This window comes from Camelus ferus, chromosome 3, assembly GCF_009834535.1.
Source record: "Camelus ferus isolate YT-003-E chromosome 3, BCGSAC_Cfer_1.0, whole genome shotgun sequence".
Taxonomy (NCBI): domain Eukaryota; kingdom Metazoa; phylum Chordata; class Mammalia; order Artiodactyla; family Camelidae; genus Camelus; species Camelus ferus.
The window spans coordinates 3,882,334-3,954,422 of NC_045698.1; the positions used below are offsets into that span (position 1 = coordinate 3,882,334).

Here is a 72,089-nt window from a genome sequence, read left to right on the forward strand (position 1 = left end):
TCATGTATAACTGAAAAATTGTGTTCTTCACTAGAATTTGACACAACATTGTAGAATGATTATAACTCAATAAAAAAAGTTAAATAAATAAATAAAATGTAGACAATAATAAACTAGACAATGTATGACAAATGTGCCCTAGAGGGATGAGAACACACCAAGTCACCCCAATACCGGGGAGCAGGAGTCCCAAGGCTGTGTCAGGGACACGTCCTCCCCTCACCTCCTGGTCCACCTGGCAGTTGCTGCAGCTCTCAGGAAAATGAGCCCCTTCTCAAGCCCCTCCTCCTTGTCCCCAGTGTGTGGTGGTCGTGAGTCTTGGACCTGCCTGCGACCTGTCCCTTCCCTTGTCTGTCCTCCTTACCCAGCAGGGCCGCTCTCCTCCGCTGGGGGACTCCTGCACCTGGGTCTTTGCAACAGTGTCCAAGTGTCCCAGTCTGCTTCCCTGACCCCTGTCCCTCCTGCTGAAAGCTACCCTGCAGATGACAGCCACACGTTTGTTTGTTCTTTTCTTGTGCCAGGACCCTATTTAAAATGCTGTGAGTCAGTCTATCTTCCAGTGTAGAAACTCTAACTCACAGGCTTGTCTTTGAGGTCTCTGAAACTCCCCTCTGCTCGTGACCCCCTCTGTGTTTGAGACTTGAGGTTGATCTGGATTATTGGAGTGGGCCACAAGTGTAATTACAGAGCTCCCTTTTAAAAGGATAGGAGGGTCAGTGGGGGGCAGGCAGCAAACACAGTGGAAGCAGAGACTGGAAGATGCATCCAGGAGCCGAGGGATGGGGTGGGCCAGAAAGGAGCTTTCAGAAAGAACCAGCCCTACTCACACCCTGATTTCCGCACCTTAAGACTCGGACTTGCATAATGTAAGATAATAAATGTATGTTGTTTTAAGCCAATACATTTGTGGGGACTTAGAGCTGCCATAAGAAATGAATACACGACTCAAAGGTAGAAATTATTAACTCAAAGGTGGCCGCGCTCGCTCACTGTGGTACAGCTGCTCAGGAGAGGGTGCTGCCTTCTGAGGTCAGATTGTGCTCCTGCAAACACAAGAGCTGTCCTCAGCACCTCCAGGCTGCCCTGTGTTTTTTTTTTTTTTCTTGGAATCCTCTAAAAGCAATACTGCTCATCTTTCTGGCCAAGCTCAAATTTGCTTCACTTCTCCCTTCAAAAAGGTTTCTGTGTGTCCAACAACTGTCCACCCCATGTCTCTAAGCCAGCAGTTGAATGACTTAGTGGTTGTATCTGGAGCAGGCGATTCAACGGCCTTCTGCACTGCGGATTCTCTGTGGCTGGTTCTTCCTCTGCAGTCAGCTATCAGCTCCTGTAAGGCACAGTCCTCGTGATGAAAACAACACAGCAGCGGCTGCAGGGGCAACAACACCCCAAACCCCTGCCTTGCGGGGCATCGCCCTGCTGCTCTGCACTGAGCGCCTTCCGTCGCATTGCCTGTGCAGCCTTACTGGCCGGGCACTTTGTAGGGCTCCCTGGCTGTTGGTTTGCCTGATGCTTTCTCCTGATTAGATTGAGGTTCTGCATTTTCAGCAAATATAGCACAGAAGTGGTGCTACCCCAGCCCTCTCCATCCCCAGGAGACTCGGGGGAAAGGTGTCCTTACCTAGGGAGGCTGCTTGCACCTGCCCTGTTGTATGGGATGGGGACAGGAAGAGAGAAATGTGATCTGGAACAAGGGGTGGGCTGTGTAGTCCCAACACTTTACCCAATAACACAGATCAAGGGACTGTTCACTGGGGCAGGAATCCTGAACTTGTATGTTTTCAAGAGTGGCATCTAAAATACCCTTGTCTTAACAGAAATTTCTGTGCCATCTGGTCTCTTCTGAGCCCCAGCTTTGTTTTGTGGGGTCCCTCCCTATTGAAGTCTCCTGATTCCTTTTCTGATGGGTCTCAGGGTGTCCCTGGCTTTACTTTTAACCCCTCATTCCCGTCACCTTCCCCTGTGTCAGATGCAATGGGTCAGCTGCTAGCTCCCTTTTATGTTGGAAGACAGGGCTTGACTTGTCCAGGCCCCACAAGCACGTAAGTGCAGGCACATGAGCCACCTGAGGCTCTGCCATTGCTCTCCCCGCCTGACTGTACCTGCACTGCGTCTCGGAACACGAGCAATTCGTCATTTCCTTGACACTCCAAGATCAGTCTTGGATCTCAGCTTTGCCTTTAACCAACCAGCCTTGGGTGTCAACAACCCACTGAGGACCTTACAAACCAATGCACCTGCCAAAAGCTTTTCCTTCATGGTGTAAACTGATCTTTCCATTGTGATGTTCATGATGATTCTTATAAATAAGTGGTGGGCAACTGGGAGACAGCTGTGACCCCTCCAAGTTCTGTGATAAATGAGCAGAATGGGTGGACTGGACAGCCATATCCGGTCATCAGATGTCAACGAAGGCACTTCCTTTGTGCTCTGTGTCCATTAGACAGAAGCCAGTTCCAAAGAAAGCCAGAGGCCCTGACAGTCCATAGTTTTCCACCCCAAAGCACGAGGAGACCGCAGGTGGGGAGGTCAGGAGACTGCTGGGAGTGGGCTCAGAGTAGGTTTTAGTTAGTGAAGGATCTTGAAGAGAAGGAGGCTCTCTGGATTCTGTGCAGCTGTCCCTAAGGATGGGTATATCAGCAGGAGTGAGAGCCCTTCATCCTTGCTTGCATCCTGAAAATAAACGCTTCTTATGAATAGGAAAGGGTGGGCTGGGAGGTGAGCCTGTGCCCTAAGAAGGTACAGGGGCAGTGTGCGAATGTGGACGTTCTTGGACCACACACAGGCTGCTTTCACCTGGGAGGTGAGTCCGGGTGAATTTGCCCCCACGTGTCCACACCCTAATTCGTGGACCCCATGTTTTGTCATGGAAGAACTCTGTAGGTAGAATTAAGGCTGCAGATCTTAGAACACAGAGATTATCCTGAGTTATCTCCCAGGAGATACACTGGTGGGCTTGGTATAATTATGTTAACCTTAAAAGGGGGAGAGGGAGGCAGAAGACTCATCAGAGGGATGTACCAGCAGAAGATGAAGCAGGAAGGTCCTGAAGCCGCGAGGGACTCAGCCCGTCCTTGCTGGCGTGAAGATGGAAGAAGGAGCCGTGAGCCAAGGAGTGCAGACGGTCCCTGAGAAGCTGGAAACAGCCTTCAGCCGGCGCCTTCAGCTGAGGAAGCGGGGCCTCTGTCCTACTACGAGAAATTGAATTCTGCCAACTACCCAGCTTAGCCAGAAGCAGATACTTCCTTACAGCCTCCAGGATGGACCACATCCTGCTGACATGCAGATTTTAGCCTGGTAGGACCCGAGTCAGATTTCTGCCCTTCAGAATTGTAAAACCACAAAACCGTTGTCTTAACTCAGTAACTTGTGGTTGGTTTGTTACACATCTCGGCGGTCTGCAGGACTGCATACAGACAGCACAGATAAACAAAGGAAAAGACTTTATATTTCATGCACAATTTTCCAATCTAAGGCGGTTCTAAAAAATTGAAACTGTGGGCTTTATCACAGCTATTTGCTAACGCAAATATGAAATTCCTGAACACTGAGCCTTTGGGTAAACAGGTGTTGCTCCAGCTAACTGACCATCCAATGAGAAATCACATCCACTTGGGCCAGGAAATAATCCCTTGTCTGTTTTTCATGTCATCTTTTATGATTTCCCTATTTAACTGCTACTTTTTTCAATAAACATGCTGTTTTAGAAAAACAACGTGTCAGTGATGAGTGTCCTGTCTTGAAAATGCAGCAGTACCTGGAGATCTGAAAAACATTCCATTTTTCTCTCTCTTTCTCAGTGACAGTTCCCTAAATTGCTAAATTGCTGCAATTTTCCAGACCCAGTGGGACTCCCAGGCCTTACTGAGTATCTGCCATGAACTCCCGATTTTCTGTGTAATCGTCTCATTCGGGCACATTTTTGTTTTCTTTACCTGTTGTCTGGCATGTGGCAAGGTAACTCACTCCACAGAGGCGCCATCTATTTTTCTGGCCACAGAAAACAGTTATTCTGTAATACACCCAAGGAACACTCCAGAAAGGTCCACAAGGAGGTAGAGCAGGGGAGATTTTGATCCCGTAGGACCAGACCTAGAAAACATACCTGCCTGCACTCTTGGGGCCCTTCCCTCTTTGGGGCACCCCTGCCCTTTATTTCTGACCTCCAGCTCCCCCTTGATGCCTGAGGTCTTCTTCTGAGGACCCCTGGAGAGATCCTGGCACTTTTCAACCTGAACCCCAGCCACATTATGAATGAACGCAGACAGTGTTTGAAAACTGTTGTTTTAAATCCTAATATATACAAATCATCTAACTGAAGGATGACCAGTGTCCCTGTGAGCACAACAACCTCAAGAAACCTATAGCCTTGTTGTGAATACGCCAACTTGTGTTTCACTGGCTTTTCTCCAGCCTGAGGAGGAGGAGTCTCCAATCCTATGCAAAGTTTCCTCCCCAAGTGTTTTGGGCATCCTCTTAACGCACCTTACAGGTTTCATGAATTTCTTTGCTGTTCCAGACACTGGTTTCCGCCAGGTGCTGTCCGTGGCCTCCTCTGTCTCAAACACTGCAGTCTCCAGCCAGAGGCCAGGTGTTTTGATATTAATTTCATGGATGTTTATTTGACTCCATTCCTTGCCTGGGTTTTCATTAAGTATACTTTCTCTGAGGGGTTTGTTACTCCTGTTTTGTGTATCAATCCAATAGGTCCAATTTCATAAACATTTTTCCCCCCACTTAGTGGATTTTATTTATTTAGAGCCATTTTATATACGTAGGGAAATTATCGGAAAGTGAGGAGATACTCTCTGCTCCCCAGAACAGTTTTCCCTGTTACTACCTTTTGTATCAGTGCGGTGCGTTTGCTAAAACCGGTGAATCTACCTTGATACACTATCACTAACTGAAGTTTGTAATGTATCTTAGAGTTCATTCTTTGTGTTGTGCATTATATGGGTTCTGACAAACGTGAAATGTCATGTCTCCGCAATTACAGTATCGTACAGAACGGTTTCACTGCCTTAAAAACCCTCTGTGCTCCACTAAGCCACCTCCCGCCCCCAACCCCTAGCAACTGCTGAAGAACCATCGAAATGGCACACTGGCCAACACGGGGTCGTTCCAGTTATGAAGTGGGGCTAAAGGGCATCGCGTGATATTCACCACTGCAGATCTATCCACCTTGTTTATTTCAGAGCTCTGGCCATACGAAGAAGAGGGGTTTGTATGTTATCAGAGCTCCTTCCCAAATCATAACTAGCAAAGGCAAGGGCCAGTCAGCAGAAGTGCCTCTGAAACAAGCCTGCACCCTAGGTTTGTCATCATGTATCAGCTTCCCAGTGTGACTCCTGTGATTCCTGTGGGTCCTCGGCTACAAGAAGACAGGCACTAAGAAAGCCACACCTGCAACACTCCATGTCCCATTTTCAAGACCTCAAGAATTGCCTGATATCAATTACTGTCCAGTAAAGATCGTATTTTTCTGAGATGGGAGCAGTGCCTGTTTGTGCTGGCATAGCCACCCATCGTTTCCAAGATACACACCAGCACCGCACTTGACATCCAGAGGTCGGCTGCTGCAATCTACCTGTCTAATTCTGTCATCACCCGTAGCTCTGTTTTCTCTCCTGTCCCTGGGGGTGTAGTTGTGCTGCAGGCTATTCTATCTTCAGGAGAGATCCCCCCCCCAATGCAAGGAGAAAAGGACTGTCTGTATTTGGACAAATCTACTTTAAAGAAGAAGCAATCCTTATTTCAGAGCATACTTGTAAGATGATCACTCAGACATGCATTTCCTTGGAAAGGATGCTGCGTGGTTGTCAACGCTCAGCTCTCAACATCCTAACTATCTCACAGGGCATCATCTTGGGGTGTGATGCAGACTGAGGCCACACTTTCAGACTGGGTCCTGGAGCCCAGACCTCGGAATCCAGTTTTTGGGGGCCCCTAGGAGGATGTTGCTCCCGTTTGGCTTCCTGAAAACTGAGGTCATTTAATTGCATGGGGCCCCCTCTTTTTCCAGGAATAGTTTTATTTTATATAGATATTCAGAGTCCAATATAGGGGACTGAAAATCACCTTCCACGGCACCCTTTTTCTAGATGATTCTCTGGAACTCAAGGTAATTAATCTACTTGGCAAACTCAAACCCCACCTTTTATCTTCTGAAGACCATCGCTTCACTGCCCAGGTATTGTAACACATTCTGTGGACTTTTTGTCAGACTTGGGCTCCTCACACAGTCCAATATTTTCATGTTATCATTTTTTTTACCCCATCCAAATTATTCATGCTTATTCTCATAATTCTTCGGTGGGTCATATTCTGTCTTGAAGGAGCTGGCCTCAGTTCTAGGACTTACAAGGTGCACTGAAGGTACAAGCTTCACAAGAACCCTTAGAATTCCACCCCCAAGTCCTCCTGGTGATTAGAACCATTTATTCCAGCAAATACAGAGCCTTAGTCTCAACTTTGATTCAGTGAAGTCATTGCTGTGTGGCCTGGTGGAATCATTCCTCTTTTGGAAACTGTGATGGTTAATTTATGTGTCAACATGACTGGGACAATGAGGGACCAGTCATCTGACCAAACAACATTCTCTGGGGGGTGTGTGTGTGTGTGTGTGTGTGTGTGTGTGTGTGTGTGTGTCTGTTTCTGGATGAAATCAACATCTGAACTGATTGAGGAGTGCAAGTTGCCCTTCCTAACTTAAACAGAACTCATCAATTGAAAACCTGAACAGAACAAAAACATCTGACATTCCCATGATGAAGGCAGAATTCCTCTTGCCCGACTGCCTTGAGCTGGGACATGGGTCTTTTCCTGGCCTTTGAACTTGGACTGAAACGTTGATTCTTCTTGAGTCCTGAGCTTAACAGCTGCAGATCTTGTCACTTCTCAGCCTCCATAATCATGTGAGCCAACTCCTTATAATAAACCTATTGGTTTATTATTTCTCTGGAGAACCCTATCATAGGAACTAAGACCGAGGACTGGAATTGAGGGAGCCAAGTGAAGCATCTGTCTCAGGCACAAAATTTGAGGCACCAAAAGATTCTAGTCAAGATAAATAGTATTTTAATGCAATATTTTAAAAAAAAATCAATATTGATGCCAGAAATACATGATGAACAAAAATGCCAAAATTTGAAATGAAGACAAGACCCAACAGGAGCCAAACCATTTTGGAGCCTAAGCAGCAAAGGGGAAAATGTGCATCCTTATATATAGGTTTTTGTGTATTTTGTTTTAGTAAATAATTTTTCTACAATATTAAAGTAGTTGAAAAAGTATTAAAAGATTGAAAGTAGGTATCTTGGAATTTGAAACATGTTAAAATGTTTTATTTATATCAAAAGCAGAATTTATTATAATGCTACTTTTTCTGGCTTTAATGGAAACAAATTCATGGTAATATTTTCAAAATCAACTTCCTTGCTTATCTCTTTTCAACTGAGAATTGCCGTGTTGGACAATTTCTCATCACCAAGTGACAATTTTAAATAAAGCTTAATTAACGTCAGATTACAAAACCTGTCTTTATTTGAATTCCTAATATTGTGTTCACCAGAGCTTTTTTGAAAAATTGCATTAAAATATTATTTATCCCAATGAACGAGTTTTTGGCTCTTCTTACATCTGACTCTTGAGGTAAGTGCCTCACTTGTCTTACCTGTTATGAGGTGCAATAGTGAGAGGGATGCGTGAGAGACACATCCCCAGTTTTTACCCCTTAAATTTCCAGATGTGTCCACATTGCCTCTGGGGGAAATAGTGCTGTACAACCTGTTCACTTGGACTTTAATAAACATTGCTTCCTGTAAGACGGTCCTTCAGATTTTTAGGATATTGTTTCTTAACTGAAATCATAATTAAAAATTTAGTAGATCGGTTCACTATTTCGTCTGACCATCTGTCTCTCAATGGCAGGCTGTGGATGAAAGCCAGAGGACTCTGTGGACACGAGCATGTGGCTGTATGTCTTTTGCTGTGACATTTGTTGCTCAATTAGGAGCCATGGAGTGAGGTGCCTTAATGGTGAATCAGGCATTTCATACATCCACAGATGTCGGTGCTGGCAGAAGCATTAATCAGGAAGTCAAATCCACACCCAGAATACATGTCTATTTTGGGACAGACACATCCCTTTCCCTTCCACCGTGGAAGGCATTTCATATAATTAACTTGGCACAAGTACTTGAATGGTCCCCTCAAGGAATGGTGGCCATGTCAGGGCACAGTGCTGTCATCAGGCAGAAACTTATCAGTGGCAGGAGACAGAGTGGCATCACTGAGAGGAATTCCAAGTTGTTGAGCTGTGCGTTGCCTCGTAGCAAATGTCATGCCATTTTGTTTGGCGCTGGTGTGGCTGGGGAAAGGACACGTGGTGGAACAGGCTGCCTTATCTACCTGGTTTTCATAGCCTCTTCTGCAGAGATGCCTGCTGGTAGGTATTCACTCAGGTCTCAAACGTCTTCACAGATCATGCCCAGCCTGCGAGACCCCTCCATGTACCTACTCCCCAGGCATCCGGCCAGTTCATTCCAGATCCCTGACCATCTAGCCAACCGCTGGCTGCAGCTTGTAAACCAGGTGGAGCCCTTTCTCTGCTGTGCTTTAGTCAGGAAAAAGTGGACCATCTACTATACGACATGGGAAGATTTTATCTTCAACCCTGGTCATTTATGAACATCTCTCTATGACGCTGTAATGCTCCAGTCGTCAACCACTGATCAGGGCCACTAAATTATAAAACTATCTCTGTATCAGGGCTGATTAGTAGTTTTGTTCCAATTCAGCCAGTCATAGGGAGCTCTGTGTGAGGTCTCAGACAGGAGGCAATAGAAGAAATAAGTTCCATGAGACTCTGAGGCAAATGGTCATGTGGTTTGCTGTGCTTCCAGGATTTGATCAAACCCTGTATCTTTTATGCCTTTGCCATTTGATGATGGATTTGCTGTTGCTCACATCAGTCCTGTGGCTTGTCAACCACAAGGGCTCAACAGCAAGCTGGAAAGTACATCTTAAAAGCAGAATGGTTGTCTGAGACTTTGTTCCACAAACCTGAGGTTCTGTGCCGCGATCCATTTGCTGGGGGCACGTCATGGCTGCATCCAGCTTCCCTTCTTGCTGCAGGTGCTTTGAATGCCACTGGAGCTCCTGGCTCCTAAGACCCGTGTGGGAGAGCAGGTTAGCCATAGATGGACCACAATAATGTCGCAGAGTAACCAAAACTGTCACCTTTTCCCCCCAACACGATTAAAACATTTTTAACAACCCTGCACGGACTTGTCCACAATATAAATAACTTAAAATATCAATTACTTAGTTATTTAGCACATAATGAACTCATTAGACTGTGTATGCAATATCGTACAGACACAGAAGCAAATTTTATTTTTCTTTTACACTGAAAGGAGCGTAATAATGAAGTAATATGTTAAACATACATAAATAATGCAAAAAGAGTTTGCAAAGTCAATTTTATACACAAGGCAATACTGAAATGAAGATTTCTTAATGAATAAAGAAAGTTGCTTGAGTAGGACCTGGTGATGAAAGGGGCAAGATAGAGGACTTGGTTCCTGGTCCTGTTTGGTGGAAGGTGAGAGTGGACAAGAGTAGGCAGGTGAGGGGGTGAGTGAGACCGGCTGAAGTAGAGCCAGAGTCATTTTCTTCTGAGGCGGCGGAGAGGATCTGATCCGCGCCTCCCTCCTGGCTTCTGGGGGCTTGCTGGCCACCTCTGGTGCCCCTGGGCTTGTGGCCGCAGATCTCCAGCTTCACCCAGCATTCTCTTTGTGTACCTGCCTGTCTCCACATCCAAGTTTCCTCTTTTCATGTGGACATCAGCCGTACTGGATTGGGGTCACCCTGACGACCCCAACTTGGTCAGCTGCAAAGACTGTTTCCAAATAAGTTTGTACTCACAGGTACAGGGGGTTAAAACTTCAATATCTTTTCCATCTGGTGTATTTTCTGCTTAGTCTTAGAATCAGCCATTTCTCTAAGGAGTCTTTCTCCCTTTTGTTGGAGAGTGGTGTCAGAAACTGAGATCGGGGTGCGTGGTGTGCTCTTTGCTACCAGAGTGTCTGTCTAACGTTTCTAAGCCCTCTCAGCTGACAGATCAAGGAAACGTGTGTGCATACTACCATGTGTATGCACAGGCCTATAAATACTTCTGTATGTAGCCATACATCTAAGTTAAGCTAGATATGAGTTTGTATTGATGCCTCCAATCCTAACCCTTCACCACATGGGTCATTCTAGCCTCCTGCTCTGGCTTATCCTGTCCACTCCACCCCAACAGTGAGAAGCGTGGCCTCCCTCCCACTCCCCACCATCCACTTACACAATCGTTCGCACCCAGTTTGCGCACAGAGTGGCAGCGAAATTGTACATCTACCCCCTCATCGGCAACAACTTTATCAACTAGATAAAAGTACTGTTCCCTTTAGTCTTAGAAAGTCACTCCTCCTCAGCTACTCGTCAGCACCTTTCCCTCCATCCCCTTCACACATACGTGATACCACTATATTCTTTTGTCACAGCCTTCCTTCCTTCCTGAGATCCTCCAAAACTCTTACATGACTTTTTAAAATTTGCATATATTAAAGTTCACTCTGTGTGCTGTAAATTTCAATGGGTTTTGACAGGCATTTAATGTCACGTACCCACCATTACAGTATCACATAGAATAATTTAATCTCTCTAAAAATTTCCCCTGGAATTCACCTACTCATTCTGCTGTCTCTTTGAATCTCTGGCAACCACAGATCTTTTTATCATCGCTATGGTTTTACTTTCACAGAATGTATCGTGATGGGAGTCATACAGCCTTTTCAGACTGACATCTTTCATGCAGCAATTTGTTTATCAGATTCACCAATGTCTTCTTATGGCCTGATAGTTCTTTTCTTTTAAGTGCTGAGTAGCATTCTGTTACTTAGATGGGCCACAGTTTATTTACCCATTTACCTATGGAAGGTCATCTTAGCTGCTTCTAGTTTTTGGCAATTATGTATCAAGCTACTATAAATATTTATGTGCAGGTTTCTGTGTGGACAAAAATTTTCAGGTTAGCTGAGTGAATGCTTAGGTGCATGATTGCCGGATTGTATGGTAATACTATGTTTAGTTTACAACAAACTGGCAATTGCCTTGCAAAGCAGCTATACTACTTTACAAACCCGCCATTCCCAAAGTGGCCGCACCATGTTGATTTCTTCATTTGCTGCAGAACTGAATGAGAGTTTTTGTTGTTCCAAGTCCTTGCCAGCAGTTTATATTGTCAGCTTTTTGGATTTTAGCCGTTTTGATAGGTGTGGTATTTCCATTGATTTTTGGGGGGTGGGGTGGGTTTCCGTTGATTTTTTAACGTAACGTTTTTCGTAAAAATGGACTGATAAACTAGAGTATCTTCTTAATGTCAAAATTCTTCCTTCAATCCTTCTTCAAGTACCAGAATGTCCATCACTGCCTCATACCAGCTACCACATGTCACATGCCTTGAATGCTTTCATAATTCTTGGGTTCACAAGCTTTCATGGAAAAGCAAAAGAACAGACATTCATGTTTGCATAAAAGACCAGCACTAGAAGGTTGCCTGGGAGCGTTGTCAGGGTAGACGAAGAACGAAGTCAGAGACCTGTAGTCTTGCAGCAGCTGGGCTATTCGAAAGCAAAGGACATGTCACCCCTATTGGCAACTGGGCTACCAGAGTCAAGGTGGGAACAGGATATTCCTGTGAAGCAGCTCCTCGTTACCACTTCTTGGAGTCAGAAATCTGAGCCTATGGAGAGGGGAAGGCAGTGTTTCTAGCAGTTTGGGAAATGGGTGTCCAGTAGACTCTCTCTTCTTACACTGTGAACATGTCAAGACGCTTGGATGCTCTGTCATCTCTCTCGTGATACTGCTTCTAAATGCCGTGGGTGTGGTGGGGGGTCTGCTCTGCCTCCTGTGTGAGTGTAAATGGGCATCAGCACGGCTTTATTTTTCCAAATCCTCAGTATCTGAAATTTTTGTATTTCACCTGTTCCCTCTAATTCTACGTGAAACTGGATAGTTCTTTTCTGAGATTAAATCTTTCTCATAGAACCTGGTAAAACAGAACCAGGACAAAGAACTCACATACCACTTGGCCTCACAGCCTCTTTGCCTAGTCCCACAAGTTCAGTTCATCAGATTATTTACTACTTTTATTTTATCAAAGATGATAATTTGACCAAATGTTTTGCTACCACCTAACATAGATAGCCATTTTTCTAGCCTATATTTTCCTATATTAGTTATAATTAACATAACTTTTTATTCATGAGGTCTTGTTATTTCCATGAAAAACACTGAGGCCACTTTGATTTTTAATTACGCGAGTTTGCAGTTCCATAGTGCTCATTGACACGCAGAACCGAGGCCAATGCCATGTAATTTCTCTGTTTGTTAGGACAACACCTCCCTTCTGATACCAAGTTCTGTGTTGGTAACATTTTGCAGTGATGATGATGCACAGATCTTGGTGAATTTCTATAGCAGCGTTAGTTTCTCGCTCAGGAGTCTGTGAGTTGCTGGAGCAGTTTTTCTCAGGCTGCAGGTCAGATTCAAGTCTGCTCCAGTCCCTGCCACTCAGTTATAAGCATTAATACTTTTTTTTTTTTTTTTGGTTTGCCAAACTTCAAGTCTTTAATGGCACTTTACTCTGGGTTTACAGTATAATGCATATTTTATGCGGCGGAAGGCAATCCTATAGTTTTATGATGAGCTCTGAACTGGGATGAAACCCATCTGGTGGCACCTGTTACTTCAAGTGTGGGGACTGGAATCAGCCAGTGCAGGCATTTCCTCTGATTGTGATGTTGATGACTTTGATGTCAGCCATACTTTCCACCTCCCGCATGCTTGGGCGTGTGTTATCCGACAGCAGGATAGTGATAGCACAAAGAGGACACCTTGGCTGTTTGGCAGATGAAGGAGGATGAGCAGGAACCTGTTTTTAGGTGACCTGGCCATGGTCACAAAGTTTGAAAGTGGGACAGTTACAGCTTGGACCAGCCAGGTGTCTGGCGCTGCACCTGCACTACTCCGCCACACACACACCTTCTCTCTAGAAGGTGGCCTGTCACTGAGGTGGCAGCGTCCACTGGGCAGGAAGGGCAGGAAGCAGTCTCAGACACCTCACCTGACACTTCCCGACACATGGTGCTGTATTTCTTAAGTAGCGAGATCTGAATAGAGATTCTTAGAGCTGAGAGACGATGACGCTTTGACCGTATTTGGCCACTGTCTGGTCCTCTACACCATTGTTCTGCTTCTGTGGTGCTGTGGTTGAAATATTTGCAGTTAAAGTGAAGTGTTATCTACCCACACAAGCTCACATTAGTTTTAGTCATCAGGAAAAAATTCGAAGGAAAAAAATCAGTTTCTCATGAGTACAAATTACTTCTGGGGTGACCTTAGATTTCCAAATTAAATTATTTCAGCAAAGTTTGTGCATGGTTCCCAAGCATGAGGAAATTATTTAGGAGATGTTTACTATGGTCACAAGAATTGCACATCTTAATACAGAGCTAATCACAGTATAATTCAAGTTATTCACAAAATATTAATCTCAGGAAAAAGTTGTTGCCAAAATATCTTACTTGCTTTATATTTGGTATCTGGGAGATAGCCCAATCTATTGGGAATTTAATATTTATAACCCTTAGAGCAATTTAAGCTGAAATGTTTAAACTCAGCATATTTTTTTTGAGACCTAACTGTATTGATTCATTAAAATCTAGACTGCTTGTTTAAATGTTTTATAAGGTTTGTCATATAAATGGACTAAATTTTAAAAGTCCATTTCTTTAAGGAAGTGCAATTACACTGCTCATGATCTGTTTCAGTGTTATAAATCCTGCACAATGTTTTGGTATCCACAGATTTTGTGAATTTCCCACACTTAGTAGTTTCTCGTTATTTTGAATAGAAGTATTGCAATGAATGCTTTTTCCCCCCCATGTTTTGAGATGCAGTGAGATTGGGAAGTCTCTAGGGAGCCTGGACTTGCGATGAGACACATTCATGCGGCTGAAGGCAGGCAACGTCCATGGGTATGAGGCACGGGAGGAAGCCCTGTCTGGCCACTGTGAATCTCCGCACAGGATTTAATGAATATTTACTGTCATGGAGGAACGGTGCGCTGGGGCCACAGGAGTTAAGCACACTGAAGCATCACAGGGCTCTGAGTCAGAGGCTGTCAGAGAACAGTGATTTTGCAGTTTTCACAGGTTGAGACAGTCTCTGTCAGCAGAGGAAGTTCTGGTCCCAGGGGAATTTCCAGGAAAAAAGCTCAGATCCAAGCCTAGGTTGTAAAGATATGGGTGCATGGTGTTAGATAAAAACAATCTGGACTGAGGCAATAGTGACGTATTTAAGATCACTTGAAAAATCAAAGTCGGGCACCTGTGGTTCAGGCATCCAACATGGAGCCTAGGGCCACCGTGCAGGTGGTCTCAGACACATTCCTGCACCGCTGACACCTTGAATTTTCTGAACGGTATCAAACTCAAGGTCACCACCAGACATTTTCAAATGGATATCTGCTAGCAGCTGCCAGATACAACCTTGTAGCTTCAACGCCCCCTTTGCTTCACAAATATGTAGCCGTTTGAAATACCAACCAATCCTTGCTTAATAAGCACCCTTCTCGCGAGCTCCAGTTCTAATTTCTGACAATGTATGTGGTTTTTTAAATTTTTTTGCCTTTATGAGCTTCATCCATTCTGTAGGCCTAAGGAACACATTTCAGTGCGTTTCAGGCTGCAGTCCAAACCAACCTCAAATAAAAGCTTTTTTTTTTTTTTTTGGCTTCAATCAGATCTCCTCTCTTGGAATTCTTGGTTAACAGCAAGGAGAGCCTTGTTCATAGGGATTACTGCAGTAAGGGAGGGGTGTACTGCTGTAGGGAGAACGTTCTGACCCCAGGACCGCCAAGTTTCTCAAAGAGTAGACAGTAAGGCATCCTCTTGTGTAGAGAGGAGTGGACAGGACAACAAGGACCTGGGTGTCGGGGTGGGCGCCCTCACGGGGCAGCTAATCAGGTCTTTCCTTGTAGGTTGCTGATTCTTGGGAAGGGCTGTCTGCTGGCTCAGCTAGGGTGGGTCAAAGTTCAGAGGCCTGAGGGGAGGAGAGATGTTTGGACGACTCAGGTATCTTGTCCAGACTGGTCAGTGAGCACAACAAAGTCAGCTAAACATTGAGGAGGCAAGGAATGGGGACTGGGAAGTCTGTGCTGGGACTTCTCATGAATGAAAAATGGGGCCACCCCAGAGTCTTACCTAAGTCAGCTGAGGAAGAGTGGGTTTTTGCAGTGAGCAGTTTCCTGAATCTTGGTGAGCAGATTCTCACACTCACATCACGACTGATCTTGGAAACTAGAGTAGGGGTGGATGGATGGGTTCTAGTCATGGAGAAGAATGACACCCAGACCAGGAACCAGGAAAGGTCGGGCTTGCAGTGATGGACAAGACGTGGGCATGAGGGGGTCACACTAAGGGGTCCTGAAGCCCCCTTACAATGCTGAGCCCATTGTAGAGATTTCTGTAGACGATCTTCTTTCACTGCTGCACAACAACGTCTCAAATCAGAAAGTGAAAATAAATCTGTTGTGACAGCAAGAATGACTTCATTATAGACACAGGTGCCTCTCATTACCCAAGCCTAAACCATTCCTGAATTTTCAGAAAGCGGGAGACAGTTCCATTTCACATTGGAAAAAATATAATGTGTTTCATGGTTCCTAGGCCAACAAAAATGTCTGCCCACCAACTTCCCTAAGTACCATTAAAACACATTTAAATGTATAAATAAAAGTCCACTGAAGGTTTGTGCAAATTATAAAATAATTTTAAAGCCAGGTACATAATTATTTAACATTTAATGAACTAATAGAGGTTTGCAAAATATGATGCAGACACAAATTGTGTCTTCTTCCTGCCCTGAAGACACATGCTGTTGTGCCAAGTAAAGAAATAACAAACAGTGTGCAAATACTGTCTGGTGGTTGCAAATGGCACCCCAGAAATAAGAGAGCAAAGCAACTAACACCGTGTTCTTTCTGATGGAAGAGTTTCTTGGGCGGGACTTAAGCTGGGGGAGGGGGAGAGAGAGGCTCTGTGGTCACAGCTGTTTGGTGGCGGGGAGAGCAAGACTGAAAGGGTAAATATGAGGGCTGTTCATGCAGATCTGAAGTGTACAGAGAGCCACTGGGTGAACAGCACTCAGACATAGTCATGATACAAGTATACGGTTTAGGATCGTTGGCACTGTGCTTGGAATTGCATTTTTGAAAGTGGTGTTTTTATTTATCACTAGCAGTCATGCTGGCTGCATGATATAAATCCTTTAATTGGTGTACTTAATCCTTTCATTGCTTTTTCTGGGTGGTGCTTAATTTTAACATTTATTTAAAAGCTTATCAGTCTTTGAAGATTAATTTTTTCCTTCTTTCTAAAGCAGGCATAAGGTTCTTTCTACCTTCGATACTCTTCGGGCTACGTTATATCACACCTAGATACAAATATTTCAAATGTCCCCTGTTGAATCTGACTCTGGCATGCACTCAGAGCGCACATGGGAGCTGTCTTCCTCCTGAGGGCGTTTCTGAACCGTCATAACTGCAGACCTTCCCTGCTCCCTTCTTTCCAACCCTCATCCCAGGTGAATGTTGGAGTGCCTCCGTTTATCTTTAATCTCTTTTAGGATCATTTCTGTATTTCCTGTCTCAGTATTTCGGTCCAGTATTTTGGTACTTCTAATTCTCCAAGGACCTTCTATTATCCAGTAGTTATCTTATTGGTATTATATTGTTTATACTTTTTAATTGTCCTTTAAAACAATCTCTGTCTGCTTGTCTTGTATCTGACTTTTTGTTTTATCTTTCTTACTACGGCTTCTTTGGACGACAGTCCTCCTTTTGGAAGACTGTTCCGTTACTTGCATTTTCTTTGGAATGACTGCTTCCTTCGGTCAAGTTTGTGAAGTTCAAACACCCATAGAATTGTTCTTCTTCAAGTGCATGGGGACTTTGGTTCCTAAGAACATCTCAAGAAAAGTTCTGTGTATGGTGTGGGTGTGTTGTGTGTGTTATGTTGTGTGTATGTGTGTGCATGGTGTTGTATGTGGTGCACATGGTGTGTGTGTGGTGTGTGTGCTGTATGTGGTGTGTATAGTGCGTGTGCATTGTGTGTAGTGTGTGTATGAGTATTTGTGTGGTGTGTTTCAGTTTCCTCTCCTTGTTTGCACACAGTTATCACTGTAGCTTCCGTGCCCACCAGGTGTCGAGTTCAGAACTGTCGTATCAGCATCCCCTGCACACACACCCCCCCAGCACTGCAGGTTTACAGCAGGTAAGTGAGTCTCACTCTGTCCCTGCTCACAGAGGCCTCTGACCCACTGCCCCTCAGGATCGGTCACCCATCTGACTCTGAGGAGGTCTGCATTTTAGCTCCTGCTCAACACCTCATATTGATCCTGAATCTACTTCACAAAGATGCTCATCTTGTTTTGAGTGAAGGTATGCTCTTTTAATCTATCTTGTAATTCACTGTCATTTTTATCTGGAGCTGTAGAACTGGACAGCGTGCAGTGGGGAAGTTGCCTGAGGACTTGAAGTGTCTTCTGACCAGACACCTCGTTTTTTTGGTGCCTGCATGATGTGCTTGAAACTAGGGGGCTCCAGCTAACCTCCCAGAAATCTCTGCCCTGATACCAAACACAGGCAGCCCACACTGGCATCTGCCAGGTGACCAGTTCTAGAAAACAAACCCAACAGGGACAGTGTTGCAGCGTCCTGCCAAGTGTAGGCCTTCAATAAGAATCAGACTGTTGATCCAGCAGTTTTCCCTGCTAACATGTTAGGGAGAACCAGGTTGATTCTATCTCAGAGACTTGGAGCTTGGTTTGCAGTAAACAGACAGGGCGAATGTGTCTAACTCGTGGTCGGCCTCATTGGAATTGGAATTGCCTTGAAATTGAAGAGGGGCCTGTGCTTCCCACCTGGACTTCTATCCCCTGTAAATTTAGCCTAAAGGTCACTCCAAGAGTAAAGTGCCTGCTCCCTCTTGTGAAAGCTCGCTGTCACCATAAAAAAGACAGCTTACATTGCAGAATGGGTAAGTGAATGTAGGAAAACTGAAAGGACTCTGAGATATTCATGGAAACAAGCATTCACCTGAGACGCTAAAATGATCATGAAATAGATGCATTTTCTACTTAGTTTATAAATAGAGAGTTTCCCTGAGACTTCCTCCTGCTGTTGCGATGCTTGTCTCTGTTATTCAAATATTCACAGGCTGGCCATTTTCGAGGTAAGGGGCCTGGGGTTTCACGTGACCCCTGGCTTTTCCTTGTGTGGTTGTCCTCCTTTGTCCAGGGCTTAGCGGTGAAATAAGGACAGAAGCGCTAGCTCTCGGCTCACCTCAAGCTTTGGGCTGGGCTGCCTTCCTCCTGGTTTTAGAACCTCCGTGAACACAGGATTTGAACTATTTCTTAATTGTAGGAAAGCCTGTTCCGTCTGTGGCATCTAGTGTGGCAAAATCCATGGATCCAAATCCACATAAGTTGCCAGTTAACCCTAGCTTTTTAGGGAGAACGTGTAGCATTATTTGAGATAAGAACTGCTGTAAAGTAAATGATCACTGACTAAGATAACATGGGGAATGAGTCTTATGCAAACAATTCCTAAAGATGACAATGTGCCCCTACCTAAAATAAAATAAAAATGCATCACGCACCATGGGCCCTGTGGGCAGACTTTGAGGCCAAGTGCCAGCGCATGTCATGCTCGGACCGTAGGCTCAGGTGCCCAGGAGTGGAGCTGCTCTCTGAAAGTGCAGTCTGACTCCTCTGGGCCCCAGACTTTGGCTATTCAATGTTCTCCTTCAGATGGTATCAACCTAGTACTTTCCAAGACAAACATGTAATTTTACTTTATTGGAATTGAGGACATGCGTAACACCCTACCCCATCTTCAGTATTCAACGTTACATGCCGCTTCTTTCCTGATCTTATATTTGCCCCTTTTCCTAACTTTTGGATCTCTCCACTCTCCTAGCAATTAAAGGCAGGTTGTGTTTGTAAAAACCACGCCCTACTTGACTGATTATTGCAATTTAAATCTTTTATGTCGAGCACCTGTGACTTCCTCTACTATCGCTCTTTCTGTCTCTGTTGAATTGGTTGAATCATGAAATTGGCTTGGATCTGTTATTCTCAGCCATTATGAAGAATATGTCAAACTTCTCTGAAGTGGAATAGGATTTCTGTACTGTCTTCTTTACAAATAACACCAATTTTGACAGTCACCCATGGATAAGAGTGCTTTTGTGGAAGTCCAGCAGAGAAGTTCCAGCACACAGTTGGAGCACACACACACACACACACACACACACACACACACAAAATCCAAGACTGGACACATTGAAGAGAGTAGGAGGAACAGTTTCACTCCATCCACATCACCCCTCTTTCAAGGCAGCAGCCTGGGGTCAAGAGAGGCCTCCTGGGCCCACGATGTCTCCCATGTGAAAAGTGGGTGTGTGAGGAAGTGCCTGGCTTCCCCAGTCCGAGTGGGACGCTGCCCACTTCTTTCCCATCCCCTCCAGAATACTGAGCTATGCTGCACAGCTTGCCCATGGGGGCAGCTGTGAGAACAGCAGCCTGGGCTCTGGATGGCATCAGAGGGATGCAGACCCTACTAACCACTCTGCAGGCTTCATCAGAAAGCCCACACATGAGCCTCTGGGGACCGTTCATCTGCACATTCCCCCAGCTGGCCTGTAGACACCCCCAGGCTCTGTGTGCCTCGCCCACGCTTACCCTTACCCCACGGCTGGCTCCCTGTGTGTGCCCCTGATGACGGTGAGAGCGAGCCTTTGCAGGTGGCTCATAGGCGCCTACAGAAACCAGCCTGAATCTGTAGAATCTGTAGAAAACACACAAACTTGAACATTCGACACTGCCCTAAAGAAAGCAGATAGGAGGCTGTCAGCACCAAGCAGCCTGGCTCTGCTGGATAGAGAGAAGGTGTCCAATCTTAAGAACCTCCCCCAAGTGAAAACAAAAAGTACAGAGGAGGTGTTTCCATAGAGAGGCTCTAAGAAAGCCTCAGAGTCCCTAGCAGGGCTAACAGAAGGTGTTTCTTTCTGGAGCCCATCAGTAAAGGAATGGGGATGGTGATTATTTTTTCAAATGTGAAGACAACACAAGACTTAAAGGAACATAAAAAAATCAAGGAAAATTGACACCACCAATGAATACAATAATTTTCCAGTAATAGACTCCAAAGAAATGGAGATTTTCCTGAAGCTAAACCCAGTTAAGGATACTACAAGAAAATAAAACTATAGGCCAATATCCCTAATAAATGTAGATAGTAGCAGGCAAAATTCAATAGCATATTACAATACGAATCACACACTATGATCAATTGGGAATCCCCCTTGGTACGCAAAGATGGTTCAACATATTCAAATCAACAAATGTGATTCACCCCATTAATAGAATAAAAGACAAAAATCATATGATCATCTGGTGGATAGATGCAGAAAAAGTATTTGACAAAATCCAACATTCGTTCATAATAAAATTTCAACATATTGGATACAGAAGGAATATACCTCAACATAATAAAGACTTCATATGACAAGCCTACAGATAATTCATACTTAATTATGAAAGTCTGAAGGATTTTTCTCTATGGTCAAGATCAAGACCTGGATGCCCACTCTCATCACACTTATGCAACATAGTCCTAGAAGTCCTTACAGAATAATTAGTCAAGAAAAATAAGTAAGAGCCATCTAAATCAGAAAATAAGAAGTGAAATTTTCTCTGTTTATAAATCACATTATCTTATATATGGAAAATGCTAAAGGACTCCATCAAAAAACAAAACTAATAAACTAATTCAGTAAAGTTGTAGAACACAAAATCAACATACAAAATTGGTCATGTATCTATACACTAACATTAAACTCTCTGAAAAAGAAATACAGAGGAAAAATCTCATTTACAGTAGTATCAAAAACAATAAAATATATAGGAATAAATTTTACCAAAGAGGTGAAAGATCTGTACATTGAAAACTGTAAGAAATTGATGAAAGAAATGGAAGAAGGCACAAATAAATGGAAAGATAGCCCATGTTCATGGATTGGAAGAATTAATGTTATAAAAATGTCTACATTACCCAAAGCCATCTATGAATTCAATGCAATCCTTGTCCAAAATTCTAATGGCATTATTCTCAGGAAACGGAACAAACAGCACCAAAATTTGTATAGAACAACAAAAGACTGAATAGGAAAGCAATCCTGAGAAAGAAGGACAAAGCTGGGGATGGTGTACTCCCTGATTTAAAACTATACTACAAAGCTGTAGGAATTAAAACAGATTAGTACTGGCATAAAAACAGACATAGACCAATGGAACAGAACTGAGTTCCTCAGAAATAAACCTACACATATATGGTCAACTAATATTTGACAAGGAAGCCAAGAATACTCAATGGAGAAGTGATAGCCTTTTCAATATATGATATTGAGAAAACCATATATTCACATGTAAAACAATGAAACTGAACCACTATCTTATATCCTTCACAAAATTTTCCTTGAACTAGATTAAAGACAAATATAAGGCCCAAAACCTTAAAATTCCTAGATTAAAACACATGGAAAAATCTCCTGGACATGGTCTTGACAATGATTTTTTGGATATGATTCCAAAAGCATGAGCAACAAAAGAAAAAATAAACAAATGGGACTATGTCAAACTAAAAAATCCTCTACATGGCTAGAGAAACAATCAGTAAAATGATAAGACAACCTATGAGATGGGAGGAAATATTTGCAAGCCATATGTCTGATAAGAGGTTAATATCCAAAATATATTATACTCATACAACTCAAAAGCAAAAAGGCAAATAATCTAATCAGAAATGAACAAAGGACATGAGCAGAAAATTTTCCAAAGAGGACATACAACTGGCCAGCAGAAATATCAGAGACGCTTAACAGTATCATTCACCAGGGAAATGCAAACCAAAACCACAGCAAGATATCGCTCCACACCTGTTAGAAAGATCATTATGACAAGAAATAACAAGTGCTGGTGAGAATGCAGAGGGAAGGGAACCCTTGGGCACTGCTGATAAACATGTAAATTGCTGCAGCCACTGTGGAAAACAGTATGGAGGGTCCTCAAAAAATTAAAAATAGAACTTCCATATGATTCAGCAGCCCTACTTCTAGGTATATATCCAAACGACATGAAATCTCTATCTTTAAGAGATACCTGTGCCCCCATCTACATTGCAGCATTATTCACAAAGCTGAGGCATGGAAACAACCTAAATGTCCATTGACAGATGAATGAATGAAGAAAATGTATAATATTAATACAATGGAATATTATTCAGCCATAAAAAGACAATTCCATCATCTATGACAACATGAATGGACCTTGAAGGCTTTAAGCTAAGTGAAGTAAGTCAGACAGAGAAAGACAGATACTATGTGATGTCACTTACATGTGGAATCTAAAAAAGGTGAACTCATAGAAACAAGAGTAGTTTGGTGATTGCAAGGAGCTGGGGGCTGGGGGGTGATGGGAAGATGTTGGTCATAGGGTACAAACTTCCAATTATAAGATGAGTAAGTCCCAGGCATCTAATATATAGCGTGGTGACTATAGGCTAACAATTTAGTATACCTGAAAGTTGCTAGGAGAGTAGATCTTAAATGTTCTTATCACCACTCCCCCCCAAAAATGTTTATATTGGGTAATATAATTAAACTTATGTTGTATAAGATGTGTTAACTGACCTTACTGTGATAATAAATCCACAATATATACATGCATCAAATCATCACATTATACACCTTAGACTTACACAATGTTATATGTCAATTATATTTCAATCAAGTTGGAAAAAAAAAAAAAAGAATGCTTCAGCTGTGTGAGGATGGCTTTCTCCACTTAAGGATGGGCTTTCCCAAGTGAGGCTGAAGGTCTTGTCTTTCCCAAACCAGCCTCTTTAGTCGGACTCAGAACCATTAGTTTAAATATGAGTCCCTGAGTCAGAGCCTGGTTCCTCAAACTGTGGCTTATTCTACTCCAGAAAGAATGAGTTTGGTGTCTTTAAAATAAGCTCGGGAGAGCCCCACGCCTCTGGCATTTCAGACTGAAGCTTGTGTTATCATTTGGAGGCCATCAGAGCCCTGCATTAGACGGGCATCAGTAAGAAGCGATGCAGGGATCAGCAACGTGGGGTCATAAGCTCCTCAGTTTCCACCAAACACGGTGCACCCCTTGACATGAACCAGACTTATCACATGGGAAAACCATTCCAAGTGCCGTTTCAAGGCCGGGTCTCAGCACCACCTTTCACGTTCTCTCCACACAGGACCCAAATTTCCCCTCAGATGGAATTGATTTGGGATGACAGTTTCATGAGCTCTGCTCTGTTCAGTTTGAGCGGCAGCTACACCCGACCAGCACAACATCGCTGGTGGTGCTGTTCTCCTGTGGTACAGGATCCTGCACATGTGTGACAGGAAGCTCTTCTCTTGACTGACCCCACCATCCAGATGTATACAGTGTCCCAAAGAAGCAGGCTGTGGCCGCGTCAGCACCAATTGCTTACTTTTGCCCCAACAGCTCTTATATTATGCAAAAAAAAAAAAAAAAAAAGGCACAACTTCTCACTCTGACCCCTAATCTGCTAATATGTCCTGCGAACATGTGCAAAGACCAGCTCTCCTCACTCAAGAGGGAAAACATGAAGGGTAGAAGCAGTAGATCAACCATATTATTACCTTCAGCTTTTCATAGGTTGTTTTTGAATTTAATTTTGGAACGCTGTTTAAAACAGTGAAGGCACTGAAAGTGTTTTAGACTGCTTTCATGATTAGCACCCTTGCAGCCAGCTTCTATTCTGCAAAACCTAGGTGTCTATCATCTCATATACTCGCAAATAAACCGAACTAAAAACAGAGGGAAAACACTAAACCTTTGGACCATGTAGCTTGGGGCAAGTTCCATCTCTTAAGACCTTGAGTCCCTAACTACCAAAATGAGACACGGACAGTACCTGCTGCCTACAGTTCCTGCGGGGGGTAAATAAGCCATCATCCACTGGCTGGTCCACGCAAAGCATGCCACTGTTTTAATGAAAATGTACATTCAGGTGATGACATTTTCACTAAAAATTTTTATCTGTAAATGCCGAAGCCTTGCCTTCAGAGTTGTTCTTTCACACATAATTTTTACCATCTTTCATTTAGGTGGAAAAATAACTCATTATAGTCTGTTCTATCAGTGAGATTGACATCCTTAGAAGCATGGTTTTGAGGCATCTGTAGTTGTTTTCTTCCATTTCTCTTCCTTCCAACTTAAAATTTAAAATTTTTAAAAATTCAAAAAAATACACACATAAGTGCATACATATGCATCTATGTAGAAATAAACTGAATATAGATCATATATCATACATGTGTGTATGTCTCCCTCATCTCTGCCTTTATAGATATGTGTACACACACATAGAATGTATATAAGAACATGTATGTGATAAGAGAAACCTGCGAATTACATGTTAGGTAATCCCAAGACCAAAATAACAAAATGAAACCCAAGAAAACACCAAGAAAGTGAAATTCCCCAGCTTCTACTTCCCAGTGGGAGTCTCATCTAGTTTTCCCGTGAAACGATCCTGCAGATTTGAAAACTAAGTAACAGCCTCTCCCTGCCTGAGATCCTCTATTCTGGGAAGCTTGGAAATAAACTGAAAGTGAACTCCCAATTTTATAAAGCAAAACTTTCAAAGCATTGCCTAGTCAAAGCCTTGAAAATTAAAGTGCATTTTAAGTAACCTAGTGGAATGTCTAAGGTAAAAGAAATAGCACCTGAAATGCAAGTAACCCCTTTAGTGTGCAGAGACGTGGGCTCTGCGTGCTGGCTCCGTCCCCCCCGGGGGCCCAGCAGGGCAGGGGATGGGGCTGGGGTGGAGGCGTTCAGACCTTCTTCAAGAACCTGCCGCTGGGAGACCACAAAGGGAGCAGAGTTGGCAAACAGCCCTGGTTCCCACCCTATGGATCCAGCCTGGGCTGCTCCCAGCCAGAGACTGAGTGTGGTCGGGGTGCAAGGAAGAGCCCACTCCTGTCCGCATGGGACTTCTCCAACATTACACCTGCTCAGCTTGTCACTATGTGCTGAATCAGGAGTGTGTGTGTGTGTGTGTGTGTGTGTGTGTGTGTGTGAGATACTGGCTTCTCTCACAGGACTCATTGTTTTTTAACATGCTCCTACCCAAACCCTTCTGGTATAGATAATCTTTTCTTTCAGAAAAATGTGTGGAAATAAATCATACAAGGCAGGTGATTACTTGCATGAGGGTGGGGCTTCACTGTAGGGTTTCTAGAGGACTTTTTGCAGAGGCAAGACTTCTAAGGCATCTCCTCATCCCCTGCAGAAATGTAGTTATGCCCCCGAGTCCAGGTGAGACCTGTGACTACCTTCTCAACAAGCAAACACGGCAAAGGCCACTTCTGGGATTCTGTCATGTTGCCTAAAACAGCCTTAGCAGGCTGGCTCTGGACAAGCTCCTTTGCTGACTGAGGAGGTAAGCGGCTGTGCTGCCAAGAGCTGAGGGCGAAACTCTAGCTGACGGCCAGTGAGAAGCCAGAGCCCTCAATCCCACAGCCTCAAGGAGTGGATTCTGCCCACACCCTGGGGAGCCTGGAAGTGGACCCTTCCCCAGCTGAGCCTCTAGATGAGAACTCACCTCTGGCCAACACTTCACAGCCTTGTGACCATCAGCAGAGGACACAGTCAGTGGGCTGTGCCCTGACTCCTGACCACAGAAACTGTGGATGATACATTACTGCTGAATGAATGCAGTAGTGTGCACTTTAAATCACATGAAGAAGATAAACCTCATTAAATTTTCTTACCCCCCCCCCCCAAAAAAGAAAACCACAAAAGAACACAAGAACGTGCCCTGGATGTGGTAGAAATCATGGGTGTATGTGTGTCTCCAGACTCACCAAGATGTGCACATTAAACACATGTACAAGTTTTTGTGTATCAGTTAAATCTCAATCAAAGAAAATTTTAAAATATTATTGTCTTCAGCTGTTGAGGTTGCAGCAATTTGTTACCCAGAAACGGGTAACTGATACGCACACACGGATGAAGGCTTAGTGGAGCTTAGTTGTTACTCCGGCGTACCCGTTACGCTTGGGTAGAGATTAGTTTAAGAGCTGGGCCCTATTAGAATGTGCTGACATGGACAAATCCTCTTGACAATGGTCCATGGGCCCCAGGCATTTCACCGTCACACCAGTGCCAGCCTTCCTGTCCTTCAGGTGTGGACAGGAAAATGGGGATGTGGTCACAGCGTCCTGCCCGTCTTGGGCAGTTAGGAATGGATCTCACCGAGGCTCGAATCATGCATCTTGAAGTGCGAGATGAAGATGATCTCAAGGCACTTACTGAGGCAACAGCTATTCTGTGTGGACTTCTCTGCACAAAGTTGTAATTCATCTATTTTATAGTCTTTACAGTTTCATAGCATAGTTTAGAAGAACGTAGGCTCTTTTATAGTAAAGTGCCAGCATGTTTCCATCTCAGGAGCATTGAAATCCATGTGCAAGAACCAAATAGACATTACTTCCTAATTAGGCAGGATTCCAGGTGTCCCATGTCCGACTTCCTCACGTGCTCTTTAAAGAGACTGGGGTCAACTAGGGGTCTAGTCTCTCCTAATGTCTTAGCTGTGATGGCACAAGGCACAATTTGCTCCGGGGTGGGAGGTGTGAGGACGGCCAATGACCTCTTCGCTCGTCTTCTGTGATTACATCTGAGGAGTGTCTGGGATTTTTTTCCCTACAGGTGAAGGATGGAGGAGCATTTTGATAGCCCATCTCCTGTACTGTTGGGTTTGTTTTCTTCTCCAAGGATGTAACTCAGCTGTAACAAGATGCAGAAGTGAGGCAAACAATATTTTCTGCACCAGAATTCACTTTCCAAGAAACTTCCTAAAATATAATTGTTTAAATGAGATGCTCTTTTACATTAACTGCAAGTTTTCACTATCATGTCAATCGGATCAGTCCTCAAAGCTGGAGCGGGGAGTCCCACTGCCCAGGGAGGCAGGTGGTCCTCCTGACAGAGGACCTCCTTCTATAGGTAAGGTCTGCCCTGCGTTCTGTTGCCTGTTCCCGCCGTGGGGGCAAATGTGCTATCTGTCCTGGAAGGAGTCTTGCTGGGAAAGCAGGCTCCCACTCACTGATCCTCACACAGGGGTGACTCTGACAGCACCCCGTTTGTTCCCAGAGCCAGGTGCCATGTGGTTTTATGACAGCAAGGTCCCCTTGTGTAAGATGAATAAGAATATACGTTCTGATCATAACATGTCTTCAAACTGCAAAAGTTCTTTGAATGGAAGAATTCACCCATGCTCAAAAAATCATAGACTTTCCCTACTTGGTTCTTATCTCTTAGTTCAAACTGGGAGGTTTAAAAAAATCCCTTTAAAAAAACCATATGATATCACTTATATGGGAAATCTAAAAGAAAAAAAAAAAGACACAAATGAACTTATTTGCAAAACAGAAACAGACCCACAGACATAGAAAACAAACTTACGATTACTGGAGGGGAAGGGAAGTGGGAAGGGGTAAGCTGGGAGTTTGAGATTTTCAGATACTAACTACTATATATGAAATAAAGAACAAGGTTCTATTGTACAGCACAGGGAACTATATTCAATATATTATAGTAACCTATCATGAAAAAGAATATGAAAAGGAATATATGCATGTTTATGCATGACTGAAACATTATGCTATACACCAGAATTTGACACAACACTGTAAACTGACTATACTTCAATTTTTAAAAAAATCCCTTCTATGTCACATTTTTTTTAAAGTGATTTCACTGGACATTTCTCATTTGCTCCAGGAGTCTGACTTTTATAAGCTGTGTCGACAAGCTTCCTTGCCCTCCGCCTCCCCAATTGTCTTCATCCAAGGAAGATCACTGGTCGCTCCAGAGGGAGGGGCAGGATGGGGTCAGGGTGTTTACTCCTGGCACCTCGACACACACATGGGCTGTCACGGGCTGTCTGACTCACCACTGTTGGTCCCAGCTTTTGCCAGTGTCCCTCTCCACTCGGTCTCTCTACCCCAGGTTCCTGACTCCTGTGCCCCGACCGCTTAGAACCAGGCACTGCGCCATTCGGAGCTCTCTGCTTCCTGCCCACATCTCTGGAACGAAGCACTCCTCCACCTCCCCGTCGGAGTGTGCCATCTATTTTCGCAAGGACCTCCACCTGTGCACCACCTGTGATCACACAAGATGCTGACAAAACCCAGGAGGGAAGAAGGCCATTCATGCTTTTCTCTGACAGAAAGAAGTCGAGGTGTGGAGGGCGGGACCAGCTCACTCACGACCAGAGAGCTCTTTGCTGACAGAGGCTGGCGGGAGACGGAGGTCCCTCCCGGAGGTCCCTCCCCTCCCCAGAGCTCTTTCTTCTCAGTGCATCTCTGCTTTCAGTTTTAAACCAGAGCTGGAAGTTGGCTTCATCATGCACTCATTTAAGAGAAAATTGGATGCCAAGAATGTTCTTATATTTTTTACTTATGTTTATTCTCTTATTATAAAGCACCTCGGGCTCATTGACAAGGGGCACAGCATTAATTTAAAATTAACAGATAGCGCCATGGAAATTGGAAGTCTGGGTTATAGCCCGCGTGATTAATTGTTCTAGTCCTGACCAGAATAAAAGGCTATGCTAATGAGACTAGCTGGCACACTCCCCGTCACGTTCCTGTTAGCCAGGCGCCGCTAATAATGCCCCTCCTGAGCGACTCGAGGCCGCCCGCTTCACACCCCGGCTTCACGCTTCAGGGGGTTCGGAGCTCCAGGGCGGCACTGCGGCGTCTGGATGTGCCGGTCCAGCACCTGGGCCAGGTGACAGGTGCACTGCCTGCGTCCGGTGCCTCTTTGTCTGCTGGGCTCTTATCATCCATGAGCTTCCCTGAGAAGTGGAGGTGGTGTTTCCCACCCACATTTCAGGTGTCCTTTTACAAGCAGACTCTGATTTAGGTGACCAGCTCAAAATAGAGAAGCTATCTGAATTTAACACATGAAGTCATAAAGCTGCAGCGCAGCTGAGGAATCAATGAAACGATTGTTACTCTTGGCCTACGCACCAGTCCCCACTGCTGTGAAGATTACGAGGAATAAGACCTTTGTTCTCTCAAGTTCAGGCCAGCGAGGGAGACGAGCGTCCAAGGACACCTGCCGGATATCACCACGATCATCAGCTGTGAAACTAGAAGCCGGTGCTGTGTGAGCAGAAGTGGGGAGAGTGGGCGCACCTGTCTTGCTCCAGGTTTTAGTGGAAGGCTTTCAACTTCTCACCTTTGAGTGTTGTGCTGGCTGCGGGTCTGTCATAAACAGCTTTTATTATCTTGAGATGTGTACGTATACGTATGATGGAAGCATTATGCTGTACACGAGAAATTGACACAACATTGCCAACTGACTATACTTCAATAAAAAAATATTAAAAAAACTAGAAACTTCTGTGTGCAGATGGACCCCTCTTACTAAACCTCAGCTGACAGGCATTACCATTGCTCAGCACTGATGTGGTTGGAAACCTTTACCTTCTCCTACCTGTCCTTGGACCGCCAGGGTCTCAGGCACTTCCTCATGACTGAGTGAGCCAAACCCTCCCACCTATTGGTTTTAGCCTGATCATTGCCACTTCTCACAGCCCTGTGCATTCTTACTGCCTTTATGCTTCCAGCGCCACAGTTGCCAGGATTCAGTTAGGGATTAAGAATATTAGGATGAACAAAAGAGAAAAGCATGGCTCACTCCTGGGATGTTCTGGGCTGAGGGATGCTGGGTGCACATGCCCTGAGGCAGGGAGCACTGGGCTGAACTGCATAAGGAAGACCTGCTCTGCCTGCTGGGGCGGTAAGCAGGTGAGAGGGACAACTTCAGAGAAGTCGGCAGGGCGGGCTCTGCGGGCCAAGCCAGGGATGGAATGACTGATATGATTTGCTTTTTGAAGCACCTACAGGCTGTTGAAGAACAGTGCCTGGGAGATGCCGAAAGTGGTTGCCAGGAGACCAGGTAATTGATGAGGTGAGGACTGGGTCAGGAGGAGACCAAGGCTGAGGTGGTGCAGGAGGGAGGAAGGTGAGGGAGTCCTGGCCAGGACTTCCGATGCCAGCCATTGTTTAATGCCCGGATGCATTTTTTTCTGGTTCAAATAGAGGTGTTGTCCATGCCTCCAATGATGGTTTCCATGGCGACTCTCCGGCCTTGCTCTTCCAGATCAGCAATAAATGCATGGAGAAGGACCCTGGGCTGGGTGCCTCTTCATCAGGAAAAAGCTCCCCAGGTAGTTAAAACAAGGAATTGTACAAGTTATTTACACCTCTCCCTCCTGAGGAAGGCAGGGAGAGACTTGTAAAATCTCCTTAAACTTTAGCCCAGCCGGAAGACCCGAGTACAAGTCTTTTCTCTACCCCAGTCTGCGTCTGGGCACAGGAGTCATCCTACTAGTATCTTTTGCTGAACATTTAAGTTCTTCCTCCCACAAGCTTAGCATTAGGTGAGCAGTAGTGCTAAGCTATTCCTTCAGGAGGACCACGTGGGTGTCAGCCAATCCAGCTCTCAGCCACCCTCCCAAAGCTTCAAACACAGCTCTTGATATTTAGGTTTTTATCTTCCATCTCATGAATCTTAGAATTGATGAGGACCTGCACTTTTATTTTCAGTCTAATTCCTGTTTTGTAATTATGTTGCAAATAACCACCATTTTGTCTGTTGTTTTAACTCTTCCCAGATGCTATTCTCTGAGTGTACATCATGATGTATGTTGCGAGCTGTTCAGATGTGCTTTAGGAAAAAGAAAACATGTGACCGTGCACTGACAGGCTGCATTTCTTGGAGGAGCCTCGTGTCTGCAGGACCAACTGGGAGGCAGTGGCAGGAATTCAGAGAGAAAAGCGGCACCTGGGGATGGCAGTGCAGGGTCTGGGGCAGGATCCTTCATTGGACTTGGTGGTTCATTGGAGGTGGGGATAGAGGAGAAGGCAGACGTGAGGATAACTCCCACCAAAGACCGATGTCAAAGCAGTGAGGTTAGAGGTAGGAGGTGCAACTAGATTTAGTGTGTTGTGCTGGGGGCTTCTATAAACAGGGCTGTGCCGGGACACAGGTGGAGAGGGATCAGCTAACCTCACAGCGCGGACACACTTCCCTGAGGGAAGGGGGGCAGGAGCAGAGGGGTGAGGGCAGAACCCTGGGGAAAGGCTCCACTTACGGACCAGCAGAGGAAGAAGACACCAAGAGGGCGGTGGAAAAGGGCAGCCCGAAGGCTGGGGAGTCGAGGAGGGTGTACATCGCACCCAAAACCCGCGTCCACCCTTCTGCACCTCCTCCGAGCCGGGAGGCTGCCTGGGACCGATTACACTTATCGGCGCCTGTGCCTTTAACTCCAGGTAGAGTCCGGCCAGCGGTTGGCACAGGCCAGAGACAAGAGGTGCTAAGGCTGGAACATGATGACCGTGCTTTGCCACTTGCTTCCTGGTGTTGCCAGTACCTGGGGCCTGGCCACCTCTTAATGTTTTCCCTGGGCCCTGTGCATAATCTTTTTGTAGACTCTTCATTAAACACTCATCAGTTAAGCTGTTTTAAGATCAATATATTTTCCCAGCTTGGACCCCGAGTGATGCAATGCTCCCAGTTTGCACCAGGTCAAGGAGGTCACAAGACTGGGACTAAAATGTGCTCTTTGAGGGAAAAAACCACACACACATATGGTCAATTCACCTTTGACAAAGGAGGCAAGAACATACAATGGAGAAAAGACAGTCTCTTTGGCAAGTGATGTTGGGAAAACTGGACAGCAGCATGTAAAACAATGAAGCTAGAACACTCCCTCACAGCACACACAAAAATAAACTCAAAGTGGCTTAAAGACTTAAATATATAAGACAGGGCAGCATAAATCCCCTAGAAGATAATACAGGAAAAACACTCTGACATAAAGTGTAGCAATGTTTTCCTAAGTCAGTCTCCCAAGGCAAAATAAATAAAAGCAAAAATAAACAAATAGGACCTAATTAAACATAATCTTTTATACAGCAAAGGAAACTATAAGAAAAACAAAAAGATAACCCTTTAAAATGGGAGAAAATACTTGCAAACAATGTGACTGACAAGGGCTTAACCTCCAGAATATACAAACAGCTCATGCAACTCCATAACAACAACAACAAAAAGCTGATCAAAAATGGGCAGAAGACCTAAATAGACATTTCTCCAATAAAGACATACAGATGGTCAATAGGCACATGGAAAAACGCTGAATTTCACTAATTATCAGAGAAATGCAAATCAAAACTACAATGAGGTGTCATCTCACACTGGTCAGAATGGCGATCGTGAAAAAGTCCACAAACAATAAATGCTGGAGACAGTGTGGAGAAAAAGGAACCTTCCTACACTGCTGGTGGGAGTGTAATTTGGTGTAGCCATTGGAAAACAGTACAGAGATTCCTTAAAAAACTAAAATTAGAGTTACCGTATGATCCAGCAATCTCACTTCTGGGCATATATCTGAAGAAAATTCTAATTTGAAAAGACACATGCACCCCGATGTTCATAGCAGCACTGTTTACAACAGCCAAGACATGGAGACAGCCTGAATGTCCGTGGACAGATGACTGGATAAAGACATGAGATTTATACTCAGCCCTAAAAAGTAACGAAATGCCATTTGCAATAACATAAATGGACCTAGAGATGATCACACTAAGTGGAGTATGTCAGACAGAGAAAGACAAATATCATAGGCTATCACTTATATGTGGAATCTAAAAGAAAAATGACACAAGTGAACTTATCTACAAAACAGACAGACTCACAGACATAGAAAACAAATGGTTACCAAAGGGAAAGTAGGGGGGATAAACTGGGAGTCTGGGATTAGCAGATACACAGTACTATCTGGAAAGTAGATAAACAACGAGGACCTACTGTGGAGCACAGGGAACTATATTCAGTAGCTTGTAATGACCTATAATGGAAAAGAGTACTTGTACTCATGTATAGCTGACCCTCTATGCTGTACACCAGAAGCACAACATTGTAAATCAACTACACCTCAATGAAAAAAAAATGCGCTCTTTGAATTCAGCTCTCGGGGCTCTGTGCCAGCGGTGGGGTCTGCTTCAGTAAAGGCGTGGGGAGAAGGCTACGTGAGCACCACCGGGAATCGGCTGTTTCCAAGGGTCCTCACTGCAGACACTATGCAGCCCTGGTATTCTATGCAGGGTCCCTCCCAGAAGGAAAGGGGGCGCCTTCATCATGAGCTTACGGTCGTAGCGCTTTATTCAGTTGTGGTGGCTGCTGTTAATGACGTTCTTAATAGGGGTTGTCTTTTATTTCTTAAAATGTTAACTGCCATTATTTTCTCAGCATGCTGCGCTGTGACCTTGCCCCTCGGCGCTCTGATGCGGGCGAAGTCCAGGATGACTCAGAGCTCTGATGCGCAAGTCCTGGCCTGTCAACGACCAAAGAGCTACAGGCATCACTTCCACCCCTTCTCTGCATCCAGCAGGCGAGACGGTGCCCAGAGCACAAAGGGAAACCAACCAGGGGTGCCTGGCCGAGGGGAGCAGCTGGTAACTTCCAGCCAGCAAGGTCCTTCCATTCATCCGAAATCCCTGCGGCCTCAGAGCACGGGGGCCGGCCGAAGTGGAATCTTCGCATCAGTGTTTCCATGGTGCTCGTTCAGATCACAAATGGCATGAATCCTAGTCTAGTTAATTCTCAGCCATGGAAAGAATTTTGTTCTCTGCTGTTTCTGACCTTCCCATCTTACAATTATTCATTACATTCTTGCCCAAGGTGACTTGAGTAGAGAGAGTAATTGATTCATGTAAAGAATAATCTTTTCTATCAGAAAAAAAGTGTTTTTAATAGCTGGATTTTAGTAACGAAGTCACATGAATTGCAGGAATAAAGATTTTCTTCAGAAAGCAATGAACTCCAAAAGATGAGGATTTATTTCACGCCCCCAAATGTTACTACCCGCCACGTACCTCCTGCCTGATACAACGGCCCTCCTTGTCTCTCAGACTTGCCGGATACCCCAGGGGCAGGCAGAACGGTCCGTCCGACACCCCGTAGAGACGGCCTTGCAGGGAGACAGAAGGACATTATTTCTTGTCCATCAAGGATGCTCTTCAAAGTTCTCCTCATACAGATGATGAGGGATACAGTGAAGATTTTAATCAGCTCTGCTAACTTTTAAAATCATTTAAAAATGTTACCATTTTTTTTTCCTAAAATACCAGGCCTTGCCTTTTGTATATTTTATGACACTTGAATTAAACTAAGCAGAAAGCAGACTCCAAAGATCACTGTACTCCTACATCTCATGGTTTATTTTTTAATGGTGAAATCTTTATATAAGCTGGCACCCACAAAGCCAGTGGCCCAAAGGGCAGCTGCATCTGGAGATGGACTGCAGGCTGGGACCATGCACCCGGTCCTGGGGCAACCTCTCTGCCGTTGCCTGTGACCCAAAGCAGAGACCTTTCCTGAACCCCCGTTTCCCCTTCCCCAGCCTCTGCAAGGGAATGAGAACAGAAAGAAAGAGTTCTTAGGGTCTTTCCCAGCTCTCACAGTCCTTGTCTTCATGCATTTTCTCTTCGTGCCTCCTCCATAAACCAACAAGGAAGAAAACAGTGCAAGATGATGTCACTTATTTAAAAAGCAAAAAACAGAGAAAGCCACGAGCTGCTTGGGCTGGTTGTTCCTCTGATGCATAGATTCTGACTTATATCTGGTTGCAAGCTCCTTGCTTAGCCAGCATTTTTATTAGTGGGCAAACATCCAGAATGAAACAAAAACATGGTTATGACTTTTTCCCAAATTAAATCTTGCACTTGGCTTAATGTCAGTGTCTACACTCAAAGAGGGGTCCTCCCAATACGAGCGGGTTTCTCTGCCTCAGGATCACAGTCGGTCTCCTGCAGCAGAGACCAGGGGGCAGGGACACTGGTCTTTCCTTCACACACAGGAGTCAGGGACACCTTGAAAGGAAGAGGGAGAGAAAGGCCCCAGGATCTAAAAACAGAGATGGGTGAGATTGATTGTCCCCTGTGGTTTGTCGTTGTCTAAAGGATGCTTTGAGGGTGTAAAGAAGAAAAGTGAAAATATTGAGGACAGAGAAATTAATGTGCAGTCGCATGTTGTAAAGTCCTCCGAGGATGTGGCTTTGGAGAGGCCACCCTCACTGAGAGGGCATGGGGGGGTGCCTGGGAGGCAGAAGGGGTGATGTGTTTGAGCTTCGGTCCCATGCACCCTCATGAGATGCTGCAGGGGATCTGCCTGGGATGTTGGGGTGGTGATTCCTCACCACGGGGAGAGCTTCCGTCTTGACACACTGGCGAGGAGAAGCAGGAGGCAAACCCCGCCGGTGACATCAGTGCTTCTCCTCCCCGAGTGCTGCAAATCAAAAGGGATGTTTTTGCTTGTGGGCGTGCGGTGTTGCATGTACAAGGGGCACAGTATCCTGTGGTGGGGTCTGACACCCGGACGTAGACTATTTCTCTCCTGGCTGTCATGATTCAAAGAGTCCTGCCACTTAAAAATACATAAATAAAATAGATAAACAACAAGTTTCTACTGTACAGCACAGGGAACTATATTCAATATCTTGGAATAATCTATAATGAAAAAGAATATGAAAAAGAATATATATGTAACTGAATCATGATATGTACACCAGAAACTAACACAATATTGTAAATCAACTGTACTTTAATATAAAATTTTTTTAAAAATAAGAATCCCACCATTGTGTGACACTGTTACTTTGTTACGTTGTTACTTTGTTACGTTGTGACATTGTGTGCAGCTGGAAGCTTCTGACTCTGAAACAGAGAGTCGGCGGGAGCGTAGGAGGAGGGCATTTTCAAAGGGAGATCCAAGCCCTCTTCAGAAAGCCTGGTGCAGGCTCCCCAGAGGCCCCGGCAGGGGCAGAACCATCCCTGTGGGGGCAGCGGCCAACCAAGGAACGACCAGCCACCACAGTCACTCTCCTCCACCTGAGGGCTTCCCTGGCTTCACGCTCTGGGGAGTCTGAGCATTTCACTGCCCCTGCCGTCTGCCCCTCGCGTACCCGCCACCCCGGGGCAGGGCAGTGAACGGGGCGTTGCTGCACAGCTGTGTCCAACGGCCAGTCTTTTAGGAGTTGTTGGGCATTTCCAGAAGCGCCCAGCAGCCTGGAAGGGGGTGCAGGGCTGGGGTTCTGCCCGGCAGGCATGGGAAAGGATGGAACGGTGGTGACTGCAGGGCTGAGGGTGGGGTCCAGGAATGATGCTGCTCTGCTGAAAACAAGGGCAGGTGGCCCCATCTGTGCTCCCAGCTCTGCACTGGGAGTGCTGCTTCTGAGAATGTCAGCGATGTGAACTTAGAATCCGGAGCAGGGAAGGCTTGCCTCAGACAAATGCATTGTTTAGCCAGTAAGGCTAGCATTGGCTGGGGAGGAATCTTTTCTTCGCATCTGGGGATTCAGCCTGAATTGGAAGCTATGCTTTACAATTACTACGGCGGAGATCAGAGCGCTTGTGTGTCTCAGAGGCGAGCCTGGGATCCGGGGCTGCACGGCCTGAGAGTGACCAGGAAGCCGCCCACTGTCCAGGAGGTGGTAGCTCATACCCCAGGCTCGTAATCCTGAGGAATTGCATTTTCCTGAGAGCAAACATCAAAAAGATGAAGGTGAGAACCAGACACACAGTAACTACGAAACATTTCCCCCAAGACAGTGAGGTGGCTGCTTGGATGCCTTCCTTCCTCATTTTGCAAAAGGCCATCGAGATAATTAAATCACACCGTTTCAATAAATCTCTGCTCCCTCTGCGTCTCCCTGACACCCAGCAGTGCAGGGTGGGGGGTGGGGGGGGTGCTGCTGCCTCCTGCGTCTTAGTGAGTGTCGGTCGCGGCTCTCAGCCCACTCACACCAGCGCTGGAAAAAAGGCTGCTGAATAGAAAGGCAGGAAATAAAGCTCAGGCGGGACATTGAGAGCCACCAGCGCAGCCTCTCGATGGCACAGAAATTACTGTCACTAGTGAGGGCAATCTAAGTGCCACTCCTTGTGCCCAACTCGGAGTGACCTGGTACTTCACTGCTTCTGTGTGTGTGCGTGCGTGTGTGCGTGTGAGGGCCCATTTTCCACATGTGCTTTTCTCCTAGGTCCTTCCATCTGCGTGGCTATCAGTTTCCATGTTTATTTGTCGTGGGCTGCAGAGCGACATAAATGCTGCTTTCGGCAAAACTCCATTGAAGACGAGGTGAAATGTTGTGTCGTGTGGGTTTTAAACCCTTGAAGGGAGAAGGGCTCACAGGTCACACCAACTCTGAGGACACAAGGTGGTAGGAGGCCAGGGGACGTGAGTGTGGAGAGCAGACATGGAGGCCCCACTCTGCCCCGTCTGCTCGGTGCTTGTATGAACGGGGCAGATGCCCCTGTCCTGGGGGGGACGTGGATGCTGTCACACTGCCAGGAGGTGAGGGAGGAGGCAGTGCTAAAGAATGACAATGGAAACCTGCACTTGGGACCAGCTGAGGTGAGGCCCACGCTCTATCCAGAGAGGCCAGCCCCAGGCGGCTCACCCCCTGTGATGAGTGACAGAACCTGCCCAGGAGGAGGGGAGGGGTGGGGGCTTCCACACAGGAAATTGCGTACATCCAACCCAGCAGAACAGAGGTTAGGGTCAAAGTGTGTCTCAGGTCCACAGCTAAATGGGGACACCAGCTGCCTCGCCCTGAGTGGGAAGGAGTTAGGGAAACCAGCCACACTTGGCGGGTAAGGGGATGCCATCCTCCCTCCGTTCCCCCCCCTGCTCTCCCATGTGACGTGGTTGTGCTGGGCTCCGAGCAGCACCCTTGATGGGCGATTGCTGAGAGGCAGGAGACACTGCAGGTATTTTGTGCATGGTCACGGGGGCTGAGAAGACCCCACAGGGCTCCCCCAACCACAGCTACCCCAGAACCCCAGTACGATGTCCTCTGCATGGGCATCCCACAGGCTCTCTCCAGGGACACAGCATACCTGTATGTCCCCCTGCTGTTCTTCACTCTCAGAAAGCACAAGGTGCCCACAGTCTGAAGGGCTGGTTTGACCAATACTGTAATCTCAAGGTTGAGGCCAGGAGAGATCCTGGGCTTTGGAGCCAGGCAGGCCTGCTCTGATCCTGACTTCACCGCTCCGCAGCTGTATCCCGGGCCAGTCAATTACCTCCCCGAGCATCAGGGTGGCCATCAGTGAGAGCAGGTAGAACAATACTTACCTTTCAAGGTTGTTAAAAGGTTGGTCAATCTATTAGTGGAATTAATTCATATTAGCATTTCAAATAGAAAATTTATGTGCATATGATTATCGCAGATGCATGGGGTAAAATTCACCACCAATTCTTCAAAAAGACCTGGCAGAGCAGGAATAGAAGGAAGGCGCTTGACCTGATGCAGGCTGTCTGCCAGAACCTACGAGAAATGACCTGCCTGCCTAAAAGGAGAGGCATTTCCCCCAGAGTCACCTGTACGCCAAGGAGTTCTGCTTTTCATGCTTCTGGCTCCTACTGACCTGGATGTGCTAACCACCTGTGGTGAAAATAAAAATACATAAATAAAAAAATACAAAATAAAGATACATAAATAAATACAGTGACATTCACCAACCGTGTAATTAGATGTCCAGGAAAGCTGGGAGGAGGAACAGAAAGCTTTTTGCCAACTGAGTAAAGCAGCCAGTTACAGGGACTATAAACAGCAACTTGTCTCTGTGCAGGAATGAGCAATCGGAACACTTTATAACTAAAGTTCCCAATTCCATCAAAATGAAAGTCAAGAAATAATCCCCCAAATACCTGTGGAAAGGTACGTGAAATTCGTAACACTTTTTGGAGAGCATCAAAGGAGTATGAGTCACTGGAGGGGTGCAGTGAGACCCTGAGGTGGCACAGCTGGCCCGCGAACACATCAGCCCCTCTCAAACCAGCCTACAGATGGACGCGACACCTACCAAGAGAGCAGAATACTATTTAGGGAACTGGACAAGCTGACGGGGGAATTCACGTGGCGGGTACAAACATAAAATCCACGGGAAGCATCAGGGGAGAACTGATCCTTCTTAAGATAAATGTATGGTAAGACTTTCATTGCAATAGAACAGGGAAAATATAGATTATGTCCTGTGTGTTTTAAAAGAAACTATCAGTTTCAGAAAAATTAAGTTTAATACCTTCCTACTTTACACGATGCAAAGATAACTGCCATGTAGGTTGGCATAATATAAAAAGATGGTAAGACTGTCCAAAGAAAACATAGGATAATATTTTTATAATACAGAGACTTAAAAGAAATAATGAGCAGATGATACAGCTAGAAGTCGAAATCTTCTGTCTAAAAGTCCCCATAAACAAAATTAAAACAAGCAACCTCTAGAAGAAGAGGTTTACAACACGTACAATTGACAAGAAATTAATGTTCATAATGTATAAAGTGCTCCTAAAATCTCTTTTGAAAGTAACTCATAGACCCACATAAATGTACTCAATTTATCTTTGACAAAGTAAAAAAGATAATACATTGAAGGAAAAAGTAGTAATTTCTACAAGTAGATCTAAAACAACTGGACGTCCGTATGCAAAAAAAATAAATAAATCTAGACACAGATTCTTTACAAAAATTCAATCAAAATGGATCATAGACCAAAATGTAAAATGCGAAACTATAAAACTGCAAAGAAATAACATGAAAAATTCAGATGAACTTGGGTATGGAGATGACTTTTTAGATAAAGTACCAAAGACATGATCCATGAAAGGAATAATTAATAAGCTATTAATTATTAATAATTAATAAGCTTTCAGTAGAATTAAAAACAAGCTACAGAGTGGAAGAAAATATTTACAAAAGGCATATCTGATAAAAGACTTTGATCCAAAACATACAAAGAACTCTTTAAAAACAACAGTAAGAGAACAACCTGGTTAAAAATGGGCAAAGGTCCTGAACAGATACCTCACTAAAGAAGGTGTACAGGTGACAATAATCATATGACAGGATGCTCATCATCTAATGTCATCAACAAATTGCAATTTAAAATAACCATGAGATACCACTACACTCCTATTAGAATGGCCAAAATCCGAAACACTGGTGACGCCAAATGCTGGTGAGGATGCGGAGCAATAGGGAATTCTCATTCATTGTTGGTGGGAAAGTGAAACGGTGCAGCCACTTTGGAAGACAGTTTGGTGGTTTCTTACAAAAGTACACTCTTATCATGAGATCCAGCAATGATCCTTGGTGTTTGTACAAAGGAGCCGAAAACTCAAGTGCACAAAATGCCCTGTATACCAATGGTTGTAGCCGGTTTATTCATAACTGCAAAAACTTAGAAGCCAACAAGATGTCCTTCAGTGAATGTATATATTTGAAGTTATATGTGAATATATATATATGTATAATGATGTGGTATGTATTGTACATAAAACTTGCCGGAGGCATCTGGTAGATTAAATATCACTCCTAATACATATTGCATAGAATAGAATACAAATTATAATAAAATATAATACAATACATGTATTAGTTGTATTAGCTGTCACTTGAAAGAGTTTTCCTGAATCACAAAAGGTTAAAATTAGAAGTGACTATGGAGATCATGTGGTCTGGCGCTCAGAGGCTTTTTTTTTTTTTTTTAACATTTGCTTGAATTAAGGCACAAACGCAATGGGAACTATTCACGTCTGCGGGGTGGTGAGCGCCTCCCCTGTCATGCATATTTAGTTTTGTCCTGACAGTGCATTCTCTAGGAAGCAGAAACAGAAACTCACAGTGGAGGACACAATAATCAAGAATTTACTTACAGGAGTAGCTCTGCCCCGTAGCTCCTCACGCTTGCTCTTGCCACGGGGTTTTCAGAAGGAGCAAGTGCGTGGACTCGGCGTGGAGACGTGGTTCCCCTGGCAGGAGGCAGGGAGGGGAAGGCAGGCCACTGCCCCTCGCCCTCCTGAGCGACAGTCTGCACTTCACTGACACCGCTGTGACAAATCAGGCTTTTCTCAAAACAGGTAACGGTAAAAGGGGAGGGATAAGGTCTCCTTTCTTATTTTTTAAGAACACAGGTTTATTTAAAACAAAGATTTTCCCGAATCCCTTTACAGCCTTCTTCCCCCAGGTACTGAATCCGATATTCCATCAAGTAATCATATGCCACATTTGTTTCCTTTCCTTCTCTGACACATTCTTCAGTTTCATCCCTTTAGAAAGGAAAAGTGCAAAGACTACTCATGGAAGCTGCCAAGGCATGCGGGAAGCCTCTGGGAGTGTCTATCAAAGAATGCGGAAGGCTTTCTGGGGCACACTCCTCCAAGCCCGGGGCTGAAACACAGAGGAGCCCTATTTATCATTCTTATTACATGGGGGCAAAATGAGAGCTTGAAAACAAGTGCTCGCATTCAATGTGGGTGATAAAAAGGAAAACTTTTTAAAGAAGGGATTATTAAAATTCAGAGACAGCAGATGCCTCCAGCAAGTTTTCACCAGGGGAATTCTGGTGAGTGAGCTTTCATTTTCAGAGTTTTAAGCAACTGGAGTTTCCATTTTCAATTTCAGTAAAAAATATAAAATCTCTATTCCTCAATATGAAGAGAGGACATTTAGGATGTTGATATACGTACAAAAATGTAAAATACGTTTTCATTAATTTCGGTATTCTGTTTCAGAAGTTTTAAAATTACTTTTAGCCATCCATTCTCAGTAATATTTTTTCTATAAAAGAAAAATAAAAGACTTCATTTTTTCTTATTCATCAGACTCCAAGGAAATAAAATAGTGTATTCTACTAGAGAAATACAGTTTGATAAAGCCAATCTGAAATCTTGATTTTCTTCGTTATAAAGTTCCCTCAGGATGAGCTGTACTGGTACTACAAAGAATAAATACATAATTACCACGTTCTGGGAAGTAGCAGCTGGTAGTGATCATGCTTCTGTCTTGACGGGTGTATTGGCAAGGGAGGCTGTAGGGAGATAGATAGACATATTTTCCACAAATAATTACTTTCTTGGACTTTACCCAGTTCACTTTTAAATCATTATCACCACCATCAACATCATCATCTTAATTCAAGTCTAATGAAAGAAATTGTTTTATGCAAAACCTGTGACTCCTTGTCCCAGGAGGAAGATTGTGATCCCATAAGAACGTGTCCTCACTGAGTGCGTTACTTAAAAGGAATTCAAAGAATGGCACTAAAGTTGCTGGACTTGGAATTTGGAGATGCAGCCTCGAGTCTCTTCTTCTGCATATCAGCTGTGTGTCTCCGGCCTCCTTGTCTGAAGTCCTCCCTCTGTGAAAGTGGCGGAATAATGAGTATCATGTGAAAAACGCAGTAAGTATTATAAATTAAAAAAAGTGTCAAGTTCATTTCCACTTGGGGGCAGGGCTTATCTGAACCACAAGGTACGGAGTGGGGATGACAAACACATGAGTCAGGGGTCTAGTCCCGGCTGAGCTGGAGGGGCCCCCCTCCCCCTGCACACCCCAGTGAATTCAGCGATGACACCTGGACAGATCGCTGGGATCAGCAGTTCGAGAACTCAGGCGGATTGCGGAAGGTCAGAGTTCAGACCTCCATCGAACTGATGGTGAGTTTGCCACATCTCATGGCCTGAAGCCCAGACGTAGGCATCAGGGTGGACAAAAGACTCCAGGAGAAATCCCCGAGTTCAGGCTCGAGAGACAGCAAATTGTCTCGTGAGCAGCAGCAGCAGCAGCAGGCAGAGGCACCTAACCTGCCGAGGAGAGACTCTCCCTCTTCAGTCAGAGGAGCTCTGCCCTTAGGAAAGCGGGCTGAGCATCTTTGTTTTCCTTCTTTATGAGTTCCTGTCACTTGGCCTTAACGGTGGGCACAGTTTTTGGGAAGTTCACAGCAGAGTAAGATAAATAAACCCTGAAAACTAAGTTTTCAGGATCAAAAGGGGAGCTTAGGGAACTGAAAAGATTGTGGAGAGAGAAGAACTTGCAAAAGCAACCTCGTAAGTTGTTTACCAATTCAGAAGCTTAGCCTCAAAGTGCACGAGCATGGACCTTGTTCATCTAAAGCAGCTTACAAAATAATTCAAGAACTGAACTAAGAGTCGGACACTCTGCCTGGGTTGTAGACTCAGCGCCATCACACACGCTACTCAGATCATACAAGTGCTTACAAACTTTAAAAGTGGAATGGTTGTTCAGACCATTGCCTACAGAAGACTGGATGTAACTTACAGCCCTTTCCTCATTTTTCCATAACAGGAAACATCAACATTCTCATAAGCTTTAAATAAGACCCAAAAGCCTTATAATATTCAAAGTGCCCAGGATACCATCCAAGATTACTCAGCGTATGAAGAACCAAGAAAATCTCAGCTGCGTGGGAAAAGGCACCCAGAAGAAGCAATCCCAAGATGGCACAGATGTTGGAAATATCTGTCAAAGGCTTTAAAGAGACTATGATAAAAGGCTCCAAGAAGGAATGTCGAACATTGTTAAAACACATGGAAAGATACAAAGTCTTAACAAAGAAGTGAAGATACAAAAAAGAAACAAATGTATAAGAATCATATGAGGTCCTTTAAAAGTTCCTCATTGATCTGGTGGAATTTTCACATAAGACTGCTGTGTGAGAGAAGGGGGAAACAGAGAAGACTGTTTATAAGTTTGCAACTGAAAATATGAGTGTGGAGGAGACTGGAGGGGCACTTATCTGCAACTAAGATTGGTTACTGGAGCACAGGAGGGGGAAATCCCACAGGTAACTATTTAGGACAAGATTTTAGTGGAACCTGTAGAGTGTAACTTATCTCTAAGATACTGTCAATACATAAAAATAGAACATGCACATTGACAAAGAATACATGATACAGCCATTGATTTACTCTTCTTAAATTCCTTTTGATTCTATAGAACATCTATAACAAAATGTTTTTAAAATGTATCTCCTGTGGGCATGTTTGCATCAGGAGTCATAAACCTTCCTCAAAGCATTAATAGGAGATGGCAATGTGCTCTCAGGTGTGGACATGCTTGGTGCACTCTGGGATGGCACACAGAGCTTAAAGATGTGCCCCATTAATATCAGATGTTCCTTGCACCCTCGAAAATGCCAAGATCACCAGTTTAATGCTACACATCTTTTTGTAACTCAGATAAGTCCATCTTTAATCAAATTCTCCCATCTAGAACACTTTAGGAAGGTGCCTGTGGCTGATAGAACAATAACCACCAAAGACGCTCACATTCTAACCCCCAGAACCCATGAAAATGTTAATTTACACAGCAAAAGGGACTTTGCAGATGTGATTGTGTTGAGGATCTTGAGATGGGGATAGGACCCTGGATTGCTGGGGTGGTCCAGCGTAGTAACAACAGGGAGGTGGGGGATCAGAGTGAGAGAAGGGGATGTGAGGATAAAAACAGAGACCAGACTGATGTGGCCCAAAGCCAATGAATGTGGGTGTCTCTAGGAGCTGGAAAAGTCAAAGAATGGATGCCTTCCCCAGAAATCTCCAGAAGGAACACAGCCCTGCTGATACCTTGATTTTAGCCTGGTGAGACTTCTGATCTCCACCACTGTGAGATAATAAATGTGTGTTTAAATTTGTGGTAATTTGTTACAGCTGTCATAGGATGGGAACACCATCCCCTTCAGAATTCCCGTTGATTTTTCTCTGTTCTCTTGGGGAGCACAACTGTGGACCATGCCTGTGACCTCTGTCACCTGTCCTCATGTTCCTGATACTTCTGCTTTCTCTTGGTCTCCAGTGTTGCCCTACACTGGGCAAATTTCCTCTCCCAACATTGACCTAATGCACTGAACATAAAGCTAATATAGGTGGAAAGTTTTATGGACATTTTGGGGCTCATAGAGATGGATTCTGGAAGAAAACAGTCTTATTGGAATGCTGTGATGGAAACAGTTATAGCTACCACATTTCCATTTTTACAAAATGCATCGGCTCCCCCAGCAGGAGCGATTTCTTTCCCTGACACTGTCTCTTAAGTGTGTTTGGACTCCACTCTCTCCCCAGCCCCTCTGGACCCTTTCCCCTTCATTTTCACATCCCTCCCCTCACTGATCCTGGGCTGCTGGTGGAAACTCAGAGCTACTCTCTCCTTAAGATTATGCAGAACAAGCCAGCCTTTGATTTCTCCTTCCAGATCACGCTCTGAGTTTTGGAATGGGAAGCCAAAGAGACCATTAATTTACTTTATTCCACTGGAAGGAGAGTTATGCCATGAGAAAGCAGCTGCAGTTAATTTTTGCTTTATGTAGATTTTTAATTTCAGCATTCCTGCTATAAAATGACTCTTCTCCTGCCCGACCTTTCTTGTCTCTTTTGCATTGTTTCTTTCTCGCCTTTGCCGGGTCCCGGGTAAGCTGTAAGTTGTTCCTGGAGGAGGCTAGGCTGGTGACTCTGTCAGTGTGGTCTCTCTACCACTGCCACCATTCACTCCTTTAATTTCCTTAAAGTAATAGTGAAGTCATGGCTAGATGTCTCTCAATTCAAAGTGGCCGGTGGGTTCCGTATTCATTCCCGCCCAGGTTACTTCCCCAGGAGAGGAGTGTTGACAATGTTTAACCCAGCTTTTGAGAGCGGAAAACTCACCTCCTAGGTGGTCATGAAGACACAGTAGATGACATGGGAACACAGCTTTCTCCATATCTCAGTGTTTGAAGAGATGACTTTCGTATGGGAGGATGGGACCCAGCGGAGACGTGGGGCGAAGGCAGGAATTGTCTCAGGGGACGTGCGAATTGTTGCTCCCTTTCCTCCCCAGGGACTGAGGCGGTCCATGTGCGCCATGGCTGGGCCATCCCTTTGCTCCATAAGGCTCATAGGTGGCTGTTACTTTGGTGTCGCTGATTTTTCCTGGGTGCTACCCTGCTCCTCTGGGAGGGATGCCTGGACAGGGCAATGTCACAAATGGGGGGTGAGGATCAGAGGGTGGGTGGCACTTCCATGGGAATGAGACGCTGGGAGAGAAAATGTCACACTTAATACCCAGAACCCTGTTGCGGGGTTTGAGCACACAAGCTAGGGGCTTCCTGAGGAATGAGGAGGGCCACAAATTGGTGTGATGAAGGGACGGTGACACGGGAGGGGCGACCTCTGGCAGCAACCCTAGGACTGACTGGCTCGGTCTAATTTCTCTAACAATAACTTGACTGATGGAAACATTAGTGTGATCTGTATTATTTAAAAAGTTGGACTTCAAGGAGAAATCCTATCACAAAATAAGGAGATATTTTGTGTGTTCTCTGGTCCCCTGCCCTGGCTCATGTGATGTGTGTGTTATAAATACTTGAGTCAGACACTTAGTCACTGGGAACAACGTCCCTAAAAGTGAGAGCTGAGTCTTGTTGTCGCCAAGATAGAGAGCTCATATCTCTGCACACGCTCCATAAACACTTCTTGAATAGATCCAGATGCAATAAATATGCACTCCCCAGTGCTCCACCATCTTTAAGACATTGCCCCGGTGCTTTGGGGTGTGCAGAGCTGGATCAGAGGATCTAGGCCCAGAGGCACACATCCAGGAGTAACGGTGTCGTAGCCAGCTCAGGCTGCCACGACACAATCCCGCTGGCTGGGTGGCCCAATCAACACACATTTATTTTCTCACTGTTCTGGAGACTGAATGTCTAAGATCAAGGTGCCCAGTAGGGCTGGTTCCAGGAAGGAGCTCTCTTTCTGGTGTGCAGATGTCCCCTTCTTGTTGTGCCCTCACATGGCTTTGCTGTGCACTTGGAGAGAGAGAGAGAGAGCTCTGGTGCCTCTTTTTCTTTTTATAAGGACACTGGTCCTATCAAATGAAAACCCTACCCTATGACCTTATTTAACCTTAATTATCTCTCTAAAGACCCTATCAACAAATACAGTCACTTTAAGGGGTTAGGGCTTCAGCACAGGAATTCTGGCAAATAAGTGGTTTAAAATGAAGAGAATCATTTTAATTTAAAACATAAATCATCACAATCATAAACATTAAGAGTTTCCTTGGTGTTCACTCCTGGGATATTTCAAAAGATGATAAAATATGGAATTAGGCAGAGCTTGTTAAGATCCACCATTTTTATCATATGACCTTTTCATTTTGAAATGTAAATGCACATAATAAATACGTTTTCCAGCCTGTGTGGCTGCTCAGAGGTTTCTCCAACCCCCCCAAAAAACAAGCTAATTAGACGTGAAATATCAACCAGTGAGCAATTACAGCCCAACAGAAAATACCCCAGTGATTCTGTACATTTTATAAATTTATAATTTAGGCAAATCTCAGGGTTATATCTACATCATGTATTCAGAAACAGCAGTAAAACCTGGTCATCATGAACATTAAATATTCACTATCTACTTTGCTTTGGTTGGTAATAAGTACACATGAATGTCTTTTCATTTGTTAGATTCCTTTTCATATTTATGTCTAATTTTTCTGTTCCCTTTCTCTACCAGCTTCAGTAAGGAAAAGCATGATTTCTTGTGTGTAATGACCTGGCAGAGTTTTATTGCAAAGAATCCAGAAGCTCTAAATTCTGGAAGGTCAGTAAATCCACGGGTTGAAATCAAATGTTGGTTGTTTTTCCCTTTAGGTATAAACTATTTTGGCAATTCTGACTCACCTATATGAACAGGTGGGGATTTTGACTGTCTTCTTCTTTTGGTTCATTCTAAAGCGGAACCTGAGATTAAGGCTTGAGCACAGGTGGTTTATCTGTGCAGGGACCCATCATGATGGGGCAGTGCCACTCACGCTGGAAGAGGGGTGTGCAGTGGTTTGCTGGCATGAGAGTGGCATCTGTCTGTCTCTTGATCCCTGTGTGGTCATGGAGTGGCCTTACCCCGACATCGTTTATACTCTCTGAACGTCGTTTATGCTCGCTTGAGAGCATGATGGTTCCACCTGCCAGCGAGGCTGTTTTTCACTGTCGTGGTATCTACATTATCTTTCATTTTATTCATAACAGAGAGAAGTTACTCCAGCAGGGTTCATTCTGGAACAGTCTTTGGGACTTTCCTCTCTTGGACGGTTAACAGCTGTCACTGAGAGGGAGTGGGACTGCGTCCAGAACTAATGCCAAGCACAATTGCACAACTGCACATTGAAAGACTTTTGTAAAATGCTAAGCATTAAGAATGTGTCTAATTCCAAAGAAATGGAGCTTGTGTACATGAGCATTTTATTCCCACAGCTAAAATGAAGCACAGGACAAGGACGATGGCTCAACGTGGCTTGGCCTTGAATTATGCAGATGTGTTTCTGAGTTTTTAAACAACGTGCTCTGGATATGACCCAAGGTGTGATGAGACCTCAGACTCTTCCAAATCCAATAATTCACTGCATAACCACAGTGCTTTCTCTGCACACTTTTTGTCTGGAATTTTTGACCACAACATCCCATCAAACTCATTCAGATGTCTTTTTTTTTTCTTCCCCCCTCCCCCAAATCTATGTGTTTAACTGAAATCCTTGGACCCCATACTTCAAACACCCAGAGTATCTGCTAACAGTGGGCATACTTGGGCCCATCCCAAACCTACTATGTGATCATCTCTAGGGCTAGAGTCTTGCAATTTTTGAAGGTCCCTCAGGCAATTAGACGGTGCACCAAAATTTGGGACCCTTGGCTTTATACAATCCACTGCTGGAGGAGTGCTTACTGGTTTTAGACGAGGAAATTCCCAGATTGAATTTGAAATTTGGATTCTGCGGTCTTTTGTATGAAGGGCTGCCTCCACCTGTTGTTGGGGTCCCCTTGTATCCCTGGATCCTTACAGCCGCTTTATTTTCCATCTACAGTGCGTTCTCCCAAACCCCACCCAGAGTTTTCCATCCCATTTATCTCTCCACCAGTTGTCAAGTTTTTTGTGTGTTCACTTCCAGGAACTGATGGCAGATTTGAATGATTGATAAGAGAATGTGGTTCCTGCTTCACCTGAGAATGGCTGCTGTTGATGGAAACAAGAAGGAAATAGATACTCTGTTACACTGAGCCAGTTTCTAACATAGGGGGGAGGCTTTTCGGAAGTTTGAATTGCATGCTCTGGGGAACGATGAATCTGCCTGAAGACGACATCAACTTTGACCTGACGTTCGCAACACTCAGTGCCCTCGCCTGGCCCTCCGCCCCCACTCACAGGCGGCTATTTCATAGAGAACGTTCTGGTAACTGTGCCTGAGGCACTTGCCAAGATCTGCCTGGATCCCCACCCTGACCCCAGTGGGTTTCTCCTGGTGTCCGAACTTCCATCCATGATGCCCTTTCCTCTGAGCGTCATCTGTGGGGGCGCATTAGTGAAAATGACCCGCTGATGCGTGTGGCTTCTTTGTGCTGCTCTGGGAACAGAGACGCGGTGTGTGTAGCCCTCAGAAGAAGCACATCCTGGTTTTACCCCCGACAGAGTGCGTATCTCCCATTCCATCTCCCTGCTGCAGGTTCAGAGGAAGATCAAGGCACCAGGTTGCGGAAAGTGGCTGTTTCGTTCAGCAGGAGATAATTCACACACGGCTGTCTGGGATGCTCACACCTATTTTGAAGGCTCGCATTTGATCTGTTCCTCAGGAGCCAGCCATCTGTGGGTTTTAAGGAGTGTGATTATTCAGACACTCATTATCAAAAAGCCAGAGGGCCTGTCTGACGCAGAGAGACGCCGGCTTCTGTGCTCCAGGTGAGCCCGCCAAGCGGCACTTACTTCTCTCCTGCACCTGTTGCGCTGCATTGTCTGCTCTGTCTGTAACGGACACATGTTATTCTTCCCCCTAACTGTAAGCAGAGTCTTAGAGTTTTCCTAACAGGTTAGTTCCCTTTGCTCCAATTTCTGTCCTTCTTACGAACTTCCCTCCCTCATCACACGCACAGTCCACACACCTGTGGGTGTTTTCTCATCGCTGTCACTGCACACTCATGTTGGGGCGTGTGTGTGTGTGTGTGTGTGTGTGTGTGTGTGAGCACACGTCCCCGGATGCACAGGGATAGCAGGCTGCCCTTCAGCTTAGCCCTAGGGATTGCCCAGCGGGTAAGTTGCCCCTGTTTCCTGAGACACCAACCCTCTCCATCTGCTCTCAAGCATTCTGATCCCTCCCTGCATCTGGGCCTGGGAGCTGCCCGGAGGTGGGTTAATTCTGATGCTGTCCTAGGGGTGGCAGCCAGCCTCCAAGACAGCCCGCAGTGAAGCCTGCCTCCTTGCTTTCCTACCCCTGGGAGTCCTCTCCTGGATCATGCCAAGGTTGGTCTGTGTGGCCAGCAGCACATGAAGAAGCAATGATGACACTTCCCAAGCCAGGTTACAAAATGGCACAGGGTCTCACCCCAGGTTCTCCCTGTCTTAGGCTGCTTGCTCCAGGGACTGCTGGCTGCCTTGTCCTGAGCCGCCTGAGGGAGTGAGCAAGTCCTTGACCTACAGCCAGTGATGGATTGAGGTCTGCCATCAGTCCTGGGAGTGAATTCAGAAGCAGCCCCGGCTGAGTCCTGAGATGATGATGTCCCCAGCCTAGAGATGGAAAGCAGCCACGGGAAAAAGCCTCAGCCAGGACCATGCAGCTAAGCCCATCCCAGATTCCTGAGCCACAGAAACTGAGGTAGGACCTGTTTCAGCCTCCATGTTTGGGGGAGATTTGTTACACACACTGTATGACTGATGCACCAAGGCTGCAATGTTGTCTCCTTAGGTCCCCTTTGTCCAAACGATTTACCTTCAAGATGAAATTCCCAGACTGACTGATCTGGCAGGACGCTGTGCCATAAATCTTATTTAGTGCTGAGTCTTGCCATGTATGCAATTCTTGTGCCAGGAGATCCAACATACAGAACAGTGTTGGGCAAGAGGAGGTGCCCAATAGGTGTCTGCTCAGTTAGTGATGCAAAGAATGTGGCCTTGATGTTCACAAGATCACACTCCCAACCAGACCCCAAGGAAACCACCCAATCTGAAGGAATATTGACTAGAAGGTGCCATCAGTTGAACCACTGAATGCTGCCCAGCAAGGATCACCAGATTTTACACACCATCCCAAGACCGTGTCCATGCTGGTCCCACTGTTCCTGTGACCTAGTCTTGGAGATTTGGGTTCCACTCGGAGGTGAGGACACACCTGAAGGCCCTCTCTCTGGGCTTCAGTCAGCCCTCCAGCTTTGTTTTCCTCAGTAAAGGGCTGCTCGCATCCTCACAGGGACCTCTTCCTCTCCTATTTCTCCCTCACCTCCCTGAGTCCATCACAGACTGCTGGCTTCCTTCCTCGTCTGGGAGACAGTGTTCTCCTCTAGTCTGACTTGATGTGACTCTTCCTGGCAGGACCACAGGGCCAGCCTCAATATACTGGACAAATGTGCCCCTCTCTGGAGTTCATTTTAGTGACTCACTTATCAACTGCCACCCTCACAGTCCTCATCCATCACCTTTGACCTTCAGCTTCTGACCTGGGCTTCAAGGACATTATCAGCAATGACTCTGTAGGCAGATGAGAGGATGGTGACGTCACCACAACCGCACTGCCCTGCCCACATTCTTTATGGAGGTCTTAAATTTTGGGGGGAAATTAATATTGGACATTGCTCTTTTCTAGCAAATAAAAGATGTTAATATATTCCTGTTACTGGCATGGGCATGACTATGTTATTAGAAGCCACTGTATCATTTCCCTGATTTAGACAGAGATGTCTGTTTATAAATTCTGCTTGTAGTTTATTTTCACAAATAAAATAGTAAAATTAAAAAAAAAAACAAAACAACCTCTGTCTGCAGGGAGGGAGGTGTCCCTACCCCAGCTGACCACTTCCCAGGTGTCCAGGGGCTGCCACAGAATCCCGATGTTCCTCTCGGTCAGGGGTGTGCACCGCCCGCCCATGCCTGCGGCTCACCCATTGCCCACGTCTGCTTTCGCCTGCTACAGCAGAACTGAGCAAACGCACAGAACCTGTAAGGGCCACCAGAATGAAACTATTTGCTATCTGGCCCTTTATGGAAAACATTTCCCAACCTCTGCTGTCTAGACCGGTAGATGCCAAAAGTATGCATTTTACTATTACCGAAGCAGGACTGGCAACTACTGCAAAGCACGTAATACGCGCACAATGATAAGCACAAAACAGCTGACGCGGCAGCATTTTAACACTGCAAGGAGAGACAGTCATCTCAGTGCTGAAGGAGAGGATGCAATGGATAACTTAATTAGGAATCCACCAGAGCCCTGAGTTTCCTCATATTTAATGAGAAAGCCCAACACTGATGCAACAGAAATGATCATTAGAATTTGAATTAAAATATCAGAAGGTGAGTCCCAGCCTTTCTCCTTTCCATTGAGTGGGTTGCATAAGTTAGGACTGGATCCCATGACCTCATATCCATCCCATGGGAAGGAGGGAGACTCACAGGGATGGACAGCTACCTCGTGTCAGCCATTGTGCTATTTTATTTTTGTTCCAGCATTTTTGTAGATGAGGTAAGTAAGGCTGAGGGGGTGAATCAGCAGCCCTGTTATACAGACAGAACTGGCCCTTCTGGGATCAGAAGGATGTTCTGCTCCCCCGAAGCCTGTGCTCTGCTGCATCTCACAGAGCCACTCAGAGGAGAGAAGTGAGGCAGCCCTGGCAAGTCAGGTGATGTGTGGGACGAGGTGTAGCCCTTTACCTGAAATGGAGTGACCACCGGGTCCTCTCTGTCACGTGCCCAGTGGGCGAGCCTCTCCAGGCCAGCGTTGGGGCTCGCTTGTAGCACTACTGTCAAGTCTGTACAGGGAGTTTGCTGAAGAGGAGGACAAAGGGAGCTGCTGTATGGTGGCCCTACCCCCACTCAGAGAGCTCGGGATGGCCAAGGATGGGTGGTGCAGCCTGCAAGGTGTGAAAGAACATGCAAGCCCGAATGAGCCATCAGGTCTCCCGTACACTGCTGATTGGAGTGTAAAATGTGCAGCTGCTCTGGAAAATGGTCTGGCATTTCCTCAAATAATTAAACATAGCATTACCAGGGGACCCGCCAGTCCCACTCGTGGGTACATATCCAGGAGAAATGAAGACACATACCCACCCAGAAAGTTGAACACTAATATTTATAACAACATTATTCATAATACTCAAAAGGAGGAAGCAACCCAAATGTCCATCAGTGGACACATGGATAAACAAAAGGTGGTCCATCCATATGATAGAATATTATTCAGCCATAAAAAAGAAGGGAGCCCTGATACGTGCTACAATGTGTGTGAACCTTGAAAATATTATGCTAAATGCAAGGGGCCAGTCACAGAAGAACACATATTATACGATTCCTTTCATATGAAATGCCCTGAATCTGCAAATCTGTAGACACAGAAAGTAGGTTAGTGGTTAGCAAAGGATTGGGGAGGGGGAGAGGAAGGGTGATAACTAAAAGGTATGGATTTTCTTTTTGAGGTGATGAAAATGTTTTAAAATTGACTCTGATGATGGTTGCACACATCTGTGAATATACCAAGACCATGGAATTGCACACTTCACATGAGTGAACTGTATGATATGCAGATTGTAACTCAATAAAGACGTTAAAAATATCCCTGATCACAGCCATACCTCTCCCTCCACCTTCCTTGCTCTTCCGCTCACACTTCTAGGTTTTAACTGGCAAATAATCTTGAGCATATAGAAAAATTATGTGTCTATTCACTGCACCATTCCTTCCCGCACATAGAGAGCACGTCTACTTAGCTGAGAATAGGAGGGTCTGGCAAACATCAGCTCCCAAACCTCAAAATATACGCTGTCTGTGTGTGCTTTTTGTTTGGTACTTGTCAGCAACGATGAACGTGACACTGAGAAACAGTCGTGATGAAAAATCAGAGTCGCACAGTAACAGCCATGGGGTCTGCCCAGCATCTCCCCTCTGCCACGGCCGGGAGATAATTAAGTCTGAAGCTGTGCAGTGGTTTGAAAGAAAAACTACTGCGGTTTCCTGCGAGCAGGTCTGTTCAGGCTCCCCCTGCTGGGAAGTCGGCTCTCCAAAGAGCCTGAAGGTCATGAGCCTCTTTGCACGGTCTCTCTGCCCTCAACTAAATGTTCTGTAAATAATTAGACATTAAAGTCTTGGAAATAATAAAGCCGCCATATTCCACGGGTAGAGGACTAATTGGCAGAACTGTCTTGCTGATCATTAAATCCCCGGGTCAGAAATGCCCGGCTCGGGGAGGAAAGGCAGCAATTCTTGTCTAACGTTGGTATTTATAGCCCTTTGTTTTCCCGAGAGCAGATGCCTTCCACTTTGTGAGCATAAATTCAGAATCTTTTAATTTCCCGCTGCCGTCCACAGATTATTTAAGCTTTTGGGCTCTTCTATAAACAGTGTTAACTTAAAAAAATAATAACAATCAAAGGACTGAATGATGTCAAAGTCGAACTTAAAAGCCTGGAAGCTGTGGAGGCACCAATGGGTCTGCTCCGCTGAGGGTAAGTGGCTGGATCTCATGAATATTCATGAGCCACCGTGACTAAGCAGGGGGCGGCACACTGTCTAGAAGAGCCCCGAGGATGGACCCCAGTCTCCACAGAAGCCCCAGGGCAGCCCCGCCCTGTTGGGTCCTGCCCTTAGTTTTCTCCTCTCTGAATCAGAAAATAAAACCAGGGCCTGCCTTCCTCCTTCTCCAAAGTTTTTTACGAAGATCGGCGAGATCAATACCTGGATTGTGCTGTGAGTCTCCCGAGACAAGGCTTGAGATTAATGTTAGCTATGTTTTAAAGACCCTTCTCCTGACCACTTTGTGTGTGTGTGTGTGTTTATTGAAGTATAGTCAGTCAACAACGTGTGTCAGTTTCTGGTGTACAGCAGAATGCTCCGGTCACACGTGAACATACATGTATTCATCTTCACATTCTTTTTCACCAACCACTTTTGATGAGCGGATCTAATGGGTCCACTTTGAGCCTGGCCCGCCAATCTCTTCTAAACGCAAATTAAAATTAATTTTGGTGGAAAGTATTCCTGGATACTTAGTATATCTTTTAAAGTGATTAGAGACATCCTGGGGTGTCAAAAAGTCATCAGCACATTCACCTGCACGAAGGTGAGCTCTGATGACGTCCTCAGTCGCCTGTGCCTCCCACACGGTCAGAGAGGAGGGAAGGGAGCTCGCTGGCTCCCACGCATCACGGGGCTCGGTAACCTGGGGCGACCGGATGGATTGTCCTATGACTGGATTCTCCTAAGAGTCCAAGAAGTGGGGACTGTCAGTTCTGACTTACTGATAGAAGCGGGGAGGGGTTTTATTTTTATTTTTGAGATACGAATGCAGAGGTAGTAATACTTCACTTCACATTGGCAGAGACATTCACAGTTGTTAATGTATTTTCCTGTGATTTTTAGTTAGGGAGCTAACAAATAAATAGGTTGGGAAAATAATTAGGTAGAGGATAGTCAGGGAGAGTAATGTCATTCCTTTCTTAGAAAAGAGGAACAAGATTCAAAAACAGGCGCCAATGCCCCCATAAAGGACAGCAAGCAGCAGGGGCAGCTGTCAGCTCACTGTTCCCAACTCCCCGCCACACCTGGCTGGAGCCCAGGGCACAGACCACCTGGAAGGGTGTGGCTGACACCTCCCCTGGACCGTCTCCCTGTAGAGTGGCACCACTGATAGCCTGTCGCTCTAGCAGCAGGAGACCCCCGCCTGAGAAGCCAGCTGGCACCACGTGAGCCTTAGCCTCGACAATCTTTCAGCTCGCTAACCTGCTGTGAGTCAGGCAAGCATGGTGACATTCATTTTTGTCACCTGATCCTCCACTCACAGCCTCAAGGCACCGGTATGGACGTGCATTGCAGTTGGCACTAGACTTTCGTTTTACAACCACCTCTCCTTGGAAAGACCCCAGCCCAGGAAGACTTCCAGGGCCAGGGATATGCTGTGCAGCGAAGGTCACTTGTTCACTCAGTGGACTGGGAATCGTGTGGACACGTGAGGTAAAGTGCAGACTGCAGCGCCCACAGGGCACCGACTGCACTGTCTTCCGGAGCCCTGAGCCGTTGCCTATGACTTGCCTCATTCCTTTCTGCACAATAAAACCAACCGGACCGTTAATCCACCACAGATGGATATTATCACGTGCTTTGGTAGGGACCCAACAGCAGATCGGGTTCATTGCTCCTCATTTCATATTAAAATGTTCGGGAGTCTCCCAAGAGACCATGTAAAAAGTGAAATGTATCCACTGCTCTGCATTTGCTAATTTGGGAAGAGTTTTGATCTCATTTGCAGGGCTTAATATAGAAACTCATTGAACCTGAACACACAGCAATGTGGGATTTTTCCAACAAGAAAATATCTGTGACATGTGTCAGAAATACACACAGCAAGCTGCCATCTCTTTACATACATATGCCATAAATATATGTGTCATACATATGTCATATATATATATAGATGTCAAAAATTCTGAGACAAAAATTGACTTAGCTCCTAACAGCACCGTGCCTTCCAGTTCTTCCTAATTTATTTCCCCTGATTTTTGAAGGAGATATGATGCATTTTAAAGTATAAACAGCTTTGTATTGAAAGGACATATGATAATTCTTTATCATAATCCTCAAATTTCAAGGAAAGAACATGAGATGGAAATTCTAAATGGAGGACTGAAAGACAAGGACCCAGCATCGATTGTTTTGACACGGCATTAGACAAATACTAGACTAATTTACGGCACTTGGCCATCTTCTAAGGACCCCAGTCCCAAGTGTTCTCAGGCAGTTCTGGGGCACAGTCATCAAACCAGCCTGCATGACAATGTGACCACATCTGTCAAACTCAGAGTCCCCGCCCAGTGCTGGCCTTCCTCTCCTCCTCTCCCGTTGTTGTGTAATTTATTTGCTGGCTTTAAAAAAAAAAAAAAATCCGTTGGTTGCACTGAGACGCAGGAACAGCCTGGGTGGAAAAGAATGCGCAGGATGGGATGGTGTCGTCATAGCAGTGTCTGTAAACGTGTGACTGTTCCTTGTAAAGGTGCGTATGGGCATGTCTGTTCCTGGCAGGTGATGGTCCAGCCACAGCTATTCTGTGCAGCTACACTGGTCTTGTGTATGAAGTCAGGAAGCTGTCCATACATATCATCTGAACTGCTCAGATTAGGCTGTGAGAAAGGAAAAATCTCCCACTTTGCCGCCACTGTTCACCACGATGGGGGAGGTTGTAATGAAAGAGAGTGAGAGCACGTGTGTGGGGGTCAGAGCCGAGTACTCCGTGTATCAAATCTGAGATGCTCCGAGGATGGTAAAGGTTTATAGCCAGCTTCATGGTCTCAGAGCAATGCATCGTATGGTGGTAATGGCGCCGTTCACATTTGAACAAGAATGGGAGGCACAGGGTAACTTGACAGAACTTCACTGAGCCCTTTCCTAGTACTGATTACAGACCACAAGCAGTGAAGTATGTGATTCTGTCATATTTAAGAATATACTGTCCTCTGTGAATGAAGAGAGCAGGGTGAATGTCATGTGTGTGGCTGACAAAAAGACAAACCCAGTGACCCCAGCCTGGGTGACCTACAGCTTCCCACAAGTGCTGGGAAAAGTTACCAAGATTTAGTGGCCTGGACGACACAGATTCCCTGTTTTACAGTTCCAGAAGTCAAAGGACAGGGTGGTTCTTACCAGATGAAAATCAAGGTGCTGGCAAGGCAGCGTTCCTTCTGGAGGCTCGAAGCGGGTGTACCGGCTTGCACGGGGTTGTCCCCGGTACATGCCTTCCTGGAATCTCAGAATGTGACCTTTCTTAGGGAAATAGGTTCTTTATATGTGAGATCAGTGACGTTAAGATGAGGTCATACTGGATTAGGGTAGGCCATCATACAACTTCTGATGACCTCACAAGAGGATGAAACTGACAAATAATAAACTGACCATCAGCGAGATCCCTGTGCTTGTCACAGTCATGCCAAGGGGAGTGGGCTGTCTTCCTCAGTTTGCAGAGTATCCTCAGAGAGGCCCACGAGGAAGCTCAGTAATTGGAAGGAAGCTCTAATCCCATCTTGGGTGTCACTTGTCTGCTTTCAAAGTGATTTTGTACCAAACAGTCGCCCTTATGTGGAGCTCAGACCCAGGACGGCAGTGAGGGACCGTGGCCGGCGTGCAGGCTCCGCCCAGCGGCACCCCCGAGTCTCCAGGACGCTGCTGTGGGAGCCCAGGGAGAGTGGTGCGCGGCCCTCCGTGCGGCTCTGCAAGCGCGGCAGCAAGAATGAGGAGCGCAGGCCGCATTCTGACCCCGTCCATGTGCCAGACCCGCACAGAGCACCTGGCCTGCGTCACCTCACCGGGTCCTCACACGCACTCTAGAATATGGCCTCTCTGTTAGTCACTTTACACACAGGTGAAGGGTCAGGGCAAGTGTCTTGCCTGAGGCCACAAGCAGGTCAGTGGGGAAACCGAGATGCGAGCCCAGGTGGGAACCTTCTGTCAAGAAGCTTCTCAAAGTGGGCAGCAGCCTCAGCACCGTGAGGGAGCTTGCAGTAAATCCAGACTCCTAGGGACACCAGGGCTACCGAAAGGGGCCTGCCCTGCCCTGGGTGCGGGTGACGAGCTGGCGCCCTGGGCTGGGGCGGGGCTTCCACGCTGCCCCTTTGGCTGGACTGCCCCTCCTGCCGCTGCCTTCCCCTCCGGCTTCGGACAGGGAGGGGCTGGGACTCACTGCTCTCTTCACGCGCCTTGCTGGGCTCGGACAAGGATCCAGTCCCGCATTTTAACCTCTTCGTGACACTAGTTCCCACTGTGACGGAGACACAGGAGACACATGTGTTTCCTTGGGAATCCCTTTCGTGGTCAATCTCACAGAGTTAATGTCAGGACTAACATTAACCTGAAGGACTTGGAATCACAAAGAAGAATGTGTGTTTAAAGCTTTGAGATTTAACGTTCTAAAAGGAAGTTTTAACGATGTAAAAGTGTGACGGAAGATGGAATATGATGCCTTGTTTTATGTTCTCCAGATGCAAACCAGACAGGCTCAATATCTGCGGCAGGAATAACCTACCCAGATGTCCGGTAGTGCCAACACTCCACCACCGAAAGCAGCGAGCCGCCCTTGTGCGCGTGGAGACCCAGACCCGCTGGCCAGCTCAGCAAGAACTCACTCACGTCAAACGGAAGCCTGCAAGCGTGGGCACCCAGGTCTCCATTCCATTAGGCTTTTTTGATATTGAAAGTGACAGGCTTATAAATAAAATATTGAATATCCCAGAAGTCTTGGTGGTCCTTGGAGATAACACTGTATTCATACACTGAGTGACTTGATGCAGAGAAGCACGTTGCTACGATTTTGCTTCTGACTTGGAAGTGACAATATTATTTTGGAGTGAAAGGAACAGGACGGCATCTCCTGGGATCCACAAAGGTACAGTGTGGCCCCGGGGGTGGAAATTATCCATGAGTTAGTACCAAGATGATTTTTGTTTGTAATTAATATTGCTGCTCTGTTAGTCCTCATAAAATAATGTGGCAAATCAGTTTTCCCCGGAGACCCCACAGTGTAAACAGCAATTTTTTATGTTGTGGAGATACCGTTAGCAAATGGCTTGAACTCCTCTGTAGGGCCGAGGAGCGTCGTAAATCAAGATTATGAAAGTTCAACACCGAACCCTTCCTTTTCAGTCGAGGAGGATACTGATCAAACTAAAGAATGAATTTGCTCAGTGGCGTCATCACTCCGCTTTGTTCTGACTACATGTCTTGTAATCTGTTTTATTTTATGGGTTAGAGAATCACTTTTTCTAATCTCCACTTCAGTCCATGGAGATGGATGGAATATCCACATAGAAAAGTTCATTTTGGTGGTGGGGTACATTTAGCAGTATGCTTAATTAGTTTGCAAAAAAAAAAATTGATACATGGTAAGATTCTGATTGGCAGCTTGATTGATGTAAACCATTACAGATCTGGGAAGGGGGTGGAGTCTGTTCAGTATTCTCAGCATCTGAAACGGAGTCCACTCAGTGAGACCTGGGTCTCCCGTGCTCACCAGCTGTCCTCCCGTGGGACCTGTCAAGCCTTGACATCTGAGAGAGGCAGGTCTCTTCCCAGCCAGGTGGGGGTGACCCAGGGGAAACGGCCTCTGAGGCTGTTTTTCTGTCCCCTCCACTTTGGCTGCATTTAGCCTTCAGCATAGGAAGAGAACATTCTTGCCTGAGCCGGGAGCTTCTGTTAGAGCATCTTTACGACTCTGTCTCAATCAGTAAAACTGTGTTTGCAGAAGATCAAGCCACTCCTGCCTGGGAACCCAGGGGTCATAGCTTATCATCACCCAGCCTGTGGGCCCTTTAACAAGAGGAATGTCCATTCTGCTCCAAGCCTCCCTCTCCCCATGAAGAGCAGACGTGCCAGCCTGGTCCTCGTGCTCCTCCCTGGTTTGGTTCCACCCGCCTTTCTGGTTTCCTGTTGTGGAAGCAAAACCAACCCTTCTCCCTGCTGCCACCGTACAGGAGTAGACATGCAGCGTCTCCCATGTAGGCAACAGAACAAACAAACACAAATCCCTGGAAAACACACGAGGCCGTCCTGTCAGGTTCTGGTCCCCGGAAACAGGAGCATTCCTTTCAGCCTCTCACTCTCAGAGGACAACCCTGCCAAACCTGACCTTGGCAACGACAGCAGACGCTTCAGGGTCCTCCCCATGCCTGACAAGCAGGGGAGGGAATGGCTGTTTTTCCATCAGGGAAAGATGAACTGTGGGCTTGCTAACCCGGACAGCCTCGTGTGCCTCCCTTCTGTTCTGTGTCTGTCGGTTATTTTATCCTTAGAACTGAACAAGCAAAGCCTTCTAAACACGAGACTCCTTCACCTGCCTCTCCAGGTAGCTTTTCTGTGGTGGCTTTTCTGAAATGCTTCTTTCTGTGTCCCTCTTTCCCAGGTGGAGCTTCCACTGAGAGGTGCCGAGGTGGACGCACCAGCGGAGACCACCAAACCAAACTGCAAAGAGCTGAACCTCTGCCACCACAGAAATGCACCTCACTGTTTGTTTTTTGCCCCAGCAGTCACACATTTTTTTTTCTTTCAATTTCCAGGGAGAATCCCGCACAGCTCTCAAGGGCTTTTATTTCTATTCTTTCTTCCCTCTCTCTCTCTCTGTCTCCATCTCATATCTTTAGATCCATCTCTGTCTTTTTTTTTTTTCTTTTTTGACTCTCTTCCTATTCTGTTTCTGGATTAAGTCAGGTTCTTAGTCACTCTGACTCTGATTCTGATTTGAGCCTGGCCACTCACATTCTCCTTGTGTGTGCAGGCACAACTGGGAATCTTACAGTCTGACATCTGATAGTTTCTGTCGGGTGGCAAATGGTACTGTATCTGGTGATTGCATGCGTGTACACCTGTGTGCACACGTGCATGAGTGCATTTGGCTTTTTGGCCATTTGGTCTTGGAACTCTGACAGCTTCTGGCATTTGAAACAGACGTCTGCTGGCCACCAGATCACAAGATACTGATTTTTGTAAGGATGATGTCATTTCTGTCCCTCTCCGCATCACTGGTTTATCTTGTCCTCTGACAATCGGGAGAATCTCTATGTTGCTTGTCTTTTCAGCATGTCTCCATGACCTCCAGTCACCGCGAAAGAGAACTTTTGTTCCCTCTGGAATGAAGGAAGTGCCGTGAGTTCTGCAGATGTAATGAGCTAGTGAGCTTGTAGGTCTGCGTGATTTTTTTTTTTTTTTTGACCTGTGAGTGGAGTGATACAGCTGAGGCTTCTAATTCTCTTTTTGATTGTCGAAGTGGAAAAGACAGATTTAATAAAAATCCCTTCCTGTCCTTTATTAAAATCATGTGTTTATAGCTGTAGCCCCGTCTGGTTCCTCGGCCAGCTGGTTTATGCAGCGTCTCGCTCACTCTCCCTGCCTCCACACACAGACAGACACACACACACACACACACACACATTTCATGAAAACTGGCCACAGGAGTCTATGATTTTGTGCACACTCTAAGGATGCATCCTTCAGAAAGGCATAGTTCTTGACTTGACAGCCACAGCATCCTTTGTTTGCTGATATGACCTGTGACATTTTCATTCACATTATCAACAAAGGGAAGAGAGGCAGAGGTGGGAGGAAGCCGCTTTGCAGCTGTTTTTTATGTGGTTTGGAGAGCAAAGAAGAGACACAGAGGAGAGTTCTCCTTAATGTGTTGAGCACCGTGGCTGGCAGGGAATGTGGACAGACTAGGAAGCCAGGTTCTGGTACGTCTGGAACATCCTGACTTCCTAAGAAACGCAAAGGAGAGATCTCTCTCTCCTCCCTCGAAAGCACGGGCTAGCCTCATGCCGACACACAGGTGCTCAGGTCATTCTGTGGAGTATGGGAATAAACTTTAAATTTGCAGCCCTAACTTAGCCCACAGTCCAGCTGGGCAAGGCGTGCAGAATGACACGCCACGACACGGTCGTCCATACACGCCTCAGAGCCCCACAGCCGGCCCAGGAGTTGGCCCCATTCTCTGTGTTTCTGAGCAAACACACACTGAGAGCTTCTCCCACCTTCAGGAAAAAAGGTGGGCTGTAAAATGTCTTGCGTTCAACAGGGCTTCTCTTCTGGTTAGGTTAGACATACGTCTAAGCATTTATATAAATCTAAGTGACATCAAGAATTTCCAGAAATTAAAATGATGAAAGTTGAACATCGAATGCCTCAAAACTGTCACCTTTTGCAGTTTTAGGCATTTACTCAAATCAGAAGGAAACAATGTTTAGCCATGAGTTTAGTTAATGGTCTTGCTGAATAATTTGCAAGATGAGAAAGTTTAAAAAAAATTGACAAAGCAAGTTGACAGCACGGAAAAATAGCTGACAAAATTATTTTCAGACCGGTGTGATAATTTCAGTTTTAATATTTTTCTTTCCTCCTTTTTTAACAAAGCATAAGACATAATATTACTAACATATCCCAGTTTATGCAAGATTTAGATTTATTTTATTAAAATTCCAATTAATTTGTACTGCTAAATATCTTAGACTTTTATATAAAGCAAGCCCATTATCTTTCTAGCTATAAAATATTTCAAATTATATGTGAAAATTTTGTTAAAATTAATTGAATTGTAATGACTGATGCCTTTTAAAGAAAGCACGTTCCTGTGAACTGCTCAGAACGTTGCAGATAACAGGACGGTGACTGTAGGGGGCAGTTACAGAAGACATCGGGTGCGTTTATGTTTGTTCATCAAGGTGAAATCAGTGTAACTTTATACTAAAATATAAATGGCTGGTTGTACCATCATGGAAAAGAAGGTAAGAAAAGACATTTTCGACAGTGTAAGGTAAGTGTGAAAAATATAAAGGGAATTAAGCTTGGGTTTATATCACTTACAAGCAATAAATTTGAGACGAGCAGTGAAACGTGTTTAAATTTTGACAAAGTTTGTTTTTGGTCAAGGAGTGTAATTATAAAATGAGAAAAAGACTTGTAAAAGCGTGTCTGCAAATGATCGCATGGATGGCATAGAAAAGAAAAACCGGTATTTGGGTTTCCTTGCTGGTAAATGGCACACGGACCTTGGAATATGCATAATAATGTACAGACTCCGCCTTTAACAGGCAGCAGCGCGCAGCTGCCCTGTGCCTCAGCTCCTCGCTGTCCTGTCGCCACCCAGTTATGCGGTTCCCGCCCACGCTTTCTGCTGCACTCGTGAACTATCTCTGAACAAAATTCTTTTTCTTTCTTTCTTTTCTTTAAGCTAAAATCCCCAATAGTGATGGTTCCCCTCTGCGGAGTTTTGTTTTGCTTCATTCTAGACTGATTACTTCCTGTCTTTAAGTATTTACGACTTACGTATATGTATTGTCTTTTGTTCCAAGTTGATACCCCAGCCTCAGAATGGTAACAGTGTAAAGATGTCTTTTTTAACTCTCGGAAGGGCTTTCCTGTTGCTGGCTGGGTCCCACTAAAGGAGGCTTGCTGGACGTAATCGGGTCGGCTTGTCCTGCTCCAAGGTTTTAATTAGCTCGGCTGTGTGGTTGGAGCGCCCCTGTTGATTGAACTGACACTAAGGGAACAGGCTCATCAAAAGGTGGGACCTGCTCGCTGGGTTAATTAGGAATAAATAGAAAGTCGCTAACGTTAGGTTGGCCTTTGCAGTTTGGGTATCACGTACGCTTGCCACTGGCTAGGGACCAGCCGGCAGGGCTGATGGCATAAATGGAAATATTCTGGAGGTGTGTCAGTGTCCTCCCAACCTCCCCGATCCGCTGTCTTAGATTAGCTTTTGGTTCCATCCTCCTCACTTGGTCACGCACGTCCCCCGCCACATTGACGCCTTCGCTGCCATCAGTTTACCAGAGCTGTTCCATTTTGCTGACTGAGCCTTGTCAACTGGGGTTTTCTCATTTCCCTGACACTTGTTTCAAGGCCTGGCTGTATGTGACATGCAGACCTTGAATCTTCTGGGAACTTCAAGAAACTGCCATAAATGACTAAACTCTGAGGTGCTCCTGGCCATTCCTACCACATAGACTCTACTCAGGGACTCAGAGCCACTGGTGAAAGCTGACCTTGGCCTGGGGAATGAGCCCTGCAGGCCATCACGTCTCATCCAGGACTGAGCCAGACTCCCAGGGCTCTTTTCAGGAAAGGATGACTTGGTGAAAGTCACCTGTTTAACACGAACCATCAAAAAAAAAAAGAAATTACAGAGGATGAAATGGACTCAAAGAGTGGATTTAATCATGATTAAATTTCTGTTTTTAATGAGCATGTGAGAAACCGTCTTGTTTCTTCTTAATCTATTTCTAACACTCAATGTAACAGCCAATAGTTACACAAACTGGAATGAAAGTTTCTATAAATAATATCTTGTTTCAACTAATCTCTCAGATTTGAGGAAAAAGAAGAAAAACTTTATGAAATTTCTTACATAAAAGCTAGGAAATGGTTAGCTCACTGAAGTATTGTGATTCTAATAGAAAATATTTACGTGTATTAATTGTCTGTGTCTACAAACCTTTTTTAAAAATGATGCCACTGGTGAAATATAATGCAAGTAACTTTGCTGAATCTTTTTGCTTTTCCTGGTCCTGTAGTTACATATGTAGAGTCAATAACAGTCCTTTCTCCTTTCTAACAGAACATAATTTTAACCATGACCATGCCACAAATCCTATCTCACTAGCTATGACCAGCCTGCAGATACAGATCTGGGATGCTTCCTCAGATGTGGAAAGACATCAGGGAAGGCTTCCCAGGAATGCTGGCTGGTGCCTGCTCTGTAGCCCGAGGGATCCTGGCCTTATGATAGCAAGCATTGTCTCTTCCTGGCAAGGTGGGGGGAGATTGACAAATCTTGTATCTCAGAGAAAGAAGGTGCCTTTATTCTTGAAGATATTAAAGAAAAAACATAGTGGTGATGGATTAGATGCTTCTTTCTGTCTGATCTGGTAGATTAACTCACAAGTGCAATAAAATAATTTTGACAAATAACTATGGGTTGACAAAGCCTCATCAAAGAAGTTAATTCTTAGTCTCAATGGTGTATAGCTTTAGCTTTCTAAACCACGTAATGTATTAAGAAGCATCTTTTCTAACAAGTAAATAAAGGATGGGAAGTAAAGCAAACCATAAAACTAACCATACACAATCAGAGGATCACAAAATGGTGTAGTCAGTGCCACACAATAGAGGCTATGGTGCACTGCGTGGTGCCCCCAGCTTTTCACCCCTCCGTGCATGCATATCCCCCATGGCCTCATCACAGACAGTCTGTACTTCCCTGACCCTTCTCTTTGGACTTGGTCATGTGCCTTGCTTTGCCTTATGGTGTATCAGCAGAAGTGACTGTGTTCTAATTCTAAGCCGTGGAAGGTCCCACACATTTCCACTCACCATGTCGAGTCTCTGCTATTGCCATTAGAACACGTCCCCATGGGTAGCTGCTCGCTTTTCAGCCTTGGCTTGAGAGTAAGGGGTGTGGGTAGACCTGGATCCCAGATCTGATACCTGAAGCAGAGGCATCCCTAACAAGCCCAATGTAGATCAACAAAACCCTGGAAGACCCACAGCCATGTGAGAAAAGGTAGATAACTCTTGTTCCAAAGCCCTGGTTTTGGACATGGTTGTTATGCAGCAATAAGTAACTGATACAGAGGTGGATAAAACTGACTACAAGGTGGGACTGTGGTGCCTGAGTGGCTCCTTGTTTTGCTATCTTTGTCTGTGAGCTCTCATGACACATCCCACGTTCAGAGACAAAACATTTTGTACCCTGAGATAAAATAAAAAATAACAGGTACACTCTATAGGACACTAATCTAGCTGATAAAATGAAGCTTTCCTGTAAGTTACTGTCTCCTAAGTGGAAACAACTTTATCATTGAATATTATGATACCAATGTTTAAAGATACAACTATGAGAATGTGGAAATTACTTGAGAAAATTACCATTTATCCACCATGATCAGACTATGAACTGATAAACTTGGTAGTTTTAATTTCCTACATTTTAAATACCTGGGTTTTTTAGTTTTTCATGAGTGGTCCATCTGCAGCCTAGACTCCTTCGTACCTCTTTGCAAACAGGCGATTTTCTTTCCTAACATATTTTGCCTGTGGTTGTCCTTCATGAAGAGTGCCTCCCACCGCCTTCATTAGCACGCTCTGTGCACCAGCACCCTTTTCCTTTTACAGCCTAGACTCCTTTCTGGGAGTCCATAGCCCTTCATACCTCTCTTAGCATGCGCTATTATTGTCCTGTGTCTACTGGTGTTTTGAATCGTATACTTTAATGCTGGTATGAGGATGTTCCCAGCTCACAACGGGGGCTCGGTGATGCTGAATTGCTTGCAAGGCTAAGCCTGGGGCACACCCTTTTAAGGACCTCTAACAAGACTGTAAGCATAACAATCCCATAAGAAGACATTTATCTCGTGCTCAAAGGTAAGGAAATACAAAGTTTGGCCAGGAGCTCAGAATCTGAACTTCTCAGGTCATCTGGGGTTGGATGCAATCAGGACAGTGTCCTTCCTATGAGACCTCAGTGGGCAAATGAGCTTCCTCAACGTGCCTTCTCTCCTTTTGTGGAAAGTGGTCCCTAATAATGACCTTCTACATCTGTTACAATGGTTAAGTGCAATTATCTTTGAAAAGTGTCTGGCGCCTACCAGGTCATTTCAGCGAGGGTCACTAATATCAGCCAATACAGATCCCTGCTGTTTGAACGAGGGTGGTTCTCTGGCTCGAGGACCAGCACCCAGTGTTAGCAGTTGTGGTGCAGGACCGTAGTCTCTTCTCCAGTAACATTCAGGAGACAGTTACAGCACCCCTAAGCAGAGATCCTGCAATCCTTCTTAACGGCAAGAAACCACGCTACGTTTTATAATGAGAACATCTCAGTTTCAAAACAGGAAGGTCTAAATTTAGATATTTAGAGTTCTGTTTTTACTCCACAATGCAATCTGAAATATTCAGAAGCAGTACCTAATACTGAAATAATTTAACATATGAGGTATGCTCACAGGTAATTTGTCTGGAGAACTGTTTCTCAGCCTCACAGACCTGATTCCATTTTCACTGTCTCCTGTGTGTTCAGGCAGGAGGCGGCACGAGCGGGGGCCGAGCGCCTGGTGCTGCAGCACCTCACTTCTCTGGGGCACCGCCTGTCCGTCTAGGATGGCAGGCAGGCCCCCTTCGCCATGGCGTGTGTCCCAGGTGAAGCACACCTTCTCTGTCTTTACTGCACGGTGTTTTATGAAGTATTTCCAGAGGATGTAGAGGCAAACATTTTCATGGTGTCCTTTTTTATTAATACAGCAGAAACACCCCAGCATATTCAAGTATTTGATCAAAGGATGATTATAAACCATGTGTTTAAAATAGCTGTGTATGAACCACAGTAGATTTTTATAGCATATTGGATATACTCGTATCAATCGAATGATTCTTACAGCTCCTTATTATCAGTGAGATTCACTACCAAAATGAACAAAAGCCTTAGTGTTGTCCTGAACTCAATAGGGGAAGCAAAAACCAGAATGCTGTCTTAACGGCTTCTGATACAGCCCAGGACGGCTGTAAACGAAAACCAGCCAGAACCATGTGGAAGGAGCATTGGGCTGACCATCAGCTGAAGGGCTGTGAACGGGCCACCAGCAAGAAGACTGAAGAGGTGACAACTGAAGAATGTCAGCAGTGACAGTCGAATCTGTGGCTCCAGACAGATGGACACGGCTAATGACAAGGAAGGAAGTGAATATGCTGCAGAGGCTGAGACATTAAACCCAATAGCCTCACATCACTGGCTGCAGACTTTGGGCCACCACTCAGATGGGCCGTAATCAGAACCTTTTCAGTAATGAGGTGTGTGAGATCACCTTTCAATTTTAATGGGAGCATTTATGTTCTCATGTCAGCTGGTGGTGATTCTTTTTCATGTAGAGAGACATTATTTAGGATAAACAGAAAATCATTTAAAAAATCCATAGGTCATCTACCCATTGTTCATAGATTGGTTAGTACTTGAATATTCTGTTTTAATTTAGGGCTTTTATTTTTTGAGTGAATTTTTTCTAGCTCATTCTTCATGTTACAAGATCAGAATGTAACTATTCAGAGTAAATTTATGTATTAGTAACTAGTAATTATAATTATATATATTGCAGGTTAATAAATAAAATTACTCTGAAATAATATATACAATTACAGTATCATTCTGAAGTAATATATAAAATTACATGTTGGCATATCAAGGGGTCTCTGTGTCATTTCACAAAATATCACTGAGCACAGGGTCGTGGTCATGTACTTGAGCGTCCCCAAGACCTAATAATGAACACTAAGAATTGTTGTTAGTATAGAGGCCTGTGATCTTCAGTTGCATTTGCTCCCTCCCTCACTTATCCCTTCAACAGAGACGCATGAGCTTCTGATACGTGCCAGGCCCTGGCTGGTGGTGATGTGACCGTGAACTGGCAAGCCCTTCACTTGGGCACTGAAATGGGAAATGACAGCCCAGTTGGGCTGATCTGATCTTGGCATCTCTGCTGGGATTGGAAGCTGTTTTATAACGGCTCATGAGAGAGAGGAAGGAGGACCATTCAAAGTCTGGAACAAAGCCAGACCCCACATGATATGGCCTCGATTTCTTTGCTCCGGTTTTAGCTAGTGGTAAAGACCCTTTCTTTGACTACATTTTAGTCAGGCTTCTCTGAGCCCTCTTTTTGGCTGGGCCTCAACCTTGGCCCCCATCCTTGCTGCGTTTGCCTTCCCCAGTTTTGGGAAGAATCCTGCCAAGTCACTTTAAAGAGAATCCTTACCCTTGGTCCTTAGTATCTGGTCACCCTGGCTGCCTTCAGCAAGAATCCTGTTAAGTTGATTTAGCAAGAATCCCCCCTGCCCTGATGTCTCCTCTCAGTAACTTTCCACCTGCTGGCCCCTTCGCTCTGCTCACTGGCCTGTGAGCCCCCACTGTCCTTACTGTATTCACAGTTGAGCCCAGGCTCTCTCCCTATCAACTGGAAAGAAATGCACAAGGTGAGAGCTGTGAGTTACGTTTCATTTGGGGCAAAATGAGGACTACACCCTGGGAGACAGGCTCTCAGAGAGCTCTGAGGAACTGCCCCAAAGAGGCAGGGGGGAGACAGTAAATATATTATTTTAGTGAAGGGGGATACACGCCATCAAGCACACATTTTGGCAAACATTGCCATTGGTCATGAGGAGCAAACATCTCCATTTATGACTTTACTGCCCTTCCAGACATGAGAAGATGCAGGAAACTGGGCTCATAAAAGCTTCTCCTGAAAACGCTGAACTCTCTGAAGGTCTGTGCTGCCAGCTTTGCCCACATCACAGTGTCTCACTCCCGATCTCCACCCTGAATTCCTTGCAGGGTGTGCTGAGGGTCGGTCACTGGTCATGGCCAGTGACTTCATTCTTGTAGAGCTAGATAGTGGGTGACAGGTTTCAGCTAGCACCGCCTATTGTGATAGCCTTGAATTAAGTCTTCCTTGCCATTTTTGACACATATCAGAATAAGTTTTTCTCTAGCACTTGTCAACAAACTCAGGCCCTTTTTTCTGAATCTTAAATTAGCATGAGACTTACAAAGAGCCTGGCTAATTCAAACTGATGGCGTGAGAACCCATCACAAATCACCAAACAGTGATGTGGACAGTCAGATGGCACAGTGGAGTGGGACTGCCTGAATCTGTGTGTGTCAGTGATGGGGAACAGCTGAGCATCGATGCCCACCCTACACCCAGCCCTCCAATTCCTGTGTTGTTTGTTACAAGGCTTTTTAGGTTCCTACATATACATTAGCCCACGCTTCTCTCTTGAGGTTTTAAACCCTGAGAGCACAAGGGTATCTCCGTGAGACCTCACCCTACTTCTCCTGGACCGCTCTCAGGCTCTGTGGCTCCATCCTGTGGAACCGAGGTGCGATCCTCCTACATAAACCTCACAGGGAACCACAGGTGCGGCAGGACGTGGACAGAGCAAGAGAGCATCTCCTGTGCGGAAGGCCCTGAGAAAACCCTGCTGAGCCAGCACCCAACCTGACTCAAGAGCAGAGACCACCTTCCCAGGGCTCACAGTGCCTGAGGATGGAGGGCAGGTCCCACCCAGTGTGTCCCAGAGAGCCTGGCCCAGAGTCCCGCAGGACACGGTGGTTGAAGGGCTGGCTTCTGCCAGTGCATCACAGCTTGCTTGGACCAGAACCTGGCTTGGAGGTCACAAAGAGCTGCAAACCCACAGGGACAGTGTGGCCCTGCCCACAGCCTCCGAGTGACTGTCTCTGTCTAGGACCGACTCTGATGACATCATTGGAATAAGTCCATGATGCTCCCTTCCAGCAACTCCCTCTTCTCCCAAATTTCCTTGGCCTCCTTCGGCATCTCGTGTTTGGAAGAACATCTGGGGCACCAGTGGCAGAGTGGCAACTGTGCCCAGGCTTTGGGGGGGGGCAGCGAACGAGCAGAGAGACATTTCCTGCCTCTTCTGTGTCTGCTTCCTACACACAGGAGGCACCGGCTAACTGCATCTTTATTTCCACTTCTCCCACATCAGGCTCCAAGGTATCATTTTTATTAGCTTAATTTAAGTGTTAATCATTCTGAATTAGAAAAAAATACTTTCCCTTATTAAGAAGATAATTTTTCAATTAAAACCTTAAACTAGCCTTATAAAAATTAATCAGATAAAGTTAAATATATCTCAATACATTGCGTGAAGAAACCAACAATTTCTGTCTTTTCAAGCACCACTATTAATAGGCCTGGTTAAACGTACATTTTACAGAGCCAGTGGCATGAGATACTCAGTGGAGGCATTAACTTTAGCACGTCTGTTATTAGAAAATGTCTAGACCATAATGTTTGAAGTGCCTTTTTAGTATTACAAAGATAATTTTGGGCCGTGTTTTCATTTCAGTGCTTAACCTCTTCTACAGTATTTATTGTGTGGGAATTTAATACAAGCTAAGTACTTGTGGTGACTGTTAGTTTTTGATGACTTGAGACAACCCAAAGGGTTGGTTTTTGAAATTAAACTCCCAGGAATCAGCCGTGTTACCCAATTACTAATTATTTCAAGACTATAAGGAGTCACAAGACACAGGCCGAGCAGGCAGAGGTCTGGGACACGAGCTTGGGTCTCACTGTTCCCAGATTAACATATAAAATCATTAAATAGTAAATAGAGACACATTTTCTGACCAGTAAGTGTGCATTTGGTTATGAAACACACCCATTTCATACCCAAATAGTTACATAAGTTCCATGTCATTTTCCAAGGGGCCATGCCCCAGAAAGGCCCAGCTTCTAGGTTTGTTTTCTGTCAGAAATCCTAGTCTACCGGCCACATCCTACTGGAAGCAACCTGGAAATCCAGACTCTCTAAGGCCCTCAAGTATCGTTGATTTGGTGGCCAGCGTTCCGTCAGCACCTCATTTACAAGGTCTGACCTGTTCACTCTCTATCAGT

General features: G+C 45.3%; 2 long non-coding RNA genes across 4 annotated transcripts; one reads left to right on the forward strand and one right to left on the reverse strand.

Annotated features, from left to right (window-relative positions):
* Positions 1–35,873: 35,873 nt before the first annotated feature.
* LOC106729776 lies at positions 35,874–42,448 on the reverse strand. Its single transcript, XR_001366190.2, has 5 exons — positions 42,309–42,448; positions 42,100–42,167; positions 41,014–41,202; positions 39,007–39,157; positions 35,874–36,831 (listed from the first exon to the last, which is right to left on the reverse strand). It is a non-coding gene; the product is annotated as an uncharacterized LOC106729776 (long non-coding RNA).
* On the forward strand, positions 41,083–52,275 carry LOC106729775. Of its 3 annotated transcripts, XR_004315866.1 has the most exons (7): positions 41,477–41,702; positions 42,328–42,539; positions 43,445–43,943; positions 47,647–47,733; positions 49,076–49,860; positions 50,522–50,770; positions 50,861–52,275. It is a non-coding gene; the product is annotated as an uncharacterized LOC106729775 (long non-coding RNA). The 3 variants fall into 3 exon arrangements; XR_001366189.2 differs by lacking the exon at positions 41,477–41,702 and adding an exon at positions 41,083–41,217 and having other exon boundaries at positions 50,522–50,953; XR_004315865.1 differs by having other exon boundaries at positions 41,489–41,702; positions 49,628–49,860; positions 50,522–50,953.
* Positions 52,276–72,089: the final 19,814 nt, after the last annotated feature.